General features: G+C 37.7%; 2 long non-coding RNA genes across 2 annotated transcripts; both read right to left on the bottom strand.

Annotated features, from left to right (window-relative positions):
- Window positions 1–50435: 50435 nt before the first annotated feature.
- Window positions 50436–51798, bottom strand: LOC131611527 (uncharacterized). Its single transcript, XR_009286957.1, has 2 exons — window positions 50862–51798; window positions 50436–50770 (listed from the first exon to the last, which is right to left on the bottom strand). It is a non-coding gene; the product is annotated as an uncharacterized LOC131611527 (long non-coding RNA).
- A 489-nt stretch (window positions 51799–52287) lies between these two features.
- Window positions 52288–53483, bottom strand: LOC131611528 (uncharacterized). Its single transcript, XR_009286959.1, has 4 exons — window positions 53219–53483; window positions 53043–53089; window positions 52532–52657; window positions 52288–52370 (listed from the first exon to the last, which is right to left on the bottom strand). It is a non-coding gene; the product is annotated as an uncharacterized LOC131611528 (long non-coding RNA).
- Window positions 53484–72089: the final 18606 nt, after the last annotated feature.

Below are 72089 nucleotides of genomic sequence, written 5' to 3'. Positions count from 1 at the left end.
ACAGACATTGAGTGGTTTAGTCCTGACAACGACGAAACCAAGATCATCTTCAGTTGCGGAAATTTCCCCAACGTACCCCTTATTGGAACTAAGGGAGGAATCAGTTACAATCCAGCTTTAGCCCGTCGTCAATACGGCTATCCCATGAAAAATATACCAAGTAACATCCAATTGGAGGGTCTGTTCTTCAAGAACATCGACGATCATGGCAACATGCTGAAGAAGGAAATTGTCCAAGCCTGGCGTCTTGTTCACAGCAAAGGGAGAAGATTGTTAGGAAAACATCTTTGCATCTCCCTAGATCCTTACCTTCAATGGGTACGCGTCAGAGCATTCAAGCTCAGGATGCCATATCAACATCAAGAACCTATTCCCCTAAGGGAACCAATTTACCTTTTCTCCACCGACGTTGAAAAACTGCAAGCGGCATTAAACAAGGTATGCCAAGAAAGGAATGCTTGGAGGAACAAGTATCGAATCGTCAACACAGAAAACATTGAGATTCATAACATCCTAAGAAGGAAGGATGAGTTACTTGAAGTGCTTGATCGACAAGTGACACAAACGTCACTTTCTCATAATATCCCTCCTGCTTCCTGGATCATCGATCAGCTCACGTCAGAGAACGCTCAGCTCAAGAAACAGAAGAAGATGTTAGAACGTGAAGTCGGCTCTTCGTCAAAGTTTAAGAGTCCTTTCTCTCAGTTTCTCTGTATTTCCTTTTTCAAAGTGTGTAAAAACGGCGTTTTCGCTTAATTAATAAAAGTTTGATGTTTCATGACGTAATTATGGTGTTTCCTTGAAAAATATTAACTTAATTGCATATCATACATCGCTTTAGTCGTACGCACTGACACGAGAATTGTCGCGGATCTAATAGTCACTTTCCTTTCTCCAGAAAGAGAGGAGGAGAAGGAGGTGAACCAAGACTTTCAAGCTGTCTCATCCATACAACACTCGTTCAAGTCGCAAGAAAAGAATGGAAGACTTTGAGCAAGAGAATGAAGAACTCAGGGAAGAGATTAATACTCTCAAAGGTACTGTTGAAAAACTCAATAGTATGGTAGAAGCCCTGGTAGTTGCGCAGAATCGACCAACGCCAGAAGAACCACAAAGGACTGTGGTTTCCGAGATTGTTTCTACTCCTATTCCTCAGTATACCATGCCGCCTGATCGACCTTGGGGCATGCCGTATAACTTTACTCCAGAAGGTTACATACCTCCAGCTTCTGAAGCTCCAAAAGTCACCATGGATATGCGTCCACCGGAGGGTTACAAACCTCTGGAAATTGAAGTTCCAAGAGCAACGGCAATGGGTTTCGCACAACAGAATGCTGAGATTCCAAGATCTGCTGTCATGGCTTCTCCACAGCCGATTATGCATACTTTTCCCCCACAGGGCGGACAAGTATATCATCACGCTCCCAGTGAGGACGCTGGCGTGTATGAAAGATTGGATGAGTTCCAGGAACAATTTCTGCAAATGCAGAAGGAACTCAAGACTCTCCGAGGACAAGATCTATTTGGAAAGAATGCTGCAGACCTCTGTCTGGTTCCAAATGTTAAGATTCCTCACAAATTCAAAGTACCAGAATTCGAGAAGTACAAAGGGAATTCATGCCCACAAAGTCACCTCGTAATGTACGCTCGAAGAATGTCAACTCAGACTGATAATCAACAATTGCTCATTCATTATTTTCAAGACAGCCTAACTGGTGCTGCACTCAAATGGTACATGAACTTGGACAGTTCAGAGATCCGTACTTTTCGAGACCTCGGAGAGGCCTTCGTCAAACAGTATAAGTACAATCTGGATATGGCTCCCGACAGAGATCAACTCCGGGCCATGACTCAAAAGGATAGAGAAAGCTTCAAGGAATACGCCCAGAGATGGCGTGAAGTTGCTGCTCAAATCTGTCCACCACTTGAAGAGAAAGAAATGACAAAAATCTATCTCAAAACTTTGAGTCCATTTTACTACGGACGAATGGTTGCAAGTGCACCAAGTGACTTTACCGAGATGGTAAACATGGGTGTGCGTTTAGAAGAAGCAGTTCGAGAAGGACGCTTGAACAAAGAACCAGAATCTTCTGTTGGTCCAAGGAAGTATGGAAGTTCTTTCCAGAAGAAAAAGGATCAAGATGTCAACAATGTCTTGCACAAAATCAAGAAGAAATTCCAACCTCAAGTTGCAGCAATAACTCCGGTTGTTAACTCAGCGCCAGCTTATCAACCTCAGGTCTCGCAACAACAAATTCAACAAAGGTCGCAGCAACCTCAGCAGCAGGTTCGACCTCCAAATTACAACAATCGGGCTCCAAGGTATCCTGCCTTTGACCCCATACCAATGCCGTATGCAGAATTGTTTCCAACATTACTGGCAAAAGGACTCATTCAGACAAGGAGTCCTCCAAATCCTACAAATAGTTCCTCACCATGGTATAAGGCTGACCAATCTTGTCCCTATCATCAGGGGGCACCAGGTCACAATATTGAGAACTGTTTCTCTTTCAAGATTGACGTCCAACGATTAGTGAAGAGCGGAATGCTATCCTTCAAAGATACTAATCCAAACGTCCATGCGAATCCTTTGCCGCAGCATAAAGAAGCTTCAGTAAATCTGATAGATCAACACCCCAACGTCATTCAAATCTACGACATTCGTCAGATAGGGGAAAATCTTGTCAAGATGCACGCTAAACAAGCTGGGTACGGCCATGTACCACCTCACAACTACTTCACATGCGATATTTGTCCAAAGAATAATCAAGGATGTGTCGTAGTTCAAGCTGCATTACAAGAACAAATGGACTTAGGATGGATTCAACATATCCGAGTCAGAACTGAACATGACATCAACATGGTTCAAGGATGTCCAGGAGAATACAGGATCTACAAAGTTGAAGACCTTGAAGGATCGGTAGTCAGGTTCCATAAAACTTTAAATGGACTTGCCTACTTTGGAACAGATTTCCACGCTTACAGTAGATGCAGAATTTGTCGAAGAAATTCACGAGGATGTTTGCGTGTTCGCAACGACATTCAAAAATTAATGGATGACAATACCATTACTGTTCTTGCCAACAGAGAAGATGACGAAGTCTTTACCGTATCTCCTCAAATTAATCAAGATGAACCTATGCAAGTTAAGTATGATAGCAGGAAGACAGCAGTTGCTCCACTGGTCATCTACTTACCAGGTCCTGTACCGTATGAGTCTAGCAAGGCTATACCATACAAATACAACGCTACATTCATTGAAAATGGTAAGGAAATACCATTACCGTCTGTTGTCAACATTGCTGATGTTAGTCGAGTCACCAGAAGTGGACGAGTCTTCAACAGAACAACAGAAAATGTGGAGAAACCTTCGGAGGAAGTACCACATAGACAAGATAATCATCCGACCAATGTTGTTCAAGCGAAAGAAAATGATGAGATCTTGAAGTTAATCCAGAGGAGTGAATACAACATTGTAGATCAATTACTACATACTCCATCTAGGATTTCTGTTCTTTCCCTGCTATTGAGTTCTGAAGCTCATAGGGAAGCTCTACAGAAAGTTTTGGAACAAGCTTTCGTAGAACCAAGTGTTACAATAAGCCAATTCAACAACATCGTTGCCAACATTTCCGCCGGAACTAACCTAAGTTTCTGTGACGAAGATCTTCCTGAAGAAGGAGTGGACCACAATCTTCCACTTCACATCTCAGTTGGCTGCATGGGTAATACACTCACAGGAGTCCTAATAGACAATGGATCCTCTCTCAACGTCATGCCTAAATCAACATTATCAAGATTATCCTTCGAAGATTACCCTCTAAGAAAAAGTCATGTCATCGTCAAAGCATTTGATGGATCAAGAAAGTCAGTTTTCGGAGAAGTGGATCTTCCCATAACTATTGGACCTCAGACGTTCAAAATCACTTTCCAGGTTATGGACATTCCAGCACAATATAGTTGTTTGCTAGGTCGCCCATGGATTCATGAGGCTGGGGCAATTACTTCAACACTTCATCAGAAACTGAAGTTCATAAGAAATGACAAATTGGTAACCGTATGTGGAGAACGAGCTCTGATCGTCAGCAACCTGTCATCATTCTCCGACATAGAACCAAAAGAAGTTGTTGGAACTAAATTCCAAGCACTTTCCTTGGACAAAGGAAAGGAGAAAGCAGCGTCTATTTCTTCCTACAAAGATGCAATCCAAGTTGTGAAGGATGGCACTACCAGTGGTTGGGGTCACATTAATATTCCTACCAACAACAAGAACAGAACGGGAATTGGATTCTTTCCGACATCATCAAAAGCTATCCCAGGGATTGAGGTAGTTCTCCCAATTCAAGAAACTTTCTGCAGTGGAGGTTTTCTTCAACCTGTTCAACAAACAGTCAATACCATCGGTACGGAAAACACCGATGAAGAGGAATGGTTATCCTATCTTAACAGAGCAGGATACATCTCCCTACCAGAGTCTGAATCACCTTGCTGTTATCCGACTAAAGGATCTGGAAGTAAGACTCAACCAAGCAATGATGAAGTTACTAACAGCTTCACCACCAGAAGTCATGGTTCATCAGAAGAAGTTCCTCCTATCCCCGAAGAGACTTGGGATACATTAGGAGAACCAAGCGGAAAATTCGACTACATGGTGAAATACTCCGCTCCTGAAAGTTCAAGAATCTCTCTTGAAGATATTGTTCCAACTGGATGGAACATTGATTTTGAGTACCTCTCTCAGCCAAAAGAGATATATAACCCTTGCTATTCATCATCATCTACTGGTGAAATCATCATTGAGGATTATATCCCCAAGTCACCTTCCGAGGCTACGGATATAGAGTTCACATATCTAGTCAATGCCATCTTGGGAGAAGAGCAAGACCAAAATATAGAAGAGGATGATCTCGAAAGTGTCTCCGACAACGAGTCTCTCCATTCAGAAGATTGGAAGTTTCCTCAAAAGAAAAACCGACATACTCCACTTGGAAATGGGTATGCTCACACAGCTCAGTCTGCTGAAGTAGAAGAAGATCGTCTGAGTGTTGCAAAGACAGTGGTTGGTAAATCAAGACCTACCACAGGCCAGCTTAAGCCTAAGGTTCCAGATTACTTAGTGCACAATGGGGTTCGCCACTACTGGACAGCTGTTGAAGTTTCAACTGTTGTTCGCACTCCTAAGTAGGAACTTTCACCGTTATTTTGTCCTCTCACCATAGCCCAGGGTGAAGAGATGTTTCATAGGGCTTTGCATTTTACTATTTCTTAGGAAAATGTCCCTCTTTGCTTCGCCCAAAGCAATAGAGTTTTGTTTTATAGGGTCTTTGTTTCAAGAAATGACTGTCCATAAATAAAAATGTCATTTTGTTCCTTCGTTTAGTTTTCCCTTTTCTTTTTTCGGAAATTGGTAATCCTAAAAAAACACCCTTAAAAAACATCAAAAATTCCATTAACTGCATACACCGAGTCTTCCCTCGTTGTCTAAATAAAACTTATCACACATATGCAGATTAATCATAAAATACCCCGTTGAAACGTGCGACCGTATGACTTCTCCAAGCTTTGAGTTTCCTGTATTCGAGGCAGAGGAAGAAGAAGACGAAGAAATATCAAAGGAAATTTCACGGCTACTTCAACAAAAGGAAGAGGCCATTCAGCCATACAATGAGCCTCTAGAGATCATTAACCTTGGTTCCGATGGAAACAGAAAAGAGGTTAAGATTGGAGCTTCACTCAGTTCAGAGATCAGAGAGAGTTTGATACAGCTACTCAAAGAATTCTCAGATGTCTTCGCTTGGTCTTATCAAGATATGCCCGGGTTGGATACCAGTATAGTGGAGCATCAATTGCCATTAAAAGCAGAATGCCCTCCGGTCAAGCAAAAATTAAGAAGAACTAATCCGGAGATGGCCATGAAAATCAAAGAGGAAGTTCAAAAGCAGATCAACGCAGGTTTCCTCGTCACTTCAGAATACCCTCAGTGGTTAGCTAACATTGTTCCCGTTCCTAAGAAAGACGGAAAAGTCCGCATGTGCGTCGACTACAGAGATTTGAACAAAGCTAGCCCTAAGGATGATTTTCCTTTACTGTCATACCCTAATTTTTGACCCCCCTGAGATGGCATATCTTCAGGATTTTTCATCAGGTCAAGACAAGTACCCAGAGCAGTCATTTCTCCATCTGGTACCTAATCGAGGATGCTCAAAGACAAGAAAGCTCAGGCAAAGGATCAATCAATACAAAGATTAGTCTCTAATACAATCATGGGGCTCAAAAACTTCACTTTTCTCATCTATGATTGATTAGACATCCAATCATATGAGTACAGGTTTACTCAGGTCACCAGACTAGGGTTTTGAGCCTATCAAGGACTAAAATCAGGGATCACATTTGGGAAACCCTAAAAAACCTCAGAGGGTCATTCAAAGACATCAATCATCTTCAAATAACTCATATGACAAGATCTACTAGACATCACACTTCAATTCAAAGTCTACAGTCATTATTTTCACATGGTCGACAAATTAGGGTTTTGACCTAATTCACCAAGATAGTTGACTTCTGATCAGGGCATGAATCCAAAACTCAAGACATGATTCAAGAATCTCTACTACCTCAATATAATCCATTTACATCATTCATTTGAGGAAAAGATCTTGTTTCTACACAAAAGCCCAAAAATTCACTTTGTCAGGAAAAAGTCAACTGTGAAGGATCATCATTGACTTTTAAGGTTTTTGGTCAAAAAATGACTTTCAAAGATCAATATCATCAATATATGGATGTCAAAGTCATTTGGACAAAGAAATTCAAAGAAATTCATCAAGGAGCGAAAAGTCGGGAATTAGGGTTTTTGAAGGCATGGTGAGATCTCAAAATTTCACCTACACAACTCAAAAAACTTCCAACATGAAAGTTGTAGATCTTGCCAAATAAAACAACATCTTACAAGGGAACTTTTTTCAAAAGATCAACCATTTATGAAGTTTTTGGAAATTTTGAGGTTTAGGTCATAAACACTTAGAAATTTTTCTAAGTGTTTTAACCTAGTTTTCTTCCAACTTTGGCCTCATTTTTCACAAATTTCCCAAAGGATTCTGAAGAAAACATAAACTAATGATTTAAAGTAGATGTTTAGGGCTTTCCAAATTGTGTTCAACCTTCTCAAAATTCAATTTGAGCTAAGAGTTATGCTTGTTCAAAGTTGGCCTCATGAAGTGAAATTATAGGTCATGCATCATTTTGGAACTTTGAAGTTTTGTGCACATGACCTCAAATACAGATGCTACATGACCCATAATACATCTGCAAACATGCCATGCATTCATTTTCACCATGCCATGATAATTGAAGAAGATTCCTAAAACAAGAACATGTGATTATGTAATGATTACATTTGAGAATTTATGGCAAATTGATGAATCACCCAAGGAATCTTCTCACCGACCAATTAGAGCTCACTTTGCATCTGAATTGTCCCCTAAGATCAGATAGAATCAATGGATAGGGGAGGTGGCTCGAAAATGCAATGATCACATTTGGATATTCTTTGAAATTTCTTCATGGCTAAGAAACCAAACTTACTTCACTAAGCAAGCTCACTCTCCCAATCAGTACTGAGACATTTGCCTATAAATAGAGGCCTCATTCTCATTCAAAAAACACACCAAAGCAACCATATTACTTGCTTTCTCTTTCTCTTCTCTTGTTCATTGTTTTTCAAAGTTCTTTGGCAAGAAGAATCGATTTCTTCAAACCAGAGCTTATCTTTGGGAAGTGAGCATTCTAACATCTCAAGGGAGGTCATTTGAGGTGATCCAAGCACCTGGATCACTTCTGTAAGTGGAGGAACACCATTGTTGCTCTCACTTTGGAGCATCTGCAGTTGGAGGTCCATGGAGTGATTCAGAAGGTTTCAAGGCAAGCCAATCATCCAGACACACTCCTCAGGTCATAGTGAAGCTAACCAGATGGCTGCAGCTCATCTGTAACTCGAGAATCAACACCCTCCATATTCACTTGAAGCTGAAATCGAGGGAGGTCCATAGAACAATTCAGGAGGTTTGAGGTCATTACAAGCATTCAGTTAGCATCACTGAGCCACAAGGAAGCTTTTGGGATCATTCATACAAGCCCAGTTGCTCTCCATCATCCTCACGATCTCCATTTTCAGAGGTAAGTTTCTGAACTCCCTCTCTTTAATTTAAGAACTCTTTGTGAAATAGCTCGATTCTATCTTGTTCAGCATCATCAGAGGATTGAAAACCCTCTATCATCATCCATTTATCTTTCAGTATAGTCATTTAATTTAATTTTGAAATTTTAGGGTTCTTCACAATTTCTGGTAAATTAGTTAGATGTAGTTAATGATAGTTCATGTTAGTTACATATTTAGAATCGTGAGTGAATTTAGAGCAAGTTTCATGTTTACATCGTTGCAAATGGTTGAGAAACGAGTAAGCTCAGAAATTCAAAAATGGAGAGCTTGAGGTTGAAGATGAAGATGGTGGTGGCGCGCAAAATTTGAATTCTCAGGGGAGAGTTTATTTTATTTTGAATGGTGTGCATTTTATTAACGACTGAACAACTTGCCCCAGTGGCCACCTATACGCCCTTAGTATCATCATGCCTCAAGTCTGGGGTTCGAATCCCCCTCGCCCCAGACTTTTTGATTCTTTTATTTTTTAAGGATTTACAACTTGTTTTGAAACATGACCAAATGAAGGCAAGTCACTATCACCACACGCGCGTTGGCTCAGTGGTATAGTTTTGAGGAAATGACCTCAAGGGCGTGGGTTCAAACCCTCCAAGGGCCAAAACTTATTTTTTAAACACTAATTTCTTTCATTTTTCTTCACAACTTCACATATTTATTTAACCTATCAAATTAATTTATTTTCACTTCATTTTTCACACACTTATCATTTAATATACCTATTTTGTGAGTAATCAAAAAATCATAAAAAATATTATGTATTTCTTGAATTTTAATTAAGTTTAAAATAGTATGTTTTTAAGTGTTTTCTTAAATACTTTAAATATATATATATATTATCATTTTAACCTAATCAATTTGTGAATAATTTTATGATAAAACCCTAATTGTTTAGGTCTTAATTAGTTAAAAGTTCTTTATTTTTACCTTAATTAATTTGACTTTTGTCAATATTCAAATTTGTTTTCAATCTCTAATTAAACGGATGATTAAGGTTTTCAAACAACAAAACCTTGTATCATTCCAAATCATTTTCAAATTGCTTTTACACCAGTACTGTAAAGTACTGGGCCTCTAATAGAGTGTAAGTCCCAAAAACCTTCTCTTCTTAGCTTGTTTTCAAAACTGTATTTTCAAAATCTTCTTTCTGTTTTCAAAACATTCTTCTGGTATTTGAAGGGCATTATTCCCGGTGAAACTCTTCAGATACCTATGTGACCTTTGTCCATCTTCACTTCTTATGTTTTCAAAAACCATTAACTGTTTATCATATACATTCAACTGTTATCAACAAAACAATAAAAATACTGTTGAGGCTTTGTACATACTTCTTCAAAGGCCTCCACTCCATCCAGGTTAGGCTTTACAAGCTTTCAATTTACAGTCTTCATTTAAATTACTGTCAAATATAAACTGTACATATATTTGTTTAGAACTACGTTTGAGTGGAAACCCTAGGACAGTTAAACTATATATATATATTATAGGAATATGACCTAGGATTGAGAATGTCTTCCCGGTGAAGGCTCTTTCCTAATTAGAGATCTGTAGTTCAAACCCCCAAGATGAATTATTCCCGGTGAAACATCTTGGCAAAAACCTTAGAATCCAAATAATAGGACACATCCACCCAAAGAGGAATTATTCCCGGTGAAACCTCTTACCCATTTGCTTAGAGCCAAAATAAGTTCAAAACTGCATAGCTTTCTCTTGTGCTATAACAAGGACCCTCGATTAGCCTCCTCTTGGGCTTTGTACAAGGACCCACAGGCTTCTTAAAAGCATTTCCAGCTTCCTCTTGAGCTTGTATACAAGGACCCATCAGGTTTCTTATAAATATAGGAACAGGTCTTTAGTCACCTTTTAGCCTACCCTGGTGAGTTTCTTCCAATTTAAACCAGACCTTAAACAAGCTAAGTTTGTCTCAATTTTGCATTGAGTGCACTTTTTGGAATGAGAGACATGGACAGTCTCTGTCACCTTTATCTTCATCAATCTTCCTTAGCAGAGTCTAGGATCCATGTTTGGTCATCCTCAGCATTGAGTCAGCCTTCATCTTGGGCTTTAAACAAGAAGTCTCCACTAGATAATCTTTCTGCCATTCATATCAATAAAAACCCCTAGAAAGGGTTAGCCTCCAACATCTGTCTAAAATGTCAAAACCCCTGGAAAGGGTTAGCCTCCAACATCTGTCTAAAATGTCAAAACCCCTGGAAAGGGTTAGCCTCCAACATCTGTCTAAAATGTCAAAACCCCTGGAAAGGGTTAGCCTCCAACATCTGTCAAAAATGTCAAAACCCCTGGAAAGGGTTAGCCTCCAACATCTGTCTAAAATGTCAAAACCCCTGGAAAGGGTTAGCCTCCAACATCTGTCTAAAATGTCAAAACCCCTGGAAAGGGTTAGCCTCCAACATCTGTCTAAAAATGTCAAAATCCCTAGAAAGGGTTAGCTTCCACACATTCCTTCATTTCAACAAAAACCCCTGGAAAGGGTTAGCCTCCAAAGTCAATTAATAAATAATTTCATTCTCTTAGGAGATAATCTCCCCAAAAGAGTCAAAATCCCTGGAAAGGGGCAGCCTCCAAAAAACATGATAAAGTCAGTCTTTTAACAGACAAATTCACCAGCTGAGTCAAAATCCCTGGAAAGGGTTAGCTTCCAAAGAAAAACAGTCTTTTAATAAATAAAATCTCCTCAGTAGAGTCAAAACCAACAAAAATAGTTAGCCTCAACCTTGGGCTTCATACAAGGCACCCAAACAATAAAACTCCCCTGTCAAGAGTCAGCCTCAACCTTGGGCATTGTACAAGGCAGATAATAGAGTCTCCCCAGTGAGTTCTTCATCATTCAGTAGCCACAACCTTGGGCATTGTACAAGGCAGATAAACCATATTTTTCATGTGTCAAAGATTCCTAACACTTAGGATCTTTCCCCATATAGTCATCCATACTTAATTCATTTAAGAGTCCGCCACAACCTTGGGCTTTGTACAAGGCAGAAAATAATGTTTTCCCTAGCAACAGTCAGCCACAACCTTGGGCTTTGTACAAGGCACACAAATAGAGTCTCCCTAAGTAGAGTCAGCCTCAATTCTGGGCTTTGTACAGAACACAAAAATACCCTGTAATTAACCCCCAGTGGAGCCATCTCCCAGAGTCAATAATATTTAATCAATCAAAAGCCTCAAGCTTGGGCCTTATACAAGCCAGCTAAAGTCAAATCTTTTATACAGTAGATAGACATAGCTTATCTCTATAGAGAGATATTTTTACTACTCTACCACATTCAAACAAACAGACATTTCATTTCAATTTTAATCAAGTCTCCCATTTAGGATTTTGAAAGGCATGAGCTGGCAATAAAACCCAGACATGTGGTAACTTTCCCTAATTTGGATGAGCATCCTTCTTTCATTTAAGAGGCATTTGACTGGTATACTTGCACATACACAAGTAAGGTCCCCCTCTTGTATGAAATGAATTCAGTTATTCTGTCACTCTTTAAATGTTTGTGGTAGAATAGTACAAATACCTCTCTGTAGAGATAATTTCATGTCTCTTTACTGTAAACAGAGATTTAATTCCAAGCTTCAACCTTGAGCTTCAAGCAAGGCACCAAAAAATAATTAATTTCCCTAGTTAGTTCCCCGAACTACATTAAGCTCTGACTTCCACTAGGGATATGTAGGCATGAGGTTCACAAGGAATCTCAGCGAGCTAATAAAATACCAAAAATAGTCAGTTTGTCTGTCTGTCTGTCTTTTCAAATCAATTCAATTCCTTCTCCTAACACAAAGGAGAAACTTTCCCAATCATTAGCAATAAACACAAACACAATGACACAGAGAAGGTTCCTGTAGAGTACTACAGATATGTAGGGTGTTTAAACACTTCCCTATGTATAACCGACCCCCCGGACTCCAGAATTTCTAGTCTAGGTGAAATCCCCACACTTAGCAAACTCCTAGGGTTTAGTTGAGATCTTTTTTCCCCTTTCCTATTCGTAGGACAAATAAGAAAGTTCGTGTGATATCGTAGGAAGAACTGAAACAAAATTCATCCCACCACGGGCGCATTCTCCTTCCAAATTTCGCGTGAAGGGTTTAGCGTGCCGTCCTCCCAAGTGAAACGGGGAGGTAAAAGAAAACGACACCACATTTACCACATATTGATATGTTGGTAGACAGTACAGCAAAATCCAAAGTTTTCTCGTTCATGGACGGATTTTCAGGATACAACCAAATCAAAATGGCACCTGAAGACATGGAAAAAACAGCTTTCATCACCCCCTGGGGCACGTTCTGCTACCGTGTTATGCCTTTTGGACTAAAGAACGCAGGGGCAACTTATCAAAGGGCCATGACTACGCTTTTCCACGACATGATGCATAAGGAAGTGGAAGTCTACGTGGACGACATGATTGCCAAATCAGAAAATGAAGAAGATCACATACAGAATCTGACAAAGTTGTTTCAACGCTTACGGAAGTTTCAGCTTCGCCTGAACCCCAACAAGTGCACCTTTGGTGTCTATTCAGGAAAACTCCTTGGTTTCATTGTCAGCAAACAAGGAATTGAAGTAGATCCAGACAAAGTCAAGGCAATTCAAGAAATGCCTTCGCCCAGAACCGAGAAACAAGTTAGAGGATTTCTTGGACGTCTGAATTACATCTCGAGATTCATATATCTCATGACTGCAACTTGTGCTCCTATTTTCAAACTTCTACGGAAAAATCAAAGTTGCGTCTGGACAGACGATTGTCAGAAAGCGTTCGACAGCATTAAGGAATATCTGCTCGAACCACCCATCTTGTCTCCTCCAGTGGAAGGAAAACCTTTGATAATGTACTTAACCGTCTTAGAAGATTCCATGGGTTGTGTCCTTGGACAGCAAGACGAGACAAAGAGAAAAGAGCATTCCATCTACTACCTGAGCAAGAAATTCACTAATTGTGAATCCCGCTACTCCATGCTCGAGAAGACGTGTTGTGCTTTGGCCTGGGCCGCCAAGCGTCTCCGCCAGTACATGATTCGACATACTACTTACTTGATCTCTCATATGGATCCAATCAAGTACATATTTGAGAAGCCTGCTTTAACTGGGAGAATTGCCCGTTGGCAGATGTTGTTATCAGAATACGACATTGAGTATCACGCACAGAAAGCCGTGAAAGGAAGCATTCTAGCTGAGCACCTGGCTCACCATCCACTTAATGGTCATGAATCAACCAGTTTCGACTTTCCGGACGAGGACGTCATGTACCTCAAGATGAAAGATTACGACGAGCCACTACCAGACGAAGGACCTGAGATAGGATCCCAGTGGGGCTTAATCTTTGACGGAGCTGTCAATGCTTATGGACGAGGAATTGGGGCAATCATTGTTACACCTCAGGGTACCCATATTCCATTTACTGCCAGATTAACTTTCAAATGCACAAACAATGAGGCCGAATATGAAGCTTGCATCATGGGTCTCGAAGAAGCCATGGATCTAAGAATCAAACACTTGGATGTATATGGAGATTCTGCTTTGGTCATCAATCAAATCAAAGGAGAATGGGAAACACGCCAACCAGGGCTAATTCCTTACAAAGACTACGCGAGAAGATTGTTACCATTCTTTGACAGGGTAGATTTTCATCACATTCCTCGTGAAGAAAACAACTTGGCTGATGCATTAGCCACACTCTCTTCCATGATTAGGATAAATCATTGGAATGACATTCCTCGGATCGATGTTATGCGCCTGGATAGGCCCGCTCATGTGTTCACAGTAGAAGCAATCATCGACGACAAACCGTGGTATCACGACATCAAGAACTTTCTTCAAAAGCAAGAGTACCCTCTTGGGGCGTCAAAGAAAGATAGAAAGACTTTGAGAAAGTTAGCTTGTAGATTCTTCCTGAATGAAGATGTTCTGTACAAGAGAAACTTCGACATGGTTCTGCTCAGATGCGTTGACAGAAAAGAAGCAGAAATACTCATGAGAGAAATACATGAAGGTTCCTTTGGTACTCACACCAATGGACACACCATGACAAGGAAAATACTGAGAGCAGGATATTATTGGCTGACAATGGAGTCAGATTGCTACCAGTACGCAAAGAGGTGTCACAAATGCCAGATCTACGCCGATAGAATTCATGTGCCACCATCTCTTCTCAACATACTCTCTTCCCCTTGGCCTTTCTCCATGTGGGGAATCGACATGATTGGAATGATCGAGCCAAAAGCGTCCAACGGACATCGCTTCATCTTGGTAGCCATAGACTATTTCACCAAATGGGTTGAAGCAGCTTCATATGCAAACGTTACAAGACAAGTTGTCGTCAGGTTTATCAAGAATCACATCATCTGTCGCTACGGCGTTCCTAGCAAGATAATCACTGACAATGGGTCAAATTTGAATAACAAAATGATGAAGGAGCTTTGTGAAGAATTCAAGATCAAACATCACAACTCATCTCCTTACAGACCAAAGATGAATGGAGCTGTAGAAGCAGCTAACAAAAACATCAAGAAAATCATTCAGAAGATGGTCATCACTTACAAAGATTGGCATGAAATGCTCCCGTATGCTCTTCATGGTTACCGTACATCAGTACGTACTTCGACTGGAGCAACTCCTTTCTCCCTTGTATATGGCATGGAGGCAGTCCTACCTATAGAGGTTGAGATTCCATCAATGAGAGTCTTGATGGAGGCAAAATTAACAGAAGCCGAGTGGTGTCAAAGCAGATTCGATGAATTGAACTTAATCGAAGAAAAGCGCATGACAGCTTTATGCCACGGACAGCTATATCAACAAAGAATGAAGAAAGCTTTCGACAAAAAGGTTCGACCTCGCACAATCAAAGAAGGCAACCTTGTACTCAAAAAGATTCAATCTTTTCTCACAGATTCGAGAGGGAAATGGACTCCCAATTATGACGGCCCCTACGTGGTCAAGAGAGCTTTCTCAGGAGGAGCCTTAATACTCACGACTATGGATGGAGAAGAATTCACCCGTCCTGTGAACGTCGACGCAGTCAAGAAATACTTCGCCTAAATAATCAAAAGAACAGCTCGCTAAGTTGAAAACTCGCAAAGAGCGACTTAGGCAAAAAAGAGCGTCTCGGTGAATCGAAAACCCGAAAGGGCGATTCAGGCAAAAGTTAGAGACATAAAAAATAAATAATCAATCCCGGTAGACTTAAAACCCGAAAGGGGTAGTTTACGCAAAAGTTAGGGATATATGGCAAGTAACTGTGTTCAGGACAAACTTGATCATTCAAAATCCATAGCAGAGTATTCATCAGCAGTAGGTCATCTTCTACGAAGCACGAATACAGTGCAACTCGGAGTGGAAGGGAAAGATAACGGTTGTCACGTTTCATCGTAGCCCTTTTCCCGAAAATTACCAATTTCCAACTTTGTAAATACTCCATGGAATCAAGCATTTGGCTGATTACCATTCCATATATAATAATTTGAGCCTTGTGCTTTTCCTTTGCAATCTAGTCTTTTTCAGTTTCTTGAAATGCATTTTAAGTTTAAACAGTCAAATTCTTGAAACAAATGTTTTCATAAAATAAAAATGAATTTACTTGCAAAAATAAAGGTGAAATTTCTTTCTAAGGTTTACAAACAATAGGAAGAATGCAAACAGTTGCTCCGAGAACGGTTGAGACTCCGGGAACCAATATTTCCCCATGAGGTCGCTTTGCGAACATCTCCCGATGACGGATCTTTACTTCAATTCATATTACTTACTTCGGACAGCGGACAACTGATAGCCAGATATTCCGAACAGAGTTCGAACTACAAGAAGAGGACATCTTCTGATCCACAAGAATTTCAGTCGTATCATAGGATTTTACATCTGCGACAATTCTATTCACATTCACTTTACATTTTATCATTGTCATAATATTCATGCATACATTACATCATAACTGCATAGTCGAGTCAGGCTTTGATCATGTGAATGCCTAAGTCATTGAGGCATGAACTCAAGTTTCCCCTGCAAGTTCCGGAGAAACTTTTTCCTTCGAAACAACAGTTCATACACAAGGATCTCACCAAGCAAGTCAACAGATGGTAGTCTCCCTCAAAGAGATAGTTTGTTCACTTTTGGAATTCCTCAGCCGAGAATCTCCTGCAGAGCGACATTCGACAGTCTTCTTCAGATAAGATAGTCTGCTTCACATTTTGGAATTCCCTACAGGTTTGGTATTTCCCCAGCAAGGTCGAGAGATGCCACTTTTTTTGTTAAAGAAAATTTCAGAATCTCCCAGCAGATCGACAAATAATTCCCCAGCGGAGTCAGTGAATGGTAGTCTTCATCCAGGAAGATAGTTCACGATTCCCAGCGGAGTCAGTGAATGATAGTCTTCGTCCAGAAGATAGTTCAGATTCCCCAACAAAGTCAGCAAATGGCAGTCTTTTTCAGCAGAAGACAGTTTGCTCACTTTCTATCACAACAAAGTCAGCAAATGGCAGTCTCTTTCAGCAGAAGACAGTTTGCTCACTTTCTATCACAACAAAGTCAGCAAATGGCAGTCTCTTTCAGCAGAAGACAGTTTGCTCACTTTCTTTCATGACAGGGTCGACAAATGGCAGTCTCTCCCAGTAGAAGACAGTTTGCTCCCCTAGCAATTGGCAAATGGCAGTCTTTTCCCAAGAAAAGACAGTTCGTCTGTTAAATACTCAAGAGATCGACAAATGGCAGTTTCTTCGAACAGTTTGTCTGTTTCTGGGATGTTTAACTCCCCACAGAGTCGATGAATGGCAGTTTTCCTCTTAGGAAAACAATTCGTTGATTCCCCAGGCATCAGTCGACGAATGGCAATTTCCACCCCGAAAACAGTTCGTCCGCCTTCAAACAAAGTCATTAGCCCCTCAAAAGATCATGAGGCCATACGACATTCTTTCAAAGACGTCAAGTCAAAAGGGAAGATGGTGAAGTTTCTTTACAGCCGTCAAATGGCATCTTATCTCCAAGCGCTGATAAGAAGTTTGACGAGGAAACAAACCTTTGAAGTTTCTTTACAGCCGTCAAATGGCATCTTATCTCCAAGCGCTGATAAGAAGTTTGACGAGGAAACAAACCTTTGAAGTTTCTTTACTACCGTCAAATGGCATCTTATCTCCAAGCGCTGATAAGAAGTTTGACGAGGAAACAAACCTTTGAAGTTTCTTTATTTACCATCAAATGGCGTCTCGTCTCCAAGTGCTGATGAGAAGTTTGATGAGGAAACAAACCGTTGGAAATTTTCTCTTTATCTGAGATATTGTCCAAACACAACCGAGACCAGTTTCGAGATATGGACATCCGAAACGAGGAGAGGTTGTTTACCTTTTTCTAAGTATCAACACTTAGTTAAAGAAGATGGATTGCGCATCCAACATTGCCATCCATTCACCAGAATCCACATCAAGTATTTCTGCAGGAGTTTGTCTCCTCATCCCCCGCCAAGCGCGACAACGGGATCAAGTCATGCAAAGACTATGTCAGTTACAACATCTCAGGAGCGACCAAAATTCGGGCATTCTTTGATATTTAAGTCTCTTTTACGCAGGAGAGATCGAGATATCAATCTCTCTCCCTCCAGATAAAAGAAACTTAAATAGGGGCATCTGTCATACCCTAATTTTTGACCCCCCCTGAGATGGCATATCTTCAGGATTTTTTTTATCAGGTCAAGACAAGTTCCCAGAGCAGTCACTTCTCCATCTGGTATCCAATCGAGGATACTCAAAGACAAGAAAGCTCAGACAAAGGATCAATCAATACAAGGATTAGTCCCTAATACAATCATGAGGCTCAAAGACTTCACTTTTCTCATCTATGATTGATTAGACATCCAGTCATATGAGTACAGGTTTACTCAGGTCACCAGACTAGGGTTTTGAGCCTATCAAGGACTAAAATCAGGGATCACTTTTGGGAAACCCTAAAAAGCCTCAGGTAACCATTCAAAGACATCAATCATCTTCAAATAACTCATATTACAAGATCTACTGGGCATCACACTTCAATTCAAAGTCTACAGTCATTATTTTCACATGGTCGACAAATTAGGGTTTTGACCTAATTCACCAAGATAGTTGACTTTTAATCAGGGCATGAATCCAAAACTCAAGACATGATTCAAGAATCTCTACTACCTCAATATAATCCATTTACATCATTCATTTGAGGAAAAGATCTTGTTTCTACACAAAAGCCCAAAAATTCACTTTGTCAGGAAAAAGTCAACTGTGAAGGATCATCATTGACTTTTAAGGTTTTTGGTCAAAAAATGACTTTCAAAGATCAATATCATCAATATATGGATGTCAAAGTCATTTGACCAAAGAAATTCAAAGAAATTCATCAAGGAGCGAAAAGTCGGGAATTAGGGTTTTTGAAGGCATGGTGAGAACTCAAAATTTCACCTACACAACTCAAAAAACTTCCAACATGAAAGTTGTAGATCTTGCAAAATAAAACAACATCTTACAAAGGAACTTTTTTCAAAAGATCAACCATTTATGAAGTTTTGGAAATTTTGAAGTTTAGGTCATAAACACTTAGAAATTTTTCTAAGTGTTTTAACCTAGTTTTCATCCAACTTTGGGCTCATTTTTCACAAATTTCCCAAATGATTCTGAAGAAGACATAAACTAATGATTTGAAGTAGATGTTTAGGTATTTCCAAATTGTGTTCAACCTTCTCCAAATTCAATTTGAGCTAGGAGTTATGCTTGTTCAAAGTTGGCCTCATGAAGTGAAATTATAGGTCATGTACAATTTGAAACTTTGCAATTTTGTGCATTTTGCTTCACTAAATGATGCTACACGACCTCTAATACATCTGAAGACATGCCATACATTCAAATTCATCATTGCATAAGGATTATAGAAGATTCCCAAAAACAAAGGCATGTGATTATGTAATGATTGCATTTTTGAATTTATGGCAAATGGTGAATCATCAAGGAATCTTGCTCTAAGCCAATTAGAACTCTCCTCTGAATCAGAAATGTTCCCTAAGATCATGCAAGATCAATGGTTGGGGAAGCTAGCCCGAAAATGCATCATTGCATTTGGGATATTTTCAAACTTTCTTCATGGCTAAGAAACCAAACTCACCTCATTAAGCAAGCTTACTATGATCAATTACTCTGAACCAATTCCCTATAAATAGAGGCCTCATTCTCATTCAGAAAACACACCAAAGCAACTCAATTCCTTGCTTTCTCTTTCTCTTCTCATGCTTATTGTTTTTCAAAGTTCTTTGGCAAGAAGAATCGTTTTCTTCAAACCAGAGCTCATCTTTGGAAAGTAAGCATTCTAACATCTCAAGGGAGGTCATTTGAGGTGATCCAAGCACCTGGATCACTTCTGTAAGTGGAGGAACACCATTGTTGCTCTCACTTTGGAGCATTTGCAGTTGGAGGTCCATGGAGTAATTCAGGAGGTTCTGAGCCAAGCCAATCATCCAGGCACATTCCTCAGGTCATAGTGAAGCTAACCAGATGGCTGCAGCTCATCTGTAACTCAAGAATCAACACCCTCCATGTTCACTTGAAGCTGAAATCGAGGGAGGACCATAGAGCAATTCAGGAGGATTCAAACTCCAACAAGCATTCAGTTAGCATCATTGAGTCTCAGGGAAGCTATTGAGATCATTCATTCAAGCCCAGGTGCTCTCAATCATCCTCACGACCTCCATTTTCAGAGGTAAGTTCCTGAACCTCACTTCTCTAATTTAAGTACTCTTTGTGAAATAGCTCGATTCTATCTTGTTCAGCATCATCAGAGGATTGAAAACCCTCTATCATCATCCATTTATCTTGCAGTATAGTCATTTAATTTGATTTTGAAATTTTAGGGTTCTTCACGATTTCTGGTAAATTAGTTAGATGTAGTTAATATTAATTCATGTTAGTTACATATTTAGAATCGTGAGTGAATTTAGAGCAAGTTTCATGTTTACATCATTGCAAATGGTTGAGAGTTGAGAGAGTTCAGAAATTTGAATTAATGGAGCTTGAGGTTGAAGACGAAGATGGAGGGTGGCGCCATTTTTCAAATCTCTGAGCAAAGTTTGTTTTATTTTTAATGATAGGCATTCCCTTAACGACTGAACAAACTTGCCCTAGTGGCCTCCCATACGCCCTTAGTATCATCATGCCTCAAGTCTGGGGTTCGAATCCCCCTCGCCCCAGACTTTTTGATTCTTTTATTTTTCAAGGATTTGCAACTTGTTTTGAAACATAACCAAATGAAGGCAAGTCACTATCACCACACGCGCGTTGGCTCAGTGGTGTTTGTTTTGAGTGTGTGGCCTAGAGGGCGTGGGTTCAAACCCTCCAAGGGCCAAAACTATTTTTTTTACACACAATTTCTTTCATTTTCTCACAAAACTTCACATATTTATTTAACCTATCAAATTAATTTATTTTCACTTCATTTTTCACACACTTATCATTTAATATACCTATTTTGTGAATGAATAAAAAAATCATAAAAATATTATTTATTTCATATATTTTTATTAGGTTTAAAATAGTATGTTTTAAGTGTTTTCTTAAATACTTTAAATACATATATTCACTTTGTTTCAATCTAATCATTTTGTAAATAAAGTTTATGATAAAACCCTAATTGTTTAGGTCTTAATTAAGTAAAAATCTTTATTTTTACTTTGATTAAGTTTACTTTTGTCAATATTCAGAACTGTTTTCAATCTCTAATAAATCGGATGATCAAGGTTTTCAAACAACAAAACCTTGCATCATTCCAAATCATTTTTCAAATTGCTTTTACACCAGTACTGTAAAGTACTGGGCCTCTAATAGAGTGTAAGTCCCAAAAACCTTCTCTTCTTAGCTTGTTTTCAAAACTGTATTTTCAAAATCTTCTTTCTGTTTTCAAAACATTCTTCTGGTATTTGAAGGGCATTATTCCCGGTGAAACTCTTCAGATACCTATGTGACCTTTGTCCATCTTCACTTCTTCTGTTTTCAAAAAACCATTAACTGTTTATCCTATATATTCAACTGTTATCCATCAATTACTGGTAAGGCTCTGTACATACTTCTTCAATGGCCTCCACTCCATCCAGGTTAGGCTTTACAAGCTTTCAATTTACAGTCTTTATTTAAATTACTGTCAAATATAAACTGTACATATATTTGTTTAGAACTACGTTTGAGTATAAACCTTAGGACAGTTAAACTATATATATATTATAGGAATATGACCTAGGATTGAGAATGTCTTCCCGGTGAAGGCTCTTTCCTAATTAGAGATCTGTAGTTCAAACCCCCAAGATGAATTATTCCCGGTGAAACATCTTGGCAAAAACCTTAGAATCCAAATAATAGGACACATCCACCCAAAGAGGAATTATTCCCGGTGAAACCTCTTACCCATTTGCTTAGAGCCAAAATAAGTTCAAAACCACATAGCTTTCTCTTGTGCTATAACAAGGACCCTCGATTAGCCTCCTCTTGGGCTTTGTACAAGGACCCACAGGCTTCTTAAAAGCATTTCCAGCTTCCTCTTGAGCTTGTATACAAGGACCCATCAGGTTTCTTATAAACATAGGAACAGGTCTTTAGTTACCTTTTAGCCTACCCTGGTGAGTTTTCTTCCAATTTAAACCAGACTTTAAACAAGCTAAGTTTGTCTCAATTTTGCATTGAGTACACCTTTTGGAATGAGAGACATGGACAGTCTCTGTCACCCTTATCTTCATCAATCTTCCTTAGCAGAGTCTAGGATCCATGTTTTGGGTCATCCTCAGCATTGAGTCAGCCTTCATGTTGGGCTTTAAACAAGAAGTCTCCACTAGATAATCTTTCTGCCATTCATTTTAATAAAAACCCCTGGAAAGGGTTAGCCTCCAACATCTGTCTAAAATAAAATCCCTGGAAAGGGTTAGCTTCCACACATTCCTTCATTTTCAATAAAACCCCTGGAAAGGGTTAGCCTCCAACATCTGTCTAAAATGTCAAACCCCTGGAAAGGGTTAGCCTCCAAAGTCAATTAATAAAAAGTCAAAAAATAAAGATTCATTTCTCTTAGGAGATAATTTCCCCAAAAGAGTCAAAACCCCTGGAAAGGGTCAGCCTCCAAAAACATGATAAAAGTCAGTCTTTTAATAGACAAATTCACCAGCTGAGTCAAAATCCCTGGAAAGGGTTAGCTTCCAAAGAAAAACAGTCTTTTTAATCTCCAGTAGAGTTAAAACCAACAAAAACAGTAGCCACAACCTTGGGCTTCATACAAGGCACCAAACAATAAAACTCCCCTGTCAAGAGTCAGCCTCAACCTTGGGCATTGTACAAGGCAGATAATAGAGTCTCCCCAGTGAGTTCTTCATCATTCAGTAGCCACAACCTTGGGCTTTGTACAAGGCAGATAAACCATACTTTCATGTGTCAAAGATTCCTAACACTTAGGATCTTTCCCCATATAGTCATCCATACTCAATTCATTTATTTAAGAGTCCGCCACAACCTTGGGCTTTGTACAAGGCACATAAATAGAGTCTCCCTAAATAGAGTCAGCCTCAATTCTGGGCTTTGTACAGAACACTAAAATACCCTGTAATTAATCCTCAATGGAGTCATCTCCCAGAGTCAATAATATTAATTAATCAATCAAAAAGCCTCAAGCTTGGGCCTCATACAAGCCAGCTAAATTCAAATCTTTTATACAGTAGATAGACATAGCTTATCTCTATAGAGAGATATTTTTACTACTCTACCACATTCAAACAAACAAACATTTCAATTTCAATTTCAATCAAAGTCTCCCATTTAGGACTCTGAAAGACATGCTCTGGCACATCCCCAGACTTGTACACTTTCCCTAATTTGGACGAGCATCTTTCTTTCATTTAAGAGGCATCTGACTGGCATATTTGCACACACACAAGTAAGGTCCCCCTCTTGAATGAAATGAATTCAGTTATTCTGTCACTCTTTCAAAATGTTTGTGGTAGAATAGTACAAATACCTCTCTGTAGAGATGATTTCATGTCTCTTTACTGTAAACAGAGATTTAATTCCAAGCTTCAACCTTGAGCTTCAAGCAAGGCACTAAAAAAAAACAATTATTTTCCCTAGTTAGTTCCCCGAACTACATTAAGCTCTGACTTCCACTAGGGATATGTAGGCATGAGGTTCACAAGGAATCTCAGCGAGCTAATAAAATACCAAAAATAGTCAGTCTGGCTGTCTGTCTGTCTTTTCAAATCAAATCAATTCCTTCTCCTAACACAAAGGAGAAACTTTCCCAATCATTAGCAGCAAACACAATCACAATGACACAGAGAAGGTTCCTGTAGAGTACTACAGATATGTAGGGTGTTTAAACACTTCCCTATGTATAACCGACCTCCCGGACTCCAGAATTTCTAGTCTAGGTGAAATCCCCACACTTAGCAAACTCCTAGGGTTTAGTTGAGATCTTTTTTCCCCTTTCCTACTCGTAGGACCAATAAGAAAGTTCGTGTGATATCGTAGGAAGAACTGAAATAAAATTCATCCCGCCACGGGCGCATTCTCCTTCCAAATTTCGCGTGAAGGGTCTAGCGTGCCGTCCTCCCAAGTGAAACGGGGAGGTAAAAAAACGACACCACAACCTCTACTTCGGCTTAAGCAAGGAAAATTCGAATGGCGTGCTGAACATCAAGAAGCTTTCGATCAGATAAAGCAATACTTGACTTGTCCACCAATTCTGTCTTCCCCAAATGGGAAGAAGCACATGCGCCTATACATTTCAGCATCAGATAAAACAATAGGCAGCATGCTTGCCCAGGAGGATGAGAATGGCATCGAGAGAGCCATTTATTACTTAAGTAGAGTACTCAATGATGCAGAGACTAGATATACTGATATAGAAAAACTCTGCCTTTGTTTGTATTTCTCCTGTATCAAACTTAAGTATTATATAAAGCCAGTTGATGTTTACGTTTCATCTCATTGTGATGTTATTAAACATATGTTATCTAAGCCAATACTACATAGTCGAATTGGCAAGTGGGCTTTGGCCCTTACTGAATATTCATTAATATTTCAGCCTCTCAAGGCAATGAAAGGTCAGATTGTGTCAGACTTCATTGTCGACCATGCGGTGGTTGAGAATCATCAGCATTATGTGGACTTAAAACCTTGGAAGTTATACTTCGATGGTTCAACGCATAGAGAGGGTACTGGGGTTGGAATATTGATAATTTCTCCTGATGGAATTCCAACAAAGCTCAAGTTTAAAATCGAAGGTCCATTATGCTCCAACAATGAAGCTGAATACGAAGCATTAATTGCTGGACTTGAGGCTTTGTTAGAATTGGGGGCAACCAGAGTCGAAATTAAAGGAGACTCCGAATTGGTCATCAAACAATTGACAAAGGAGTACAAGTGTATCAAAGAGAATTTGATCATGTATTTTGTCATCGCAAATAGGCTACTCAAGAAATTCGAATATGTGGAATTAAAACACGTATCAAGGGTGAATAACCAGGAAGCAAACGACTTGGCACAATTAGCTTCAGGATATAAAGTATCAAAAGAAAAGTTGGAGGAATTGATTGAAGTAAGAGGAAGAGCAATGTTTACTAAACTTTCGCCAAGTGATCTAGAGAACTCACAATTGGGTTATGCCAACAAAGAACAATTCGAAGTACTAAATATAGACTCGTTGGCAGACACAGATTGGAGGAGTCCAATTATTAACTACCTAAAAAACCCTTCGACGGATACAGACAGGAGAATCAAGTATAGAGCATTGTCATATTTTTTGATGGGAAATGAATTATTCAAGAAAACTCCTGAAGGGGTATTGTTGAAATGCTTGGGTGAAGCAGAAGCATATTTGGCTCTGTCGAACGTACATAGTGGGGCATGTGGTGCACATCAAGCAGGGCACAAAATGAAATGGCTCTTGTTTCGTTATGGGATGTATTGGCCTTCGATGTTAAAGGATTGCATAGAGTTTGCGAAAGGGTGCCAAGAGTGCCAAGAACATGTAGGTATCCAACACGCTCCAGCAAACGAATTAAGTACGATAGTAAAACCATGGCCTTTCAGGGGATGGGCATTAGATTTGATTGGAGAAATTCACTCCAAGTCATCTAAAGGTCAAAGGTACATTTTGGTAGGAATAGACTATTTCACAAATTGGGTCGAAGCAATACCACTGGCAAATGTGGATCAAGAGGCTGTGATTGAGTTTATTCAGAAACACATTATATATAGGTTTGGAATCCCAGAAAGTATAACAACTGATCAGGGATCAGTCTTTACTGGACGAAAAATGCAAGACTTTGCCAGAGAAATAGGTTTCAAGTTATTTACTTCTACACCTTATTACGCCCAAGCAAATGGACAGGTTGAAGCAGCAAACAAAATAATAATTGGCCTTATTAAGAAACATGTGGGAAAGAAACCTAAGAATTGGCATAAGACTTTAGATCAAGCACTCTGGGCTTGTCGGACATCTCCAAAAGAAGCCACAAATACAACTCCTTTCCAGTTGACGTTTGGACATGATGCAGTACTCCCAATTGAGATATGTTTGCAATCAGTAAGAATACAAAGACAAGCAGACATTCCTCCCAACGTATACTGGGAGTTAATGATGAATGAGTTAGTAGATTTGGACGAAGACAGACTTCGAGCACTGGAAATGATAAAAAGGCAAAAGGAAAGAGTGTCCAGAGCATACAATAAAAAGGTGAAAGGTAAAACTTTTGTTAATAATGACTTGGTTTGGAAAGTTATTTTACCTATAGATCGAAAGAATCAGGCACTTGGTAAATGGTCCCCACATTGGGAAGGACCCTTTCGAATCTTGAAAGTATTCTCGAACAATGCTTACGAAATTGAAGAATTAGCAGAAGATCGTAGGATCTTAAGAGTAAACGGGAAATATTTGAAGAGATATAAACCAAGTATGTACGAAGTAAGGATTGCAAAAACGTAGATACTCAGGGTACTACGAAAAGCCAAAATGGTCAGGCATGTGTCAAAACATATACGCTACGTTGATCAAAATGGCTTTGCGATCAGAATAAATTTTAAATGGAAGGAAAAGAGTCTAAGGAGACACCAAAAGTATTTTTCATTTAAAAGCATGGAAGTACATGCATTACAAGGGATCCAAAGAACAGGATCCAAGATTACAAAAAAAAGAAAAAAAGAAAAAAAAGGCATATAAATAAAGAAAAAAAACCTAAGGAAAAAACTAGCTAGTTGATCCTTTGGTCCAAGCCTTCCAAGGACAGCACAGGCGAGGGTTCAGCTTCGAACATATCCCTGGCTCCAGAATCACGCATCCGCCTCACTACACCTTTCTTCAGGAAAATGTAACTGAGGAGTCTCCCGTAGGGAAGACGAGTTACACTCCTTCGACGGTCAACACCGATAGAGACAGCTTTAACAAGTCCTTTAAAGATCATTAAAGGAATGTTAATTTTCCTCCCTCGAAGACCACAGAGGATAAACTCCAAGTCTTCAACCATGATGTTGTTTTCATCGATCCGCCGAGGTTGGAAGTTCCCCATGAGCATCTGGTGCCAGATCCTGATGACTTTGGCACTGAAGCGATCATTGTCCATAAGAGTTCTCAACATGAGATGAGTAGTCATGCTGAAACTGTTGTCATCAAAAGTTGCACCAGAGTTATTGCATCTTATTAGGTTGGCAATAGTGGTGGGAGTGATGCTGAGACGAGCGTGTCGAATTTCAGAATCAATGGTGGTCCTACCTTCAGGATCTATGCGTAAAGACGCATTCATCCAGAATTCTGCCACCATGTTGGGATAGATAGCACCCTCCAAGACTTCTTCAAAATAGAAGTCCAGTTCTTGGTTGACAAAGAGGTTTTCGATATTGATAAAATGACGAACGAGTTCATCCTCAGAGAGTCTGAACTCGCCTCTGATGAGGGCTTTGATGTTGTTAAAGGAGAGAGTTTCAGCCATTGCAAGATAAGAAAGGTGTTCTGAGAGAGAAGTTGTGTGTTTTCTTTTTCTGTGTTTGGTTTGGAGACAAAGCGCATGAATGAAGAAATGAAGACAATATTTGACCCTTTATATAGACTGGGAATACTGAAGGGTGGTTTTAAATTTTTAATGAGTGATTGGACTGCGGTTGGTTTTCCAAAGAAAGAAGTTATGGCTTCCGCCGTTTCCCGCCCTTGGAAGTTGAGAAGTAATCATGAAACTGATGCACGCACGTCTTAAACCGACGTTTTGGAGAAAGTGACGTCACTGTTTAATAATGATTATGGCTAGAGAAGGGGAAACGTCAAGTCTAGAGGCAAGGATGCTGCGAAAGATGTTCAGGTTCTACACGTTGCATTAAATAAAAAGCACTGTAGAAAATCTAAAGATATATTTTGGCAAAAATGTTTAGATTCGCTAAAAGTAATGCTGGCAAACATTATAGATATAAATGGGAGTCAAGCATACAAATATTATGAGTCTACAGTAGTTTCGATTACAAAACAAAGGTGCAACAAGTAACAGGACTGAAAACATCTAGTTAAAATCCTTAGGGAGATCCGTTTTGATCTTCAAGTATTGAGTCTCCCACGAAGACATACGAAGCTCAATTAGTGCCCGTTGTTTCTTCAATCTTTCGATTTCTGGCACTAATTTCTGTGCAGTCTCGAAATGTTTAATTCCCGACTGCACCACTTCGAGCAAATCTTGTTGGTTAGATTTTTGTATGGCTGTCTGACAACGTTCAGCTTCTTTTATCTTGCCCTCGAGTGCCTTTATCTCTTGTTTCCAGGAGTTGATGTTCTTCTCATAATCATCAAAGGCCTTCTGATTTTCTGAATGTTTAAGCTTGAGGGCCTCACCTTGTTTCGTTGCGTCCACAGCAGAGTTCCATGAAAAGTCATGAGAGGCCATTGTCTCAGATAGCTCTTTTTCGACATTTTGCTTTCGAAGAATGTTGGCCTGGAGTTGCTCGAGTAGAGAGCCTAACAGAACAATTACCTCTGAAACTTCTGTGGAAACTTGAAGCAAATCTACCTTCTTTAGAAGTTGATTTAAGTTGTGACTCTTAATAGGTTCCCGGTTGAGGACGTCTACAAGATTGACCCCAAAGAATCTCTCTTTTATTTGTCGGAGGAGGCTAGGAATATCTTCTTTATCACTAGATTCTACAGTTGCAGCTGGAGAGACATTAAGTTCCGAAGGCGAAGAAGTATTCGCATCCATGATGGCCTTTAAGAAACTAAGAGGATCAGTTTGCTTAAGTTGTTCCAGCTCCGAAGGAGTAGGCTTCACGGGGGCAAGCGTCAAAGTTGCCTCAGGAATGATTTTCGTATCAAGAGTCGAAGTCCCTTGAGGATCTTGTTTTTCTGGTTGAGAAATTTCTTCCATAGCATCTTGCTCCGACGCAGTATCTTCACTGTCATGTGTTTGGGGGTTCACATTGTCGCTGCCTGAGAATGGGTGATCTTCTTCCAAATTTTTGTCTTGATGAGTAGGTGGGGATTCGTCAGTGGAGTGACTTTCTTCGACTGGTTCATTAGGCAATATGGTAGCAATTGGCCTAACGTCTTCAAAGACTGGCGAGAGAACATGAGTTTGATTTTGAGAGGTACCTATGTTAAACATAGCAAAGTTAGTCATAAAGATAAGCCTTTGAGGGGTTTAGTTGACGAAAGTTAAAGTTTGACAATTACCGTAAAGTTTGTCAACATTAATGGTAAAGCCATGGTCCTTGAAACCTGAAGTGGCAGTGCCAGCGTCTTCCTGCAATAACAAGGTAAATGTCAGTTTAATTATTTGGTTAAGATCACAAGATAATATGTGGGGTGGAACCCAAATACCTTGGTTGGGATATTGTCTGGACTTGAATTATGACTTTCCACAACGAAAGCATTACTAGCAGTTTTCAAAGGAGACACTTCAGAGGACGCCTTATCACCAGGAGAAACAGTTTTAGAGGGACTTATCCTTTTCCCTTTTCTTGAAGGGGTAACAGCTTTTTGTCTTTTCTTGTGTCCTTGTCTAGTTTGGGGAGGGGATTTATCTTCGCCATCTGAGGCAGCTGTCGAGGAAGCTTTCCGCTTCGAACCTGTTGGGGGTTTCGAGCTCTGGTAAATAGACGATAAGTAAGATGGATACTACTCACAGATTGTACAAAATCAAGAATATGAGATGAGTATGTACCGTGGGCTTCTTGCCAGTAACGATGGAATCACTTTCACTTGGTTTGTTGCTCTTAGATGTCCCAGAATCTTTTTGGGCAGAAGCTTCCTTGATCTTCCTCCTTCGTGCAACAGCTGTAGTTGAAACTGAAATCAGTATATCAGCAAAGAAAAGAAAAGTCAGTCGAAAAGATTGTCTTAATCCAAACCTTCAGGTATTGGGGTCAGAACACGAACATGTTTAAGATCTATATGAAGATGTCCTTTGAAAGTATCCAAGGTATGCTTAGTCGGAACCACTCGTTCAGCGTGTTTTTTGGTACTCTCTCGAAGAATTTTGAGAGCATTCCCACACACGAACCAGTCTGGGAAAGGAGGACTTAGAGCCACACCAAAATCAGCACTTGGTAGTGGAGGGAATTTTGGAGGATTAAGTTTGAAAGCCACTTCATAACGTAGTTCTGGTCGAACATACGAGGGCAACTTCAACTTATCCAGTTTGGCGGAAATCTTTTCGCGCAAAATGACTGCGGCCTCACGAACGGTCCGACTAAGATCATCAGGCCTATAGATAGTTTCAAAGAATTTTTGAAAAGCTTGGATTTCTTTAATATGAGTTGAAGTACCTTTTTGAAAATTCTCCTGCACATCAGTAAAAGCTGCAGTTAGTTCTTGAGCAAGGCTATCAGCATCAAAGATTTGGGAGCTATAATAATCCGTCCACCATTGATGAAAGTCTGGTGTAGAATAAAAAGCAGGTTCGAAAGAGACAGGAGGAAGATTGGTGGTGCCAACGTATTTGTTGATTTTTGTTTTACATTCTTCTTCAGTCAAGTACAAAGTATGGAAACACATATGGTTTCTTTTCTCATATATACACTTGGGTTTTATTTGAACCAACCCAAACTGTCTCGAGACCAAATTTGGTTGGTAGCACATGAGAATACATTGACCTTTTGATGGTCGAAGGCGATGGGAAAATAACCTTGGAGTCAGAAAGGCTTCCCAAATTTCCATAGACTCAGTTTGTTGATCCTGAGATATTGATGGGAATTTTCGAGTAAACCATTCAGGACCTATTGTTCTGTGTACAAAGGGGGCCATAGAAGGATCGAACTGGTTACGCCGGGCAAACATCATTGAATACGCCAAGAAGTGTTCACGAAGCTTTCCAATTTCTTCTTTTGGAGTTAGGTAAGCTAACCTGGTCCCTTCTATAGTTCGATTCTTGATTTTGCTATCCTCCTCATTGACGTTTCCTCGAAAGGGAAGATGAGTTTCAAATGTAGCATTAAGCCACAGTTGTAATAGCCAGAAAGGGCCAGCATAAAGTAAACTACCGGATTTGAAATTCTTGGTGAGGGTTGCAGCTTCGCTGAGGTTTTCATAAAGAGACCTAAAAGCAGTTGGCTGAGGTTGAGCTTTTTTCCAGTATGCAACTGATTAGCCATGCAAAGGTATCTCTTTGCAACTTGAATAGATCTTGAGCAGAAGGCACATCGTGAAAGCCATAGCGCTAGAAAAGCAATATGTTCTTCATCGGATACTGCCGTTTCGGTGGTAATATGATGCTTCTGGATGAATGCAGTATAAGTGACTTGTGAGTCATTAAAACCAATAGTATCATTATCCATTTCGTTAGGATCGAAGGTTTCGCCAGTTGGTCGAAGTCCTGTAATCGCAGCCACATCAAAAAGAGTAGGGGTAACCATTCCACAGGGGAGATGGAAAGTGTTGTGAGAAGCATCCCAAAAGTGAACCGCTGCTACTAACATGGGTTGGTTGTATTCTAAACCTGTCTTTGACAGTTGAATCAAATCGTATATTCCTAACGATTTCCAGAAGGATTCTTTCTGTTTCTCTACTTTTTCTAACCAGGCATAGTACAAATCAGGATCTTTGGCTAAAGGAATTGACCTAAACACTTTTACAGAGTTGGTCATATAGTTTAACCTAATTTTCGCTAAAGCTAAAGGAGTCACAGTTGGAGTTTCTTCCATGTTAGCAGATTTTCCTGAGGGAGAACAGCCATCTTCATCTATCCTAATTTTGCTAACTAATGGTCTAGTCTTGTAATAAGCAGGGAAGAATTTATTCAGAGATGGGATATTTTCACCTGGTAATGGACCCATAAAAGCGAGAGATTTTCCAGAAAGTTCAAAGGGAATGATTACCTGGGAAGCGTAAATAGCGCGTATTTCTTCGGTGTTAGGGTTTTGAACGTGCTCTTGTTCCCCAGACCGTGTTGTTGATTGGAGCTTCAGAGCAGGTTGAAGAACATTTGAAGATGAAGCCATAAAGAAATTTCTGATTAAGAGAGCGAGATTTTGAAGAGATGGAAGATGTTTGGTTTTTTGAAGAAGATGAAGAAATAGGAATGAAAGGTTGTGTAGAAGTGCAAGACCAAGTATTTAAAGGTTTAACGGAAACCCTTTTTAAATCTTTTGGGTAAAATCCAAGGAACACGTGGCGGCTGGTGATTTAATCCAACGGCGGTCGAATAAAGTTAGCTTCACTCCTAGTATGTAGGAGTAATGATCAAGAAGTAAGGTTAAAACGTGGGAATATAAGTTATGAGAAGACATCTTTGAAAATGACAAGACGTTTCGGAAACAGGGTCATCAATGATTATGACGTTAGTCAGCAGTCTTGGAACTCTCAAAGATCAATAAAGAACGAAATCTTATAATGACAAGAAACGCCTATTTCTGTTGACTCTCGAAACAGGCATTTATTGGGGGCAATTTGTTAGCTGAAGATTTCGTTTTGTAGTATTTGTCCTTCGAAGAAGTAGAAAATCGAAGGAAAGATGGTTACTGATGGCCATCCCTTAAAAATAAAAGAATGGCTACTGATGGTCATGCTTCGAGAGTAAAGATTTCTAAGTTCGCTATGAAGATAATGAATACTGAAAGCTAGTGAAAAGTAGGTATCTTCGGGGACTTAGACAAATTTATAAATATATTCAAGTATTACTACTTAGCGTGTTTTTTTCGTAGTGTTTGTTTAATACACTGCCACGCGTCGAAGACAGACTCAGGCGGGAAGATTTGAAATTCGAATACGGTTTCGTAACTGTCCAAGTAACAGATGGCATCGCTAGAAGTTCTTATGAGAAACGTGGCAGCAGATTAGTATAGGACCGTTAAGGTCGAAACTAGTATAAATAGGAGTCTTAATGTTAGGATTCTGTGTGTTCATTTTGTACAAATCACTCACATATTTACTCAAGTATCAAGCGTTAAGAGAAAGAGTTTGCTGAGAAAATGTACGTATGACACCACCACTTTAATACATGTGTATTATCTTTTGTTTTAAATATCTTCCAGAATTACTGCATTTCGTTTACTTCTTGCCATTTACATTTCTGTATCTTTACTTTAATGTCATTTACTTTCGAATTACTTTCATGTTATTTACTTTCAAAGTCTTTAACATTTCTGCAGTTTAAGATTCTTTACGTTTCAATAGTCCTTTTAATTTTCTATGTTATGTTACTTATCTTTTCGCTGAAGTCACATTTATATATAACAAAGTGATTGTCAAGACTATTTGTTCTTTAATCGAACAACGCTTATTGAAGAAGACAAATAATGAATATGGTTCGAATGAACGTTGATGACAATCTTCTTGACTATGTGTCCTAGGATCAATCTAGTCGATCCTGCGAGTAACCAAATCATATTTATTATAGTTTGGAAGACTAGCGGTTGTTTACCGGAAATCACCGTAAACAGTTCTTCAACCAACATTTACTTTATCTTTTAACCGTTATTTCAACCAAGTAGGCTGAGATCAGTTGTTGCGATCAGGGGATAGCCTCTGAGTCGAAGCTATCTGGTGGTCACGAGTCACCCCAAAAGTTCAAGGCCAGAATGTTTACCTTTTTGCTAGAAATCCTTAAGTCTAGGTTTGTCCCGTCAGTCACGAGTCACCTGTCGGTCGAATCTAACATTCAGTGTGGAAAAACGTTATATTTGTTATCAGCCTTAGGAAACCGTTCTGTAGGCAAACACTTTGACAAAACAGATACAATCCCAAAAACTTTAGCACGCGGTCTTAAGATCAACTAGTTGATCTTGCAAGTAACCCTTAGTTTCATGGCTTTGGGAGGACCAGCGGTTGTTTACCAATTTCCACAATAAACACCTACTCTTCGCCTTCCTGTTGCCACAAAACCAAGAAAATTTCTTACCTTTTGTAGGAACATCAACTAACATACTATCTTCAACGAACTTTGAAAACTCCCCTCATTCCGTACTATTGGAATAAAAAATCTACCAATCCTCTCTTTACGATTCTTCACCGAATTAAAATCACCTCCAATCAATAAATCTCCACCTGAAAACAATGATTTTAACCTCAATAAAATCCTTCATAACTCTCTCTTTAACACCAAGGAACAAGGAGAATAAACATTAACGACATAATATATAAAGTTATGCCATCTAACTTTTATCCCCAAGAAACCCACACCTTTAAAACTACAAATAACCTCCAAATCAAACAACTTCCAAATAATCAACAAACCTCCCGACATAGCTTCGGAACTAGAGAAAGAATAATCACACTCCGGCAACCCCCACAAACTTCTCGCTAAAGCATCCGTCACCGAAGATAACCTTGTCTCTCGAATAAGAAAAATATCTGCCATCTATTTTTTTAAACATGACAAACCCTTCTTCTGTTGATTCTACTACCTCCTCTAATGTTCAAAGACCCCACTATCATTGGCAAAGATTTGTTAGCTCCTTCCCACCTACCTTTCTCAACCTATCTTTTTTCTCCATCTCTACAATTTTCTTTTTAAAATCTTTTTTAGAATCCTCCACCACAACACCATAAATTTATCCCTTATCCTATAATTACTCCTCACAATATATGATTCTTCAAACTGATTTCCCTAGAAATAAAAACCAAAAGATCCAAATTCCTTAGCTGAGCCAGAGAAATCGGATGATAATGTCCTCACTGCATGAATTTTATTCACAACAATATCTTGCCCATTATCCATAAAAAGATGCACCGGATCACCCTTTTTTTTCTTTTTTTAATGCTATATCGTTTAGATTTTGCGGACCCCACCACACCAAATCGACAAAAAATTCAAATCTCACAGCTTTATTATATTGTTTCCTTTTCACTTTCTAGGCTAAAGACACAACTTTCAATATACCACAACTATACAGAACCGATACCTTAGAGCCAGATAAAGACAAAATGTCCTCATCAATATTTTTCCTGCTATCAGATTGACCTTCCCTTACTTGGCACTTACCCACAGCAACATCAAAAGACCCTATGAAAGAAGAGTTCTTTGACCCTTTACCATCACCCGAAACTTTATCCAACAGCTCTTGTCCATCGGATAATCTACTGAGTCAGCTACGAACTCTTACTCCGACTCGCCTTTCCCCGCCTTCGAACCAAAATCCTCCGTCGAAACACCTCCATCCCCGCTATTCACACCTCCTTGCCAAACATCTTCTGAGCTTGTAGAAATAGAGTTCAAATCTACCTTTTCCTTCCGAGCATAAACACCACTAAAGCCTCCCTGCATATCTTCCTCCAAGTACAAAGGAAATCTGCAACCATCTATAAGAACAGATAGATGTTTCACAAGACAGAGCGAAAAAGGAACTCTCACCATAATCCTCACTGCTTCCAAACTATTAACCGAAGGAACATCAGAACAAATATATCTTCCAAAATAGTTAGCCAGTTGTTCATAGAAATCAACACACAAAGCTTGACAAGGAATACCCAACACACGAATCCACTTCACTCTTTCGTTATCAACCAAGCTTTCCTTCCAAGGACTGGTGTTTTTGAATCATTGGCTCCACCAAGAAACTCCTTCATTGATCAAAGCTTGTATATCTCTTTCCTCCATTTCTTCAAGGAGACACAGGTTAGGCCCCAATGGAGAAACCTTCACTTGAAAGTATCCTTCCATCTCAAAATTCGTCTGCATATTGTAAGAACCGAAAGAATGAACTTCCCCTACAAAAGCTTTCTTTAACCGCTGAACCGTCTTCTTCTTCGCAGAAAAAATCAAGGCTTGGTCCTCCTCCTGAGCAGAAACCTTATTCCTATTTGCCATAACATCTACAAAATATTTTCCTCCCTACCTCCAAAATCTCCTTCTTCTCTTCCCCCACAATGGCCCTTCGTGACAACCTTCGGATTCTCCTTTGGACCTGAAGCCCCCTCCTTCCCACCATTCCTCACAAACCTAGGAGTGTTAGAATGAATTTTCTTACCATCTATCATGACATTATCTAATCTAACAGCTAGCATCTTCAAATCTCCGACCTCTGTAAATCTCGCGAATCCAAATCTTTTGCCCATCATGTTTCTTCTCGGCGATATTACTACTTCAATGATCTTGCCATAACAACCAAAGAGATAAAAACGTCTCCAGCCTTTGTCCGATCAAGGATTTCCGAAAAGAATATCAAAGATAAATATTTCTCATCACCACCCTTCCCTCTGCAAAAATCCAGGAAGATATCCCAACTATCCTTCAAAATGCGAAAAGCCCTTCTGTTCACCGATTGTCACTCCATAACCGGTAGACTAAAAACCAGAAGAAAAGCAAGAGGACGAGATAAGAAAAAAAGTTGCAGATAGGAACCCCCAAACCTAGAAAAACGAAACGCCCAAGTAGGGGTGGAAATAGGCTAGGCTAGGCTAGGCTTTAGAAGGCCTGAGCCTGGCCTACGATAAACTTTAAAGGCCTAAGCCTGGCCTAAGGCCTATCATAGGCTCAGTTTTTTGGCCTGGCCTGGCCTTTTTAAAAGCCTGGCCTGGCCTGAAAGCCTATTTAAAAAGCTTGTATCTCATTAAATTTTTCAATTAATCTATATAACTTAAGAAGTCTTGTAGGTCGGCCTACATATAGATATATAAGTGAACCTATATATATATATATATATATATATATATATATATATATATATATATATATATATATATATATATATATATATATATATATATATATATATATATATATATATATATATATATATATATGGTAGGCTATTCAGTTTTTTTCTAATATATATGAATACATGAATCAATTTATTTAACATATCTCTAATATATATGAAAATATAGGCCGACCTATAAGGCTTCATAGGCTTTTTTAATAGCCTAAGCCTGGCCTATTTAATAAAATAGGCTTTTAAAAAAGCCTAAGCCTGGTCTCTTTATTAAATAGGCTTGGCCTGGCCTAGGCCTATGTAGGCTGGGCCGTAGGCCCCTGTAGGCCGGCCTGGCCTATTCCCACCCCTACGCCCAAGTTAGGAATGAGAAGAAAGCGTTTTCTCTTACATCTCAGATTTCAACAGTTATTAAATATAGATAACTTTTATAGTTATTTGAAATAAAAATGAGCAAAGTGTACATATAAAATTTTAGCTAAAATCAGTGTCCCCATAGAAAATTATCCTTTAGAAAAGATTTTCCATAACTTTTAATTTTGTTTAGGAAATATTTAATTCAAACATTAATAGCTGTTATTTTAGTATCTAAAAATATAAATACATTTTTATAAATTTTTATAATAATAATAATAAATAAAATTTCAAAAATATTTGTTCCTTACATATTTTAATTCTATATCATAAAATTGAAAAAAGTGTCTCGATATAATTTATTTTTGATTATTTTTATTTAATTTTAGAATTAAATATGTCAGAAATTTCTATAAATATGAAAATCTTTAATGTTAATTCCTACAAAAAATTTCATATAATAGTGTTCGCAATATTTTCTATTTCTAAATTTTGTCCTACTCGTTAGATTATCTAATAGAAATTGCAATTAGAAATTTACTGTTTTCGATCAGGTCACGGATCCATCATGGCCTCTATTTATAATGAGTATGCTTTGAAGAGCCAATATGATACAAGTATATATCTATAATATATCTATAGGTGAACCATGCCTTTTAATGTATTTTGATCAGCCGCTTAATTAGTGTCAAATTTTTGCCCATGTGTGAAAACACTATTACATTGTATAAAAATAGAAATGTATTTTACTACAATTTATATTATAAATATAACTTTGGTCACTTTGTATTCGAAAATAAACTAACATGAATAAATTGTAACGTATTTTATTATTGTATATAGTGAGCAAATCATACATAAATTCAGCCATCACTTGGGATTCGTCTTACATACTCAATATAATGCATATACAACTTTGAAGAAGTACTCATCAACAGTTGCTACAATCTTTACGGGCATAGCATCTGCACTACTATTTGGACATAAACTAACAATGAAATTTCTTATTGGCATTTCTCATAGATAAATTTAATGGAAGTTTTGCTAAATGACATGGGTCAAAATGAGATAAATTTAATGGAAGTTTTGCTAAATGACATGGGTCAAATGATAAGTATGATTTCCCTACCAACTGTTTGATTAATTACTTGTGAAAGTTTTTTATTTAAAGAAGGTTTAAAACACCGTAATCTATCTATTTAACTATCTAACTAATACTGAAACATGCCACTAATCACTCTATAAAACCCTTTAAATTAAATTTTATTAATACTAAATTTGACCAAATACACATTTCATTATCCAATGAAAAGCAAGGTTTTTGCCATATGGCAACCATATCCCATTTGGAATGGTTCGTCTCTCTCTTTTCTATCTTCAAAAAAAGTATTTGACTCATACTCACCTCTCTCTTTCTCGTCTATCCTCTCTCTCACTCCTCATTTGATTCCTCCTCCCCCCTCTCACTATCATCTTCCCTCCCTCTCTGTTCTTCCTCATTTATTTTCTCTTTCTCCGTCTCTTCTTTTCTCTTGAGATAATCTAATTCCTCACAAAATCACAACGACATGTAAACCCTAACACCTTCGAATTTCACGTTGGAACTTCTCAATGGCTTGGATATAGGTTCATACAAGACTTCAATTACGTTTTTGTTATTGTTTTTACTTTTATATTTTGACTATAAATTTATGATTTTTTCTTCCAGCCTCAGGATTTCTGAATCCGGTTTAGGGTTTGTAAAAAATATTAATTTTGTGAGTTTTTGATTTTAAAAGAATAAGATCTGCAAGGAAAAAGGAAGATGAACGATGTCCAAGACCTATGTCCTACATTTGGGTGTTTATTTTTCGTTGGTTGTTATATTATCAAGATATTTCAAACATTGCTGATGTGATAATTATTTTTTTTGCTACAAGGCTTATATAAGTGGAAAAGAAGATAATCCTATCTGTGATGTGGCAGAGTTTGAATAATGCATGATGAAATTGTTGAGACATGTTTCTTTTGTAGATTTCTTCATAAAGTTCTAAACTTTCATTTGTGTAGGGCTATTTTACGGTAAATTTCATCAGATTACTTTGATAAATTTGCATATTCAATTTTATTTTTCCCCTTTGGGTCTGTTTGATATGAGAGAGATAGAGAAGAGAGAGTTAGCTAGAGAGAAGTATAAGAGAAGTGAGATACTTCCTGTATTTGGCAAGCAAAGAAATTGGGAAGAGAGATACAAAATGTTTGGGGTCCACAACCTTTTCACTTCATCTCTAATACGAAGAGAAACAGAGATTGAGCTTCTTTTTTTTTTAACTTGTCAATATTACCCTTTTGACTTGGAAAGCATGTGAAATGTCCATTTTTATACTCTCTTATTTTTTCAACCATTAAATACATGACTTCAAAGATGAAAGTATTAATATGTTTTAAAGTACCTGATTTTAAAATTCATAAGTAATTTTTTTTTATCTAAAACCATTTCAATTTCATGGTATAATATTTTCATTCCATCGTATAAGTCACGCTAGATTTGATTCAAATTAATATAATTTAAAATTAATATATAAAATAAAAATAATTAATATATTTAATTAAATAAATAATAAGATGAGTAATAACGATATTATAAAGAATTGATATAAATGAAAAATTAAATTCAATAAGTGCCTTTTTTTAATTGTGGGGTATATTTGTACTTTTAAATTTTATTAACACTTCTATGTTCTCTATTTCTTTCATCTTTCACTTATTTCGAACAATATATCAAATTTATTATATTTCTTATCTCTTTCTCTCTTCTTACTTTCTTTTTACTACCTAACACACCTTTCAGTATTATTTTCTCTTCTTAGCATTGTAATTTCTGTCATTTTTCTAATACTAAGTTGAGATGTGTATTGCTGTGTACGTATGAATTGAATGTACACAAACATATAGACTAACATTACATACGATAGCATATCATTTAATGACACTACTTAATGCTTATATATCTATGTGATATTTGGTTTTACTTATAGTTATACAATTTATTTATGAATGCATCACATGCAGATGTTAGTTTTTCTAATAAATATAAGTTTTGGAATGATTTATGCCTTAAAATTTATGATGAGTAATTTTTAATTTTTTTTAAATAAGCATCTTTAGAATGTTTTCGATTTGATCGTATTGGTATTTGTTTCATATGTTAAAATTTGGATCTGACATGGTTTCAATTTGTGAATTTTTTGGGTTAGTTTTCTTAATTGCGTTTTTGTTGTGCTTTTTCAATAGACAAATGTGCCTCTACAACAACAACATAATCTTTTCAATGGGAATGAGGTGAAGAGGAGGTCTTGAAAAAGAGTTATTTTCCCTTCAATATCCAGGTTGAACTGTGCTTTTCAATATGTAATATACTTTGTAAGTTGTGATTCAAAATGAAGTTTTATCTATCTAAATATTAAATCATATTTGCAGAATATGATCATTGAGGAGGATCTAGCAAAAGAATATCATGAAATGGATGCTTGATGGCTCCACAGACTTAGTCAAGTAAGGTTTAATTTCTTAGAAATATTATGGATTAATTTTTGTAACTTGTGGATCACATACTAATATAATATCTACACTAATATCGGGTATAATGCTAATGTGTTATGTCTCACGTATGTCCGAGTTTATTATGATGTTGTGGTCTGATTTTCGGTACGCAATTTCAAGCATCTCATTGTTTCGATCTGATAAGCATGAACCTTTCTCTATATATATTTTTATCCATACGTGTTCAAAGGTGTTCACCAATCATTAGTTTTTACAATAGAAACATTGTAGCGGTGAAATTTGTGAGACTAAAGTCATTGAATTGACTTGGCTCCTGTGTTTTAAAATAGAGTTGCCACCGCGCTTTATTGTTACCAAAGGAAATGGGAGAAAGAGCGAATAAAACCCACAGAAGTTTTTAAAATTAAAACTAATAAACTTATCAGAGATTTGGGTAGGGGGTTTATTATGGTACTCCATAGGAACCTCTTTGAAAATATTATTATTATTGTTGTTATTATTATAAAATGCCTTTGTGCTTTTTGTTTAAATAGAGTGGGAGGATGAGAAAGGAAGGTTTTAAAAGTGAGCTCGATAAGACATAGCGTCTTAGGCCTACATACCCCTTGAATGCAGTAGGGAAGTTAGAACTTTTGTAGTTCCTCTTAAAAGGAAAATAAAAGAGTGAAATGGAAAAATCTTTTTGGGTGTTGAGCATTAACAATAATAAATGGGTTTTTAAAATGTTAAGCTTTAACAATACTTAACAAGTTTTAATACAAAGAGTCAAACTTTAATAATACAACACTAGGGTTTAAAAGAAATTGGTTGAGCTTTAACAATAAAAAACCAAGGGTGTATTTTAAAATGGTTGAGCTTTAACAATACAAAACCATTTTCAAAACAAGTGGGGTGCAAAGCTTTAACTATACTAAGCACAATGGTAGAAGAGATTTGGAAGAAAAATTGAGTACCTTGACAATTTTAGTCAATACCTGAAGGTGTTTTTCATGTTGGTTGCATTAATGGTAAAACATACCTGGTTGATTATTGTATTATGCAGGTTGCATATGTGTGAAGCTAATACAGGTTTTGTAGTGAATGTCATGATCGATGTCATGACATCCGTGTGTGACAGTAGGAGTTGTTATTGTTTATTAATTGTGTTTCTTGATTTATCCCTTTTATCAGTTTAGGAAACTTTTTATTGAGTGCTGCATATTTCGTCCAAAAGATCCTACTGACAACACATTGTGTAACAGACAGTTGGCGTGTGAATTAGGTTAACTTTGTTAACCCTAATCTATTTCTTAAAAAGCCCAAGGCCCAAGACTGCATATAAAAAGGACTGCAATCCTATTTTGGAACGCAGACAGAAGATTGTGTATTGTGAAGAACTGTTGTTCTGTAACTGTCTCGTGTGATCCAAGCAATTATCCTTGATGATTGCGTTGGAATTAGTTTGTGTAATGTCACTCTAAGCTTTTAAGCACGAGTGTGTGTCTCTTGATTGAAGCTTTTAAGCAGATCAAGGTGTGTTTTTGAAGAGTGTCTTCTATTTGTAATTGTTTATTGTTTATGTGTAATCACTGTTGTGATTGAGGGGGAGTGGAATGGAGATATTCCATATCTAGGTAGAACCTAGGTAGAAGGGTAATTGGGTAGTGATTAAGTGAGATGTTGTAAACGGGGGAGTTTAGCTTTGAATTGATACTACTGATAGTTGACTTCATCCCTGGCTTGGTAGCCCCCAGAGTAGGTTGTTTGAGCCGAACTGGGTAAACAATTCTGTGTGTTCTTTATTGTTTTTATGCTATTTTGTTATTATTGTCTGTGCTGCATAATTGTGGATGTCATAACATCCAGTTTGACATCGAGCGTGTGTTACTAGAATTTTCAATCGGCATCAGAGCAGGCACCCTGCCTGTTTACATCTGGGTGAGATCTAGGATAACAAAATTCTGGTACTATGGAGAGGGAACTGTTAGTGTTTGGGAACAGAACACCTATCCTGGATGGCTCTAACTATGACTACTGGAAACCTCGTATGGTAGCAGTCATTAAGTCAGTGGACAGCAAGGCCTGGAGAGCTGTTGAAAGTGGATGGAAACATCCTGAGAAAATTCTGGAAGATGGAACCACTGGACTAATTCCTGGAACTCAATGGAGAAAATCTGAAGAAGAGTTAGCTTTGGGCAATTCCAAGGCCCTAAGTGCTCTGTTCAGTAGTATTGACAAGAACATTTTCAGACTTGTGCAACACTCTGAACTTGCTAAAGAAGCTTGGGATATTCTCAAAACGGCACATGAAGGCACGTCCAAGATCAAGATGTCGAGACTTCAAATTCTTACCACCAAGTTTGAGAATCTCAAAATGAAAGAGGATGAAACTGTAAGTATTAGATATGCCTAAGAGGGGGGGTGAATTAGGTTTTCAAAAATTAATCGGTTTTATGAGAATGTCTTTACTAACTTTTTGGTTAGATGGTTTTTATCTTTTTCTTGGTAATGGTGATGAAAGCGGTAAAAGCGGAAAGATAAAGAACACAACGATATATACTGGTTCCCCTCACAATCCGAGAGTACTCCAGTCCCCTTTCAAACACGAAAGAGATTTCACTATAGTTAGAATGATTGTACAAGCCTATGCCTACTATCTAACCTATAGGGTGATCAAAGGTTCTTAACACCTTTAAGATCAATCAACACTAATGTGGATGAAGAACAATCCTCTTCAAACACACCACTTACTTCCAACAATCCTGGATAGTAAGGAAACAATATTCTTTGAATTTTTTTACAAGAGTTTTTAGATGAAGTTTGTAGAGCAATATCAATCTTGGATTGATCTTCTTCTTCAAATAAAAAATTCTCAAAATGAATATAAGTGTTCACAATGTATGCATGAAACTTTGAATGAATTCTCAATGAAAATGTGTATAGAAAGTTTAACTTAAAAATTAGGATTTGATGAACACTTGAAAATATTGAAAGATGAAGAATATGAAATTTATGAATTGTTAATGAAGAAGGTGTTTAATGATTATGAAAGATGTAGTATATATAATGTGTTAAACACCTCTTTGAAAGGTTATTTTTCCATGAAACAATGCAATGATCAAGAGGTAAGAAAACAATTTCGTTTGAATGAAATCATGCAATGGAAAAACACACTGGTTCAGTAGGAACCGGTTCCTACCTGGGACAACCCGGTTCCTGCTGAACGTTACAGTAGAAAAAATTGAATTTTGAACTGAGGAACCGGTTCCCACCTAGGGATAACCCGGTTCCTAGTAGTAAAACACAGAATTGAAGAAAAAGAGAATGCTGGGAACCGGTTCCCCCATAGGGACAACCCGGTTCCTAAAACCTTATTTTGAAATTTTAAATATGAAAAAGGTTTTAAAGGAAATATTAAAGTATGAAACTTGTAGTATGTTTATGATATGCATAGAAATATATTTGTGAACAATTATATGTCAAAGTGAGTATTGTTTATACCTTTGACGCTTTAGCTCGATTCTTGAATCTTCACAATTTCTTCAAGACTTTGAAATGATGTGTTTTTGCTTAAGACTTGAAATACTTTTTGCACATCCTTTATGAAAGCTTGATGTCCACATTGTCTTCATCAAAACCAAAATATGCTTGAGACGCTTTGCAATTACAGAAACCATTTATGAATTCTACATGAATGTTCTTGAGATATCAAACAACTCAGGTGCCTTAGGAGAAAAAATGACTGAAGAAAAATTGGTAAGGAAGGTCCTCAGATTACTGCCTAAGCGATTTGATATGAAGGTAACTGCCATAGAGGAAGCCCAAGACATCAGCAAAATGAAGCTGGACGAACTCATTGGGTCTCTACAAACCTTTGATTTGAGCATTTGTAAGCCGGTTGAAGAGAAGAACAAAAGCATAGCGTTTATCACCAACACAGATGATAATAATGGAAATAATGACAATATATCAGAAGCCATAACCATGCTTGGAAAACAATTCAACAAATTTATTAAAAGGGTTGGTCAGAAGTCCAGATTCAATGTCAAGAACACTTCCAATGACATCAACAAAACATATGCTCCTAACAGAAGAGTCTCAGCTGAAGAAAAGGAAGATCTGGAAAGACAGGTTCAATGTCACGCTTGTGAAGGATATGGACACATTCAAGCTGAATGTCCCACCTACCTCAAAGAGCAAAGAAAAGGTATGTCTGCCACTCGATCTAATGAAAACTCAGATAGTGATACTGAAGAGGAATGTGCTGCTCTAACAAGTGTGTGTACACTTAATCACAAAAACAACAAAAGGGCCCCTACCTTTGAAGAACTGACCATCTCATACAATGATCTAAGGATCAAGAGTGCTGAAATATAGAGGATAAAGGAGAAACAAAAGAAAGTTATAGAAGAACTGGAAGTCAAGAAAAGAGAACTTCTAGCAACCATAGCACATCTCAATGGTGAAATCAGCATTTTCAACTACAAACTAGATCAGATATCAAGATCAATTAGAATGCTGAACAATGGAACTGACTCCCTTCAAAAGATTCTTGAAATTGGTCAGAAAGGAAGAAATAGGTCTGGATTAGGATTTGTAAATGAACCTAATCTAGGGTTAAAAGAGTCAGAACCAGAAACACTCCCTGTCAAGCAGATGTCAGCATCGACGTCACGACATCATGAAATGAGGAATTGGAACCAATCAAAAGGGAAATTTTAGAAATGGAGATGCCACTACTGTAAGAGATTTGGCCACCTGAAACGATTTTGCTATGAACTAAATGGATACCCTTGGCAAAAATGTACAAACAATCTCAACCAGCACAACCTTCTCACGAAACAACAATGGGTTGCAAAATGTTCTGGTTTAATTGCTCACACCTCCTTGAGGGTGTCAACCAAAGGAGACTAGTATTTTGATAGTGGATGTTCAAAACACATGACAAGAATGAAAAACTTGTTAGAAGAAATCAAGCCACACTCCACCAGCTATGCGATCTTTGGTGATGGAGCCAGGGGAGAGATTAAAGGGGTAGGAAAACTAGAACATGCAGGAGCCCCTCAACTAGACAGTGTTCTACTAGTCAAAGGTATAGCTGCAAACTTGATCAGCATCAGTCAACTATATGACAAAGGCCTAAAAGTCAAATTTACCGGAAATGAATGTGTGGTCACTAATGAAGAAGATGTAGAGGTCATGACGGGAGTAAGATCCAAAGACAACTGCTACTTATGGGAACCCAAAATAGCAAGTCATTCATCAATATGCGCCATGGCAAAAGAAAAAAAAGAAGTTAGACTCTGGCATCAAAAACTGAGATATCTGCATTTGAGAGGAATGAAAAAGATCATAAACAAGGAAGCTGTGAGAGGAATACCTAAGTTACAAATTGATGAAGGCAAAGTTTGTGGAGAATGTTAAGCTGGAAAGCAAACCAGGACCTCTCACCCAAGGGTCAGTCAACTCACCACCTCTAAAACTCTGGAACTATTGCATATGGATCTAATGGACCAATGCAAGTGGAAAGTCTTGGAGGAAAAAGGTATGCTTATGTAGTAGTTGATGATTACTCTAGATACACATGGATAAGCTTCGTTAGAGAAAAATCTGACGTATTTGATGTCTTTAAAGAGCTCTGCACTAGACTACAAAGAGAAAAGGAAAGCACTGTCATCAGAATCAGAAGCGATCATGGAAAAGAATTTGAGAATGCCAGATTTGCTGAATTCTGCTCAACTGAAGTAATTAGTCATGAATTCTCCTCCCCTATTACACCATAACAAAATAGAGTAGTAGAAAGGAAAAACAGGACTATACAAGAATCAGCCAAAGCAATGATTCATGGTAAGAAACTACCCATGTATTTTTGGGCTGAAGCTATGAGCACAGCCTGCTATGTCCATAACAAAGTAACATTGAGAAAAGGAACCTCTTCCACTCTTTATAAACTCTAGAGAGGAAAGAAACCAAGTGTCAAGTATTTTCATGTTTTTGGGAGCAAGGGCTACATCCTGACAGATCGAGACCAAAGGAGAAAAATGGACTCCAAAAGTGATGAAAGCATATTCTTGGGATATTCAACAAACAGCAGGGCTTATAGAGTATTCAACACCAGAACACAAGTGTTGATGGAATTTCTTAAATATGTAAATGGGACTCTAGAGAAGGCAAGTCACTTGAATCAAGTCAAGAGAATTCTTAAATATGTAAATGGGACTTTAGACTATGGCATACTGTAGACCAACAGAAGTGACTCTGTCTTGACTGGATACTGTGATGCTGACTGGGCTAGAAGTGCTGATGACAGAAAAAGCACATCTGAAGGATGTTTCTTTCTAGGTAGCAACCTTATATCATGGTTCAGCAAGAAACAAAATTGTGTCTCCTTATCTACTGCTGAATCAGAGTACATAGCAGCTGGTAGTAGTTGTTCACAATTGGTCTGGATGAAACAAATGCTGACTGAGTACAATGTCTGTAACACCCTGGATTTCCGCTTACCCCGCAGGGCTTCCGGCCTACCAAGCATGTCACCAGCTTAATCAATACTCCCCCTAGGTCCGCTTACCGGCTGCCCAGGAAATATTGTTTTTGCCTCCCGCAGGAACCGAACCATGTACCTAGGGGTTAAGTACATATTCATAGCAATTCCTGCTACTAATTGAGCTACTAGCTTGGTTCCAGATCCAGCGCACTTGGCTGATGAAGATTCACCGTGCATCCCTCTCCATCTCACCATCAGATCTCCACCTGCTCCAGATCCAACGCCCATGAGTAGCCAGGCGCATCGTGCACCTTCAGGAGGCCCCAACACATTATCCCCTGCGCCCAGTATTTCCTATTATTTTCTCATTCTTTGTTTTCAGTTTATCTTTTTCCTTTTCTTTCTAATTACCAATTAACTGTTAATCTGTTTTCTAAAAAGCTAAAAAAACACTAATTAGGATTTGGTTAGTTTTTAGGATTAACTTAGTTAATAATTAGGTAAATTTAATTAGGTTTTTTTAGGGTAAATAGATAATTAATTTTAGGTTAATTAATTAAGTTTTAATTATTAATAATTTTAATTAGTGTTCAAATTAATTTTAGGTTTAATTAATTTTAGGTTAATAATTAATTTTAGATTTATAATTTAATGTAGGTTTAGTAATTTAAATTAATTTTAACTTTAGCCTTTAACATTAAAAACCATAGATAATTCAAGAGGTAGGTCTTGCCCATTAACTGCAGGTTTCTCCCTTAGGTGAATGTTGTTGTCATACCCCTAAATTTACCCGATATAATTCACATCTTTTAATTTGTTTAAGGGTATTGAAATTAAGAGTCATGGGGTTTAACATATCTATTGTTAAACCCAACCTCTTATGAAACCTTTGATCAAGTTTAGGTGTGTATTTAGCAGGTACCTAGGCCCAACTGATAGCCTATATATCTCGTTCTAGGGATTTCTCTTTTATCATCCTTGTGGATATTACACTACCATTATTTACTGGGTTCATGATTATTTGGATTGTTACTAAAGATCATTAACTTTTAAAGATGGGGGTGTATACAAAAATAGGGGGTGAGTGGTAAGCCCAATTAAGATGTAAGCCCATTTTATGTTAATTATTTAATACAACACTATTATTTGAGTTGGTGATTTTGCTAAAATATAAAATTATAAAGATTATTATTAATTAAACATCATTATTCATTGATAATTAAGTATTGTTTTTATGTTTCAATTATAATAATTATTTAGCTTTTTTAGGTGTTTATATTAATTATTAATTATTTGATTTATTAAGAGTTGACTTGGTCAAGGCTAGGGTTTCGTGTGAACCCTGTTCACCTCCTTCCTCACGAGAACCTGCGGCAGCCGCCCTTCAACAACAAACCCTAAATTCAACCTTAACAAAAAAACCAGGCCCAGCGAATCTTCTACAAGCTCAATTGAAATCAGAAACGTAATCAAATCAAATAACAAATCAAATCAAAACATAAACAAAAGTCAATCTTTATTAAATCAAATCTTGAATTAATTACAAATCAATAATTCCTAATTTACAATCGAATCAAATCCTAAAAAACTAATTGAATCCTAAATCTAATCTAACTTAAAATAGATTAAAACCCTAGGCTATAAGAACTAAAAAGAAAAATCAGAAGAGAGGGAATTTTTCTGGAAATTCTTAAAGCCGCCGCGAACGAACTCTGAGATCTTCAAGGTCCTCATTGAGTTTTATTCGAACCTGCATAACACACAGAGCGAGAGAAGGGATTAGCGCGTGGGGGAGCTTACACGAACCAGAAAAAGAAGACAAAAGGTAATTGATCTGAAACTTAGCTTAGGTTTTGCATGTTTGTGTTTGTCTGATTGCGTTTCTAGGTTCGAGATAGGGTTTAAGGTACGTATTCAGGTTAGGATTCTTAGGGTTTTCTACTTTTCTGGGCTTGTAGTCAAAGGACGTAGGTGGAGAAGATGAAGATCTTCAAAGATCTTCATCTGGGTTGAATATATGGGTTCAGATTGAAGAACGTCTGGGTTTGGGTATGAATATTCTGATGAATATTCATCGGAAAACTGGGGAGAGCGGCGGAGCCATGGGCGGTTCACGGTGGTGGGGGTAGTGGTTATGGCTTTTGGCGTGGGGTTTCTGGGTTAGGATGTTGTTGTGTGGTTCGGTGAGATGCGAAGGCGAGAAAGAGGAAGAGAGAACGAAGAGAGAGAAGGTCTGAGTTAGAGAGAGAAAGAAAAATGGAAATGGGAGTGGAATGAAGGTGAGAGGTGGATAATTGCTGTTCTGGAGCGTTAGATCGTAGCCACTTGGCCTCCCATGGCCACTTGGCAGCATCACTGAACGTGATTCAGTGTGTTCTCCTCTACCATGCACCCTTTAGATCAATACATGCAGGCCATTAGATCTAGATCCATGGCATAGGGTTCGTTGTCTCACCGTAACACCCTGTACACGCGCACATTGAACCAACCGGGCCTCAAAGTTAATTAGGCCTGGCCTGTAGCTATTCACACACCCCTAAAATACTTAGCCAATGCAAAATACACCCCCTTGTATAAAATAAAAAAATAATAAAATTAATTAATTAATTTTGTAAAAATTCTAATTATTTAATTGTTTGTTATTTTGATAATTCAATCTAATTTTCTCCCCGAACCGACTATACCTATTAGTCGCATTAGGCGAGAAATAATTTTTTATCAATTTAATTTATTTGTTAATAATAATTTAACTAATTCTGGTTAATTTTCTCCTCGAACCGACTATACCTATTAGTCGCAAGTAGATGAGAAATAATTTTTATTTAATTAATTTGTTTATTAATAATTCAAATAACTCTCGAGTAATTCTCTCCTCGACCCGACTAAAGCTATTAGTCGCATTAGACGGGAGATAAAAATATATATAAAATTTAAAACACTTTTATTTGCTGCCCGCGACGATCGAATTCATCGATCAGAGTAACCAACAATACCCCATAATCTGTTAACTATAATGATCAAACCTATTGATCATCGCATCTAACGGTGATACATCAAAATCAGGGTTGTATGCCAAACCTCAAAACTTTTTCATCCTCAAATCAAATTCAAAACTAACTGTGATAGGCCATTCAAAAAGCCTTTAAAACAACTTCCAACCATATCAAATCAAATTCCAATTCAAAGGCGTACAACCCTGTGCCCGAACTATGTTGACTCTGATTCTCCCTAAGGAGATACGTAGGCACTTGTATAACAAAGGCGAGTCCCCCTCCCTAAAATCTCAATTCACTTAAAATCTCAATTTTGCCCTTTTCATTTCTTTAGCTATTATCCTAAACTAGTGGGATACCCGTGCATTCGCACGGGTACTGGTGTTGTGCGCGCATTTGTTTTTCACAACGAAATAAAATCATTAGAAAATCATTAGGCAAGTAGTCATTTTCAGCAGCTATGCTGCATGGAATCTTTGTGAGCATATCTTTAGAAAATCATTCACGTCCATTTTTAATAATATTCTCCCTTATATGATCATTGATTTCCAAAAGGCGCATTTAGTTGTTCCTTAGCATGCTAGTTTATATTGCCCCAATAATTATAAATTTGTCGGACATTCGTCCGGGCTGTTGACAATAGTTATCTAAATTTATTGTTGGCAGGGGCATGAATTATCTTCACGAATGCAAACCAGATCCTATTATCCACTGTGATTTAAAGCCAAAGTAAGACCACTTAATACAGTCTGGTATTGCTTATGAGTGTATTTTAAGTTATATTTTTCTCATTAGGATTACTGTTCCTTTAATATACAAGGCTATCTATTTCAGAACTCTCTTGAATATCAAAATCTGCAAAAACATAGTCACATATACAATACAGGTATAGCATTACTATCAAATATCAAATTATATCTATGGATCACCACTTCTATTTGTGTATAAAATATATGATTCACGTGTAGTAGGGAGATGAAGTTCATTGCTTCTCATTTTCAGCCTTAGGTGCTGCCTTTTTCTTCTTATTGTTTTTGTCCTTTTCCTTCCAACTTTCCACTCTATTTCTCCAAATAGGATTTCAAAATTCATCATTTAATTCTATAAAACAAATTAAGTTATGAATATCAGTGAGCATTTCTAAAGATATTGTTACAAGAAAAATGTAAGAAATAAAGTCCTTATTCTTTACCAGTGTCCATTATTGACACGGTACTGGTATGCCTAGCAAGGAGTCCAACATCCTACACAATACAGGCAGAGGTTGTAAGTGAAAATCCGCGACGATAGAGAATCCAAACCTCAAAAACTAAAGCTTGTTGTAATGTTAAAAAAAATTATCATTATCAAGAGAACATTTGCTTGACATGTAACTTGAGATTGAGTTCACTGTTTGATTATTGTTTCCATCTTCTTGACCATAAATCCCGACATCTGAATTGGAATTTAAGCCATTGGATCCCTTGCAACATTCATGAAGAATAAAACAATCAGGCTATACACCTCCAGAATCAGTGGCAACTGCAACCCCGTACTCAGCTGAAACATCTGATCCCAAATTCAACAAACTACTAATTTCCTTGATTTAGCATACACAATGAGACAAGAAAATAAGCCATAGATTTCAACGTTGCATACCTACACTCAACACTAAAACATACATTCTCTTCACAATAAAGTATATGTGTTCAACCTGCAAGTTAAACCTGCAGATTTAACTCAAAAAAAGTTTCAAATTGTTCAGCAATAAAGAAACAAAACCAAGAAGTTAATGTTTACTCAGAACAGTCGTACTTTGATATCTTGTGCAATAAGACCCTGAACCAAGGCTCTATGGAGAGTGAGTGTCCAAGATTGATAATATTAAAAACCTACAAGTAAACATACAACACCAACAGTGTCTTAGAGAACAATATCAACAATACATCATACTGAATATATATCAGATAAACATCAAACTATATTTAAAATTAATAATTTCTTAATAGAAATAGAACCAGAAGTGTCTTGGGCAACAATTGTGGTAGTTTCTGATGGCTTTTCATTAGCAAGTTCATGTCGAAAATAACTGTCAAAAGGGTTACACCAGAAAATAACTGCAACCTGATATGTATTTTTAGAAACCCAAAGTCATATCACTAAGCAAACAAAACGGCAAGTTTAAGATTTTACCAGGACACCAGCGCCTTCGCCAATGACAAAACCATCGCGATTTTTGTCCCACGGTCTTGAAGCCTTCTTAGGCTCATCATTCCTCTGAGATAAAGCCCTGCAAGCAACTAATGCATAAAAGAAAAAAATAAACTTACTGAAAAATAAACTTTTCGTTCCCGTCGGCTCTTTCATATTCATTCTCGTTCCAAACCTAATTCCAACAGAGGGAAGTATAGAAAGAAAATGGGAAGAAAGAAAAAAAATGGTAGCCAAGGATAACACAAAAACATGTTGAAACAAATTATCCGAAAACGATATCTCAATATGATGTATAATAGCAAAGCTGAAACTAACAATTAATTCTATAAAATTGAAGTTAGTGAGAAAGTAAGTTACCCAGAGACACCATCAGCAACAACAATAACTCCTCCATTATAGTTGCTTACAAAAAAGCATCTTCCCCACCTTTCTCATTATCTCGTACATGTCGAGAAGAATAAGCAGTTTTTCAGGTGACCTATTGCTTCTGGCAACAGCCTCTCAAAAACTAAGAAGCATTGCCATACAGCAGAAACAAAAACAATAAAACTAAGGAAGTGATGAACCATATCCAAGATGTATGTAGAGAAGAAATAATAAAAAAACTGCATCAAATAGAAGAACATTAAAATACGATTCTACACCATTAATCAATAATTCCATATATACCTGGAAAAAGCCCACTTGTTGGAAACAAACTCCTCAGCTTCTCTTCAATTTCTGCAAGAAATTGGTCAGCGCTAACTTCACAAAGGCGATAACAGTTGTTACGTTTGAACTGGTGTTTATTCAGACCTGCATTTCATTCAAAACAACATAAACAACAAAGAATCTCAAAATCAGTATATGATTCGTTTGAATCAGCAAACCGAAGGGCCAACAACAAAACCATAAGTTTATTTTCTGGACACTATAACAACAAAACAACAGCAATGTCTAAACCTTCATCCTAAAATACTCAAATAATTAGAATAGAAACAATGTCCAAGTTAACCCATACCTTGTTAGCTTCAAACTCAGCGGTAGAACTCGATTCAGTCCATAACCTGGAAAATAAACCACAAAATCATCAAATAAACCACTAAAACCCTACCTACAAATTCAAAACCATAAGTTTATAAGAACCCTAACTACAAAATCAAAAGCCTAAGTTTATAAGAAAACCAAAGAGAACCCATACCTAGTTAGCTTCATAACTCAGCGGTAAAACTCGATCCAGTTTATATCCTGAAAAACAAACCACAAAATCATCAAATAAACCACTAAAACCCAAACTACAAATTAAAAACCCTAACTTTATAACCGATTATCACTATTTGAAACCCTAAAAAATCTGAATCCAATCGATTCGCACACCGTAAACCGATTCAGACACCATTATTGTTTCAGATAACAAAAGAGAAAGAAGGGAGAAGAAGAATAGCAAAAGGAAGAGGGATATGGAAGCAAGATAGAAGCAGAAAGAGAAAAAAGAGAGAAAGAAGGTTGCTGTAGAGAGATAAGAGAGGATGTTGTAGAGAGAAAAGAGAGAAAGAAGGTTGTTGGGGAAATTTTGAGAGAGAGAGCGTGAGGAAAAAGAAAGTGAGAGAGAAGAAATTGGAAATGAGTAGAAAATTGAAATATGCATATATAAAATGATCACTTTAATATAATAATAATAAAATCTGACAAAAAAATGAGAAAAGACAATAAAAAAGCAAAATTGGGTAGGTGTTGGCAAAAGGGCAAAGGGCATAATAGTATTAACCAGGTACTTGTATTTTCTTATTTTATAGATATTTTAGCCATAAGCCTTAACCTTAGATACAAACCTTAGGAAAGGGTTGAGGGTGCCTAACACCTTCCCTCGACCTGATTATAATAATGTTACCCCGTTCTCTTAACTGCGTAGGGTTTCCTATTCGCCCTTCAGAATAGGTGGCGACTCTAAATCTTTAATTTTTAGGGCAGGTTGCTACAACTGGCGACTCTGCTGGGGATTAACTAAAAATGATGAATTATTATGCTCCTAAGGCTTGAGAGGGTTTAGGTTTTTGGCGAAATTTTTAGGGTTTGGCTAATTCGCCATTTTAGGGTTTGGTTTAGGGTTATGGTTTTTTTAATAAATATTTAATTTCTGTTTTATTTATTTATTTAATTTTTATTATTTTCCTAAATGTTAATTGTTTATGTTAATATATTTGCATTAAATGTTTAAATGTTATATTAATATATTTGCAATGCTGGGATTATAAAACTGTTGTTAAACCTAAGCGTGAGAATTATATTTAAGACCAGAGGGGAATTACATCGCCTACGAGTCTTATTATAATTCCACTCAGAGTGGGTTGAATATCCGGAAAGGTTAGATACGAGGCTTGACCTTGTTGAGGGCTGGACTTGGTATTTGGCTGATCTCTCTAGGAAGCTACCCCTAAAATTCGAACCTCATGGATAAAATGAGTTGTTCTAAAATCCAAAGAGACAAAAAGTCTCGGCGGCTACGAACGACCCCATGAGACCTTCTAGAACATACCAATGGGAAGGGTAGGCACCCTAAGCCGTTACGTTAAACCTATGAACCTAGGGCTTATGTGCTTATGTGTTTAACTGTACGTTTTCATTATTTTTTTAATATATCGTATAATTGTGGCATTCATCATGCATCATGTGCATTCTTGCATCATGTCTTATCCACGAAAAATAATGAGAAAGATAAAAAAAAGGAGTTATTATATTTAATCAATGGATGTGGGTAAGACATAAACACGAATAAAGCATATCATTCATGGCATGCATATCATTTTCATGGCATTGAAAGAAGATTTCTCTTTTACCTTCAGAGCAAGAGACCATTGGGAAGGATAATCTAACATCCCGGCCGTCTTATCAGACAAGATTTCAGCAAAAAAAATCAATGGATCCGCTAGAACAGAATCAAGCCGCCCTTCGTGAGGAGGTGGATCAGCTAAAGGTTAGTATGGAAGAGGTTAAAGGAGGTATGGCTCAGATTCTAGGATTCATGAAGGCCCTCCTAGATAAACAAGAAAAGGCAAAAGAGGTTCAGTCTGGGGATACCCTGGTTCAGGATGAGATCACCAACGATGAAAACCCGCTGCTAGGATTTGTGGCATGCTTTGGCCCTGCTAAGGACAGACCCCAGGTCCGATCTGTTAGGAGAGCTATCCAATTCCAAGAGAAAGGAGAGACCTCTCAAGAAGGATTTGTCCCCACTCTACAAACGAAAGGGATAACTCGCACAGTTCGCATTCCTGCTAACAATGTCCCTAAGGATGTTGATTACCTGGATCTGCAATACGGAGTACAAGAGGTGGACAACGCAAATCAAGCATCTCAGACACAACAGTCTATTCCTAACTCTGGGGAAGACTCCAAGGATAATGAACAAATCAAGGCACAAGAGGAGAGACTAAAGGTGGTAGAAGGATACGATGCTTTCGATGTGGATGCCTTCGAAATGAGCTTGGTCTTAGACTTGACTATCCCACACAAATTCAAGATTCCTGACTTCGAGAAATACAAAGGACTCACATGTCCGAGGAACCACTTGCGCATGTATGTGCGAAAAATGGCTGCCTATGCCCACGATCAAAAGCTGATGATACATTTCTTCCAAGATAGCTTAAGCGGGGCATCTGTTGACTGGTACATGCAATTGGAGAAATCCTATATCCGAAGCTGGAATGATCTTGCTAACACATTCTTGAAGCAATACAAGTACAACCTGGACATGGCACCCAACCGGATGCAATTACAAAATATGTCACAGAAGAAGGATATCACATTCAAGGAGCATGCCCAAAGGTGGAGGGAAATGACTTCTCGAGTCCAACCTCCCTTGATGGAAAAAGAACTGGTGGACATATTTATGGGCACTTTGCAAGGACCATACTACGATAAGATGGTCGGAAGCATATCTTCAGGGTTCTCGGACTTGGTAGTCATTGGTGAAAGAATTGAAAATGGGATAAAAAATGGGAAGATACAAGGGGCCCCCTCAGGTTCCTATCACACAAAGAAGTTATATGATGGGAAAAAGGAACCCAACACTCTGGGGGCAATCCTGTTTAATCAGACCCCGGAACTACAACAGAAGGATCAGCAAAAGCAACAGGGTGGCCAACGCACCTGGAGGTCAAAGCCAAAACGATCATTCACCCTGTTGTACATGCCACTGTCTCAAGCTTTGCAACATCTGCTCAGTCAGAACCTGATAACTCTGCTACCTTCATACTCAGCTCCAGCTAACCCCGCTCCTGGGTACAAGCATCATGCTAGGTGCGCTTATCACTCAGATAGTCCTGGTCATGACACAGAGGATTATGGGCCGTTGAAGCACAAGATCCAAGATTTAATTGAAGAAGGGCTCATTGAGTTCGAAGAGCCTCGAAAGTGTAATGCTATAAGTGGCTAGAAGGAGGGTTTCTTAGATCATTAGTTTTGTTTTCATTCGCAATTTCTTTTCTGTTTGTTTAAACATTGGTTTTGCGGTATACGCTATGTACTTTACAATAATCATTAATGCATTGCTTACGTTTATCTTGATTTATTCCTAGTGTTTTCACTATATTTAAAACTGTGTTCTTACTTGGTTTTCTTATTTGTGATATTCAACTTTCGTTCAAAGATGTGTACCTTTAGAGGGAGAATGACGAAAACGATACCACAATCTCATACAATACGCTTTCGAATAGACCGTGTTGACGATGTACAGGCATTGTTTCAATCCCAATACAGTGGAGATATAAGGATGTTAATCCCTCGTCAACCCCTTTGAGCCTAAGAAGTAGGAGTTTTCCTTCACGTACAAAATAAAAACCCTCAAAATATAACCTGGAGTAGAGTAGCTGTTCAGTTAACTTGATTATCCCAAATTGTTCCTTTGAACATAATCACTGATGGTTCTCCGTCACAATTAAGCCTGGTGTAATACGGTGAACTGACTTTATTCGAAATGTGCGGATAGCAAGAGTCGCCACCGACTTTTATTTTATCCAATCGGAAAGGCAAAAAGAACAGGAAAGACCTTTGAAAGATCTTGAGTTCGGGGGGTAGGTTATACAAAGGGAAGGTGTAAGGCACCCTTTGCATCCATGGTTATCCATGGGCTCTTAATTGCTTAGCTCACTTATTTGTTTGAATTGTTTGAAAAGTGTCGTGTGTGAATAGTAAAAAGATTTCCTTAAGGACTTTAGCTTGTAAATAAGCGTAGCCTTGTTTTGAAAGTATTTGAAAGGAGGTGTGAAAAGTATTTTGAAAGTTTGATTTGAATATGAGCAAGCAATTAAGAACTACCTACCCTAAGTTTGTCTTTCGTGTTCTTTAAGTCTTTCGGGCGAAAGGGTCTATCCATACCATGAGGGGCAGGAAGTCTTTCAATTGGATGTTAAGGGTCATCGCAATTATCATTCACCATAAGACTATCCCTGCCAAGTAGTCTAAGGGAAGGATCAGAATAGCCATTTAATGTTTTTAGGCATCACGCGAGGATACCTTAGCAATAGGGACAAATCATTTACCGAGGCAACATTGAGGGAGTTTCAATAACTTTAAAGGCAACAATTGCTTTAGGTATCCTCGGAATCGAGGGACTTGACTATTTTTAGGCAACAAAACTAATAAGGCAACCAGGCAACAATATAAGGCAACAGGCAGCACAAGAAGGGTTACCCTACAGGTGTGTGTGTGGCACAATCATGTGTTTAATTCAGATATTGTTATCTTGTAATTAGTGAGCTAATTCAGTTCAAGGCTTGCAGTCCCTAAGATTACTAACCACAACAAAATTAAAACCCTACGCTATTACAATAAACACCTGCGGGGATGGGGGAAATTAAAAGGCGGAACAATAAGAAGGATCAATAATTAGTTTTTAAACATTTGAATGTCTTGATCTCTCTAACTTCCTCGAACATCCGATTGACCCTGAAAATTAAAATGAAGATAATAGGGGTGAGTGTATGAATGATTCATTGATTATTTCAAGTAATCCTATTTCAATCTATAAAGCAAAAAGAAAAATAAAATAATATTTAAATAAAAAAGGATTAAAAACTTAGCTTTTTTTTGATCTGGTAGGGCACATGGCTGCAAGATCTTGGTTAACCCGAAAATTAGCCATGAAGAAGAAAAATGTTAGTGCATTAACTGATCTAACCCTAATTGGTGAAAACAAACAGAATAAAACAGTTAAAAACAAGAGGTTTTTGAAAAGATTCAGGGCAAACACTTTGGAAAGAAATCCAATCTTAATGAAGTAAAAATTGAAAAATATTTGATTCCAATTTTGTATCAAATCTTGCTTCTTTTGCCTCATTCTATTTTCCATTCTTCTTTCCACGTTTTTTTTTGGTCTTATGCTGAGGTGGAGATTGGATTTGGTCAAAAAATAAGTTACCATGTATTTTTTATCATTTATTCATATTTTATTCCATTTATTTTGTATTTTAAGTGAATAAAAAATAAAATAAATAGGATAAAAATATGGGAAGCAAGGGTATGGTCTTTAGAGACAATTGGTAACACGAGAAACATGTTTAAACCATGAAACATAGGTCACATGCCCTAAAAATGTAAGTTTCTTCATTATGACTTTTTGCCTTTTTCCAAAAGTTGTCCAACTTTAGAAGTCCATAACTTTCTCAATTTTTATCGTATAGAAGCGTTCTAGGACTTTTTGGAAAGCCCAAGATGTCCTCTACAAGCCACTTTGGAACATATTTTTCATTTGGAGATTTTATTTTGAACATATGGCTCCTGACAAAAACAGCTTTTTGCGAGCTTCTAGAAGGACCTTTAATGTTTTGACTTATATCTCTTATGCAAAAGCATTTCTTGACCTTGAGCCCAACATCAAAGTTGTAGAGAATTGATTTTCCTTGAGTATGAGATTTGGTTGGGGAATTTTAGAGAAAGTATGAGAGAGATATGGCCAGTCAGAGTTGGGTTGACATTCAGTTCAAAAACCCTAATTAGAAACTTTTTCCGTTGATGATTTTTGAGTTTTCCCTGATGAATAATGATCAATTATTGATCAAATGATGAATGTGACTTCATAATATTGACGTTGACCAAAATTCAGGAGTTTCGACTGTATTTTGACCATAGTTTGACTTTTATGTCAACTAGTCGATTATTGATCGTTTGGACCATTGAGTGAGCAATCTTTTGAATCGAGACTTGAGATTGTCGTGGAGGTAGTATGGAGTATCATAGACCATGTGGGATGTCTTACAGCCATTGGTTCATTGATTTTACCTTAGAACAACAAAACCCTAGTTCTTTGAACCGTGTTTAGGAGAGGGTGTCTTTGAGCTTTGTACTTTGATCTGAATTTGAATAGGAGAAATAGTATGGGCAAATTTTGGGGTATGACAGCTGCCCCTGTTCAATTTTTTTTACCTGAATATGTAGAGAGGTTTGTACGCCAGTCGGAATCTGAAGGTAGAAGAAGATTGAACACTTGAATACCCAAGAATTTGCCCTTGCTGAAGTAGGGACTTTGATCGGAGATGGGCTTGAAGATGCCATCTAGGCTGAGTGTTGTCGGAGATGGGCTTAAAGATGCCATCCGGCTTAGTAGACTTGAGTTAGAATACGTCGTGCGTTAGACCGTATCTGAAGAATATCCTTAGGATGAGTCGTATGTTAGACTGGAGGATGTTTGCATTAGCAGATGTCTGGAAAACCGTGCGTCAGGTCGAAGGATGAGTCGTGCGTTGGACTAAATCCAAATTGCATCCGTAGATGTTTGGAAGGCCGTGCGTTAGGCTGAAGGATGAGTCGTGCGTTAGACTGAATCCTTTGTATTGAGAAGTATTTGTTGAGTGTTGATCGTGTCAGCACCTGTTCATAGTAACTGAATTAGATCTTGGAAGGATGATTATTTCTGAACTATCTCTGGAGAATACCCAGAACTAAGTATCAGAATTAAATCTTCGTCTTGATTATCTGTGAACTATCTCTGGAGAATACCCGGAACTAAGTATCAGAATTAAATCTTTGTCTTGATTATCTCTGAACTATCTCTGGAGAATACCCGGAACTAAGTATCAGAATTAAGTCTTCGTCTTGATTATCTCTGAACTATCTCTGGAGAATACCCGGAACTAAGTATCAGAATTAAATCTTTGTCTTGATTATCTCTGAACTATCTCTGGAGAATACCCGGAACTAAGTATCAGAATTAAATCTTCGTCTTGATTATCTCTGAACTATCTCTGGAGAATACCCGAAACTAAGTATCAGAATTAAATCTTTGTCTTGATTATCTCTGAACTATCTCTGGGAGAAATCCAAAATTAAGTGTCAGAATTAAATCTCTGTCTTGATTATCTCTGAGCTATCTTTGGAAGATATCCAAAATTAAGAGTCAGAAGTAAATCTCTGTCTTGAATGAGTGTCAGAATTAAATCGTTGACTTGATTATATCTGCACTATATCTAGAAGATGTATAAGTAGACTGCAAAAGAAACATTAGTTTTATGCAATGTCGTGATGCATGCATTATAATTTTTTTTGAAATGAATGAGAGTGTTATGCATATGTAATGAGACGTATGTATGTTATGAATTCACTATGATATATGATGTATGTATTATGCAACGAGTCTCTCAAAATAAATGAGAAACTTGCGTGTTATGTATGAATTCATTATGAAGTAATGTATGCAATGTATGAATATGTTTATGACATATGATATGTGAATATGATTGAGAAAATAAATCTCTGTATCCTTGTGATTTTGATATCTGATCTTGTCTGAAGGTGCTCAGCTGGGAATTTATGATTCTTGCTTGGGGATGATCAGTAACTTGATGGACCCTGATTGGGGATAAAAGTATTAGTAACCCATGTTGGAGAAGAGCAAAGTGTTGGAGAACCAGTGGTGTTGAAGATGTAAACTTTGTTGGGGAGCCATGTCTTTGTCGGGACGAGAGCATTTGAAGATGATTACTCTGTGGGGATATGATCTTGTGAACCCGGCTCTGTGGAGAGACATGGTTGTCTTGAAAGTTTCCCCCAGTATTATAGTAACTACCATTCCTGGATTTGATTAGGACACACCACTGAGTATTGATCAAGATGTCAAACTGGACTTGCATAGATTTTCCCCTGCTAGTAGGAACTTTGGAAAGATTCGCCTCGCGAGGACTTTATGAGACGTGCACTATGGGCGACATGCCCCTAGTGATCATAGGCCAAAGACAATATCCCATGTTGGTTGGGAAGTAGCTTCAGATCTATTTGGATGCATGCCCCTGGTTGTTTTGGCGCCCTTGAGAAATTCTTCGAATCTTGAATTGATTGCCCCAGATTGATTTGGGCAAAGCGTGCCATTCCCCTTGTATACGTAGGAGACATTGCTTCTCGGAGTAATCTTGTCTATCGGGATAACTTCCAGTCATTAGTTGTACCCTGCGCAAGTTCTTTCTGATGCTAACATTAGAAATTATGTAGCAGAATATGTTTAATAATGAATTCATGAGATGCAATGCATACGTTTGTCTTGAGTTTTTTTGAAAAAACATTAAACCAAGAGATGTAAAATCATGATATTTGTAAAAACATGCTATTTGAAAAAAACGAAACATCAACTCGGCATTTGTGATAAACCCTAAGGAGTCAGGATACCTTTTTGGTGACAGTATGCTTTTGAACTAACCACGCTTCAGTTAGGACTTTTAAGGGTTGTAATGTGGCTTGGTTCACGGTTTAAGAAACAAAGGATAATGGCTCAAAATTTGGTTGTACCCACCCCTCTTCGTGATGATCTTCAGTCCTAAGCTCAGTTAATTCAACTTATGCATTCAGGTTCCAAGAGACTTTTGGATTTGCACCTTCGATAATGATGATGGTTCACAAGCAAAGAGAACTTTTGAGATGGCAGTCACTTCTTCCTTTTGGTAGTCACAACATTGAGTTGTTCAGGAATTTATTGACTTCTCTTTTTTCATCTTTTTGATATCCCTAACTTTTGCCTGAACTGTCTATTTTGAGCTTACAGTAAGCGGGATGCCTTGATTTTTGCCTAAGTCTTCTTTTTGAATTTTGACTTAGCAGGCTTTTCTTCGTATATATGTTTTTTTCATTTTTTTTGAAAGATATTGACTGCCTTGCTTAATGATTGATGAACCATCATTGGCTTTTGATTGACATCTCAAACACTTCTTTGATGTGTGCGGATGAACGCTTGTGATTGAAACCTTTGTTGAAAGATGTACTGAATGATTCTCTTAAAATAGAATGTATAGCCAAATTAACTAAGAACTACCCTTCCCCAGGTTATGATCAAGGGTTTTAATTAGTACAAGAAAGAAACTTCTACTTCTTAGGCTCAAAGGGGTTGACGAGGGATTAACATCCTTATATCTCCACTGTTTAGGAATTGAAACAATGCCTGTACATCGTCAGCATAGTCTGTTCGAAAGCATATTGTATGAGGTTGCGGTATCATTTTCGTCATCCTCCCTCAAGAGGTATACAGCTTTAGCAGGAGTTGAATATCACGAAACATATGCAAAGTAAATACATAATTTAAAATGAGTGATAGCAAAATGATTTATTCAAGACAAACATATGCAATGCACTGATGATGATTATTAAAACAGATAATGTCTATCATAAGTCGAATGTTTAAACAAACAGGAAAGAAATTGCAAATGAAAGTAAATCTAATGATCTAAAAAGTTCGTCCGTCTAGACGTCAATCAGTCTTGTCATGACTAGGCATAGGAGTGGTGATCACCATAGGAGTCTTGGGAGAGTTGAACTCAATTTCACCAGCATCAATAATATCTTGGATCTTGCTCTTTAACGACCAACAATTATTGGTGTCATGTCCAGGACTATCGGAATGATATGCGAACCTTGCATCGGGCTTATAGCTAGGAGTGGAAGTATTGGGTTTCACGGGAGGATCCCTTGTAGTAATCAAGTTTTCCTTAAGCAGATGTTGCAATACCTGAGCCAGTGACATATTGATCTTTGTGAACTGGCGCTTAGGCGTGCCTTGCTTGTTTAGACGACTTTGTTGTGGCGCCTGTGTGGAGATCAGAACTGCCCCCACATATTGGTTGTGTTCATTACGACTTTTCCGATTGTACACAATATCAGCCATATGAGATTCCTCAGGTAAGTTGAAGTCAATGATCTGGTCGTCGATTAAATCTTGGATCTTATGCTTCAATGGTCCACAATCCTCTGTGTCATGACCAGGACTATTTGAATGATAAGCACATCTCGCATGGTACTTATACCCAGGAGTGGGATTGGTAGGAAATGAATATGGAGGCAACAGAGTTATCAGATTTTGATTGAGCAGTTGTTGCAAAACTCGAGACAGCGGCATATGCAACGGAGTAAATGCTCGCTTAGGTTTGGATTTCCGATTATCTTTACCACCTTGATGCTTATGTTGATTCTCCTCCTTCTCGATCAGAAGTGCCTTTAATTCTTCTTGCCCCTTGGCCAAATGAAAGATTATTTTTCGGAACTGGTTATTCTGAGCCTGAAGATTTTGGATTGATTGCTCGAGATCCATTTGTGCTGAAATAAATAGCGAGAGAAGATGAGAGACCTGTTGTAGAAACCTGTTATGCGATGTTATGAATGCAGATGCAATGTTTTCAAGGATCTTTAGGAAATTTAGTTTGCAATATTTAGACATTGAATCAATCCTAGCTTCGTATGAAGAACCTTGGCTTTCGTTCTTAAGCGTCCTTCTTTAAGAATCAAGCTCACCATATCGAGTGGGTCATCGCCTCTGATTCGGGATATCTTTGAACTTGAAGGTACATGGCTAGAGGAAAATAAATCCTCTTTCCCCTTGATAGGTATCGAGTCTTTAAATTGGAAGATATGTGGCCAGAGGAAAATAAATCCTCTTGCCCCTTGATAGGAATTCAGTCTTTGACAAAGGCACCTGAAATTGTGCGCCCTAAATTCCTAAGATCCTTGAAAGGGTTGATTAAATCATGTTATGCTTATGATGTCATGATGTTATGCAAATGTAGTTTATTGGGCATCGTGTGAGATAGTAAAGACAAACAAGCCCTTTTAACAAAACCTGCAAGGAAATGAAGGTTAGTAGCAAACAAAGGCAAGTCACGCAAGTCACACAAGTCACACAATTTTTGGCTTAAGGCTTGCACGGGGTCTGATCAGGTGTCCTTCCCAAGGGTATTTCTATGGATAAGGAGATTTCAGCAACGGGTTCTAGAAGTTATCCAGAATTGTCAGCCCTTCTAAAGCACCCTCGGACATGATACATTCGCATCATGCAATGATACTTTGAGAAAGGACCTATCTGAATTGTAGCATCGGGTAGCGACTAGTTCTCAACATTTGTCAAGAGTAGTCCCCCCACTACGTTCCTAAAGGCCAGGATGGGTTAAGGGTAACTAAAGGTCCTTGAGCTCCGGCGCACCCGTAGACACATACATAGACCCCCCTCATTTGAGAAAGGTGTGCATATGCTATGGAGTCCTAACTCAAGTGTGAACTTCATATTGACTCATCTCCCACATATGTGAAAGAGGTCGCTATGACTATGCCACTCCTAATCTTAAGTGTTCTTGAATCCGGGAATAGGATTCGTCCTTCATTTAATTCCCAAAACGCCCCTGAAAAATAAAGCAAGCAAAGCAAACAATAATAAACAATTAAGTGGATCCTAAACTTTTAAGGTAACCCCTCTTTTATAAGAAAATAATCCCCAGCAGAGTCGCCAGTTCTGTAATAAGGTGAACTGACTTTATTCGAAATGTGCGGATAGCAAGAGTCGCCACCGACTTTTTTTTATCCAATCGGAAAGGCAAAAAGAACAGGAAAGACCTTTGAAAGATCTTGAGTTCGGGGGGTAGGTTATACAAAGGGAAGGTGTAAGGAACCCTTTGCATCCATGGTTATCCATGGGCTCTTAATTGCTTAGCTCACTTGTTTGTTTGAATTGTTTGAAAAGTGTCGTGTGTGAATAGTAAAAAGATTTCGTTAAGGACTTTAGCTTGTAAATAAGCGTAGCCTTGTTTTGAAAGTATTTGAAAGGAGGTGTGAAAAGTATTTTGAAAGTTTGATTTGAATATGAGCAAGCAATTAAGAACTACCTACCCTAAGTTTGTCTTTCGTGTTCTTTAAGTCTTTCGGGCGAAAGGGTCTATCCATACCATGAGGGGCAGGAAGTCTTTCAATTGGATGTTAAGGGTCATCGCAATTATCGTTCACCATAAGACTGTCCCTGCCATAGAGGGGCAGGTAGTCTAAGGGAAGGATCAGAATAGCCATTTAATGTTTTTAGGCATCATGCGAGGATACCTTAGCAATAGGGACAAATCATTTACCGAGGCAACATCGAGGGAGTTTCAATAACTTTGAAGGCAACAATTGCTTTAGGTATCCTCGGAATCGAGGGACTTGACTATTTTTAGGCAACAAAACTAATAAGGCAACCAGGCAACAATATAAGGCAACAGGCAGCACAAGAAGGGTTACCCTAAAGGTGTGTGTGTGGCACAATCATGTGTTTAATTCAGATATTGTTATCTTGTAATTAGTGAGCTAATTCAGTTCAAGGCTTGCACTCCCTAGATTACTAACCACAGCAGAAAAATAAAGGCAGAATTAAAACCCTACGCTATTACAATAAGCACCTGCGGGGATGGGGGAAATTAAAAGGCGGAACAATAAGAAGGATCAATAATTAGTTTTTAAACATTTGAATGTCTTGATCTCTCGAACTTCCTCGAACATCCGATTGACCCTGAAAATTAAAATGAAGATAATAGGGTGAGTGTATGAATGATTCATTGATTATTTGAAGTAATCCTATTTCAATCTATAAAGCAAAAAGAAAAATAAAATAATATTTAAATAAAAAAGGATTAAAAACTTAGCTTTTTTTTTGATCTGGTAGGGCGCGTGGCTGCAAGATCTTGGTTAATCCGAAAATTAGACATGAAGAAGAAAAATGTTAGTGCATTAACTGATCTAACCCTAATTGGTGAAAACAAACCAAATAAAACAGTTAAAAACAAGAGGTTTTTGAAAAGATTCAGGGCAAACACTTTGGAAAGAAATCCAATCTTAATGAAGTAAAAATTGAAAAATATTTGATTCGAATTTTGTACCAAATCTTGCTTCTTTTGCCTCATTCTATTTTCCATTCTTCTTTCCACGTTTTTTTTGGTCTTATGCTGAGGTGGAGATTGGATTTGGTCAAAAAATAAGTTACCATGTATTTTTTATCATTTATTCATATTTTATTCCATTTATTTTGTATTTTAAGTGAATAAAAAATAAAATAAATAGGATAAAAATATGGGAAGCAAGGGTATGGTCTTTAGAGACAATTGGTAACATGAGAAACATGTTTAAACCATGAAACATAGGTCACATGCCCTAAAAATGTAAGTTTCTTCATTATGACTTTTTGCCCTTTTCCTAAAGTTGACCAACTTTAGAAGTCCATAACTTTCTCAATTTTTATGGTATAGAAGCGTTCTAGGACTTTTTGGAAAGCCCAAGATGTTCTCTACAAGCCACTTTGGAACATATTTTTCATTTGGAGATTTTATTTTGAACATATGGCTCCTGACAAAAACAGCTTTTTGCGAGCTTCTAGAAGGACCTGTAATGTTTTGACTTATATCTCTTATGCGAAAGCATTTCTTGACCTTGAGCCCAACATCAAAGTTGTAGAGAATTGATTTTCCTTGAGAATGAGCACTGTTTGGGGAATTTTAGAGAAAGTATGAGAGAGATATGGCCAGTCAGAGTTGGGTTGACATTCAGTTCAAAAACCCTAATTAGAAACTTTTTCCTTTGATGATTTTTGAGTTTTCCCTGATGAATCATGATCAATTATTGATCAAATGATGAACGTGACTTCATAATATTTACGTTGACCAAAATTCAGGAGTTTCGACTGTATTTTGACCATAGTTTGACTTTTATGTCAACTAGTCGATTATTGATCGTTTGGACCATTGAGTGAGCAATCTTTTGAATCGAGACCTGAGATTTGTCGTGGAGGTAGTATGGAGTATCATAGACCATGTGGGATGTCTTAGAGCCATTGGTTCATTGATTTTACCTTAGAACAACAAAACCCTAGTTCTTTGAACCTTGTTTAGGAGAGGGTGTCTTTGAGCTTTGTACTTTGATCTGAATTTGAATAGGAGAAATAGTATGGGCAAATTTTGGGGTATGACACCTGGCAGTCAATGTCCACAAAGAAAAAGAAAAAACAACGCAAGGCCTGCCAAGTCAAAACCTATTAAGGAGACTTAGGCAAAATTGGGGCATCCCGCTGATTGTAATTTTAAATAAACAGTTCAGGCAAAAATTAGGGATAATAAAGTCAAAAAAAAGAGGTCACTACATACTCTTGACAAAAGGATAATATTACAAAAGGAGGATGACTGCCTCTGCAGATAAACCTTTGGTTTTTGAACCATCATAAATGTCAATGTTATAATTCCCAAAGTCCTTTGGAGCCTAAATGCATAATTAACTGAGCGTAGGACTGGAGAACATCACGAAGATTGGGATGGGTACGAATAAACTTTAAGCCATTATCCTTTTTTTATTAAAACTGCGAACCAGGCCACGTTACAACCCTTAAAAGTCCTAACTAAAGCATGGTTAGTTCGAAAGCATACCGTTACCAAAAGGTATCCCGACTCCTTAAGGTCCACTATAACTCTTGAGTTGATATCACTTTCTTACAAAAAAAACACTTTGTTTTACTCAAAAATGTTTTAAGCTTTCAAGACAGACATATGCATTCGCATCTTATGAATTTCATCGTAAAGCACACTGGTCTATATAGATTCAAATGTTTTAACATCAGGGAGAAGTTGCATGGGGCATGGCTAATGGCTAAAAATCCTACCGACAGGCGAAATAGCTTTAAAAGCATATCAAAGAAGAAATATCTCTTACGTATGACTCGGATAGCTAGTGTATACACAAGGCATATCCCGTTGTTATCCTATTTATTTGGGGCAATCTAATCAAGATCCACATAATCTCTCAAGGACTCTGAATAGCCCATGGGGCAAGTCCATTACCGGGGGGCACGTTGCAAAGGTCACTCAGTGTCAAATGTTGTTAATACCACCCACCCTTTTCAGGAACCTTTTCTAGGTAATTTTCTTTAAGACGTCTCTTAATCTTTTCAGGTAGTCTTCTTTAAGACATGTTCAAACATCTACTATCCTTTCTAGGAAGCCTTTTTCAGATAGTCTTCTTTAAAACATAACTTCTCGTCCTTTCTATGAGCCTTTCCAGGTATCTCTCGTCATTTTCAGGAATCGTTCCAGATAGTCTTCTCTAAGACACATCCCTTTCTAAAAACCTCTTTAGGTAGTCTTCTTTAAGACATTCCTCACCCTTTTTAAGAGCCTCTTCAGGTAATTTTCTCTAAAAAAAATTTTGCTCATCCTTTCCAGGAACCTTTCTAGGTAATCTTCTTTAAGACACCCGTCAATCTTTCCAGTTAGTCTTTTTTAAGACATGATCAAATTTCCCTTATGCTTCCAAGAACCCTGTCAAACTGTGTTTAAAGTACAATCTTCTTTAGGACGGTCTCCTATCCTTTCTAGGGTAATCTTCTTCAAAATGTCTTCTCCTGAGTTTTGTTTAAAACACCACATTCCTTAAAATAGTCTTTGTCCTCTATGGGATTCTTTGACCCTCTTTACAAACGTGCCTCCCCGAGCTTTGTTTAAAGCACAGTCTTGTTCAAGACGATCTCATATCCTTTCCAGGAACCTCTTCAGGTAATCTCCTAGAAGACATCATCTCATTCTGAGTATTTAGCGAAATTTTTGTCCATCAGACACGACCAAAACGCATGACTAATTCTGAAAAGCATCTGCTTCACATTTAAATCAATACTTAGCATCAGGGAGATTGGTTTAATCAAAAGCGATCATTCCTAATAAAGATCCCTGAACCGGGGGAACCACGTCTAGAGGGTTCTCCTAAACAGGGGCGAAATTTCGAGGATTACAGGGGCATACAATCAATGATCCTATTGACTGGGGCATATCTTTCAAGAATTCAAATACTGGGGCAGTGCATGTCAGGTTCGTGGCATGACATGGTAATATTCGAGTTCCCTCTAAGGATATTTCCTTCAGGATAAATGGTGTGTCTCTCAGAATTTCTGATATTGGGGAAATCACGCTAGTATCACACAAGGAGCATTGCTGATTGGCCTTCCTACGCCTGTATTATTTACGACCTACAATGTGGGATCGTCGTACATACATAATTCTCATTTATATTGAGAATCTCATTACATGACACATGCATCATAACATTGCATGAAATCAACATTTACCTTTTCAGGTCACTCTAGAGTCAAACGGATATCATCATCCAAATACGGTGCAAATACGATCGTTTCAACGATTTAATCTTAACAATTTTGATGCTTCGTTCTGAGCCTTTCTTCAAAGGCAATTCAGAAACAATCAAAGAATTTCTTACCTTTCCAGGTAGTCTTTTCCAAGACGCTTATCAACCTTTCTAGGTAGTCTTCGCTAAGACCTTTCTTATCCTCTCTAGGAGTCTTTCCATGTCAGTCTTGTTTAAGACATATCTAGGTTAACCTTGTAGTCTTGTTTAAAACATTTCGTATCCTTTCTAGGAACCTCTCTAGGTTAGTTTTGTTTAAGATATTTCATATCCCTTCTAGGAACCTCTCTAGGTTAGTCTTGTTTAAGACATTTCATATCTTTTTAGGAGCCTTTCTAGGTAATCTTGTTTAAAACGTTTCATATGTTTTTTAGGAACCTTTCTAGGTTGTCTTGTTTAAGACGTTTCATACCTTTTTTTTAGGAGCCTTTCTAAGTAGTCTTATTTAAGACATATCTCAACCTCTTTAGGTAATATTCTTCAAATATTTATCCAAATATTTTCTAAGATATATCTTACCCTTTCTAGGTAATCTTGTTTAAGACGTACCATATCCTTTCTAGGTCAGTTTTGTTTAGGACATATCTAAGTTAATCTTGTCTAAGACGTATCGTATCCTTTCCAAGAGCCTTTCTAGGTAATCTTGTTTAAGACGTATCATATCCTTTCTAGGTCAGTTTTTTTTAAAACATATCTAAGTTTGTCTTGTGTAAGACGTATCATGTAACACCCTTCTAAACCCCCGCGGAAAATACAATAATAATCAGAGTAAACATGAAATACAAGGATGTCACAACTTCTTTAACATAAAATACCATAGTCATTTGTCATGCCACACGAGGAACCATTTAACATAAATACAATTCATGTTCAACACAGCAGATTATAATTCATAACATTGCATATTCATCATCATTCATGCAAGTTACTCTAATACAATTATAAAACAACAAAGCCAATAGAGTAATTCGTCTCTAAACTAGTGTTCCCCAGTGTTACAATCAGAGCATGAATCGACACGAACTACGGGCTAGCCTACAAGCTATCTTCACCCAATGAGACGCCGCTACATCCTTAATCTGAAATCATCAAAGTAAGGGTGAGTTTCATTCGAATTAATAAGCATTATGCAATCATAAGCAATAAAATCTCATAGTAATTATCATCCACTCAATCATACACATAATCGGAATTATTACAACAAGCAAGCATCAATCCAACAATATTGGCCATCGGCCCACAACTCATCAATTTCATCAGAGATCAAGTTATATTAACAACATCTTCTCAATACATCAATCATGTAAACACACCAAGGCATAACACTGGATCTCATCCAATCATGTTATAACTAATGCATATGATGCAACTGACACTATGCATGTGGTACCAAAATTCGTGAATCACATTCACAGGACTTCTCTCTTTGATACTGCCCTCTAGTCGCTCACACCCCACATGGGCACACGACTACTGCCTCATCGCTCACACCCCACATGGGCACACGATGACTTCCCGCTAATCTCCGCACAATGGGAATTAGCCTTCCAATGCAAATGATTTATGAATAATGCACACATGACACATACTTACATCTTCATACATCATCATCATTTCGATGCTTAACATCGCTTAACACCTCTTACCAATAAGGTCACAACAAGTATGTACATGTATAAGCATCATTCAATCATTCACATACATACACCACATCATCACAATAACATACCCATCATAGTAATGTTAATTGCCACCATAACCAACATATTAATATTAACAACATATTAATATTCACAATCATCAATCATCACCACCATCATCATACATCGTTACATCTATCATCATTACACACCATGTAATAAATTGTTAAACAACCCAAAAATATAATCACAAAACATGTATTCATTTACGACATGTTATAAACCAACATCACCCAATGAATATCATAATCCCATCACCAATACAAAACATGTATCAATAATCATATATAAATAAGCACATATACATATACTATATTCCAATTCATCAACAATCAAATCGAATTAAAATAAAGTCGGCCACTGCCCATTTCATCACTTTATCAAATAAAGCATCTCATTAGCTCCGCAACGCCCAAAACGGCACATAAAACAGATACACGGATCAAAAGTTACGGGTTTTTAAAGATAAAACATTTTTAGAAAATATGCTGCAGAACCCGGGTTGTCCCTACGTGGGAACCGGTTCCTGGCAGCTTCAAAGTCTCGTCTCTGGTTTTTACTATGGGGAACCGGGTTGTCCCTACATGGGAACCGGTTCCCAGCTGCCCAGAATCCATATTTCTCTGTTTTTACAAGGGGGAATCGGTTCGTCCCACATGGGAACCGGTTCCTACGTACCTGCACAGCAAAAATCACCATTTTGACAGCATTTACCCTATCCCATATCCCCAATTTCAGGTACATACGAACATAGCATACAAATACCATTAAGTTGCACATCATCACATATTTTAGACAAGTTTTATACAAGTAATAACAGCATATAACATGAGTATTAAAAAAATCATGTAATTCATACAATTCATCAAAACCTAACAAAATTCCCAAACCCGACACGTACGATTGAACTAGACAACAATCCTAATCAATCATACTACCTACAATCACATAAGGAATACTAACCCGAAGAATCCCCCCTTACCTCAGAGTCGAATCTTCGAAGTTCTTCTCCCCCTTTGGCTCTTCTCACTTTCACGTGTTCTCTTTTTCCAAAATCTGCTTCTACTGCTTCTGCTTCTCTTTTCCCAATTCCTTTATTTTATGAA

This window comes from Vicia villosa, linkage group LG6 (genome assembly GCF_029867415.1).
Source record: "Vicia villosa cultivar HV-30 ecotype Madison, WI linkage group LG6, Vvil1.0, whole genome shotgun sequence".
NCBI classification, from domain to species: domain Eukaryota; kingdom Viridiplantae; phylum Streptophyta; class Magnoliopsida; order Fabales; family Fabaceae; genus Vicia; species Vicia villosa.
The sequence above is the reverse complement of the archived record's forward strand: the minus strand, read 5'-3'. Positions and strand labels throughout refer to the sequence as shown.